Source organism: Styela clava, chromosome 12, assembly GCF_964204865.1.
Source record: "Styela clava chromosome 12, kaStyClav1.hap1.2, whole genome shotgun sequence".
NCBI classification, from domain to species: Eukaryota; Metazoa; Chordata; class Ascidiacea; order Stolidobranchia; family Styelidae; genus Styela; species Styela clava.
This window is the reverse complement of record NC_135261.1, coordinates 10,738,568-10,799,515: the sequence shown is the minus strand read 5'-3', so window position 1 is coordinate 10,799,515 and position 60,948 is coordinate 10,738,568. Positions and strand designations below refer to the sequence as shown.

Here is a 60,948-nt window from a genome sequence, read left to right as displayed (position 1 = left end):
AGTATAAACCTAATGACTAATTCCTATCCTCACACATCTCTGCATAAAATACAATCCTAATTTTCCTATAAGTTAACATTAAAGCTACAGCATAAAAAATCACGCTCCTTCACCAAACACTGATGAACCAAGAGACTGTCGCAATAACAGGTTGCCACAATATGCGCAAAGTGACAATTAAGATAGGGCACTAGACTACAATAACAAATTATTATCTCAATGGAATAAGAGTCATCAAAGTGGATCATTAGCCTATACCTAACACAATTCTAAATAGGTGAGATAATATGCAAACGCCAATGTGAAGTGACATTTACATCGAAATATGTACATAAGAATGGCAATATGTGGCAACACTTTAAACCATGCTTTTTTATACAGAAAAAAGGATAATTGACTCTATGTCGTCACCCAGCAGAATTAATAGATGAGAATGAAAGAGATAACTATTACCGGTAATCATCCTCAACACATATTGTCCACCGCTTTTTGGTGTGCACAAATATTTGTTTGAAGATTGCTATGAATTCGTTAAACAGCCGGTAATCTTGGGAGCGAATTATTCTTGTTACTACGGCAATTTTGAGTGTTTGGCGCTATAATTCTATAACCATGGGCATGGATTGATTAAACAATCTGGATGTTTTTAGTCAGGCAAAAGTGGCAGCCTTGGTGAGCGGCAAGAATTTGCAAAAGCTGCGCTAGATGCAAGAGCGGTAAGTATAGTTCCGAACTTCCACTGTATGCAGATATGTGTCTGTCAAAATATATACCACCAGTTTTGAACTTATGTTATCAACCACCAATATTATTAACATAGACTAACGTGTACCAGCCGAGAAGGAATTTTTCTTCGTATTCACTGTATTATTACTGATATAATATTACTGTATTTCTCCGCGTATAATGCGCACTTTCCTCGTCAAATTTAGTCTCACAAATATGGGGGTGCTTATTATACATTGATCTAGAAAATATCAAAAAATATTAATCCTCATTTTATGCTTAAACTGGCTAATAATTGTCACATTTATTAATCTTAAGTTCTTGATTTTATGTGGCAAAGTCTGTTAAAATTAGATCATCTTGATTCGGTAGAAGCATACCCAGTTCCACAACAATTTAGTGTTGATAAAGGCTCAGAAAAAATAGTGAAATAAAAGTGATAAAAACACGCTGTACATCCGTTAACTGCTGTCATGTCTGGCCTGTTTCTCTTGTTTCGCTGAATCGGCAAAACTTTACGGTAATAATTGTAATAATGCCGCAGAATATTGAGCTCCATAGAACTCAGAGATAATGGTAAAAACCAAAGTTTCTATGTTTAAATACTGAAAAATTGAAATTGAATCGGTCTATTAATTTCTGATAAAAGTGATTTATTTTCATAACAAGAACGACAATTCAAAGAAATTGATGAGAGGCTGAATGACTTAAATGCAAGCTTGCGTGCGCTGTTTAAAAATCAAAAAGCTTCGATATATTGTTAATTGATCAAAGTATTGCAGATCAGGGTTCTGGTCCAATTTGGAAATGAACAACTGTTGGAAATCGGGAGTACACATTAATTTTTTTGGATTTGCTGCTTGCTGTAATAATGACCATGTCAGTATGCCTTGTATGAAGACCTATGAAAAATCAAGGTTACTTGTTTATTTATAAAAAAGATAGATCTTTTACTTTGAATTTTCTTCATTATGTTTTTGATAATTTACATTCTTTGATGTTCTGTTTGTCGAACAAAATCTGTAAAAAAGCATTATCATTGAAAAGTGTGACTAACTAAATTTAAGATGTAGCCTTCACCGGGAAAGTTTTCTTTATTGTTTTTGCAGAACTTAATAAATTCTTTTTTTTTTTCATTTTTCTAAAATTGCAATGTATACTATTTGAAAACCAGCCAGAACTCTTGTTTCATTGATATACAATAAACCATAGTTTTTGCCTAGAATTCCGTCTACCCATATGTCATTTTTTAACAAAATAATTTATAAATTTAGAATCTCCGTCATTTGTATTTGTAATTTCTGAAAAGAACAAAAATGGGTCATTAGCGATATTTAGCAACTTGATTTTAGCTCGACTCCAATTGGACAAAACATGTTTGAGGCCTCTGTTGGACATTCTTCCAGCTACAAATTTTGTGGGCCGTGCCTCTTTTTGTCCTTCTCAGTATTTATCAATACTCATGTCCATCTGTGATGATATTTTCATTCTGATAACTCCTTTTCCTTTTCTTATTTTCTTTATTTTAGTATTATTTAGTTTGTTACAGATATATTAGTTTAAGTATGATCAGTTATATCACCATTGTGCCACATTTGAAGGTAATAAATTAAGTCGTTTTATAATAATTCTCTTACTTGGAAGAACTACCGTATATATTCCAATTCCTTTTCCAATAAATAGTAAGCGAGATCCAGCCATTTTAGAAATTTGCATGAGATCGTCAAAATGCTCACCGATTCATCTAGTAAAAAGCAAACTTTTAAAAAATAATCATTCGCGATTGTAAATATATAAAAATAATCGTAGTTACAAGTTGTTCCTCGGGACAAATATTAGTTTGCGCAAATATATAAAAAGAATATCTGTTGGCAGGCAAGAGGTAGGGTCATTCCTTTGATCCTTTCCCCAAATATGATAATCAGATCAGTTACCCGGGATTCGTCACGAACTAACCGCCAGTGTGACCTAACTAAGTGATAACTTGATGTCGGACTTGGACTCGAATCGAAGCTCGGATGACCTCGATTTAATTCGTGGTTTGATAATTACCAAACATTGAACTGCGCGGTATGGGTGAATTGATCTATAAATGTAATAACATTTCAGTTTATCAGTTTCCTCATAACTTGATTATAAAGCAAAGGCCTTAAAATTTTTAATCTAATTACAGGGCTTTGCGAAGGAAGAAGATATTAATACTGCTAGTGGACGAGTGACGATTGGTCGATATAAATGGAACGGTATGTAGTTGGCCTAAAAATATTACAAAATCTAACGTTTTTATCACAACCTGATTATAGAGCAAATGTCTTCTAATTTCCAATTTAAATACAGGTGAAGGTAGAATTTAATTACTTTGTGAAGGTAGAAGATATTGTTACTGCTGGTAGCCGAGTGGCGATTGATCGATGTGATGGACAGGTGGGTCTAATGTGTTTTTCTATTATATGAAAAATATTTTTATTTGTGAAGAAAGACGTATATTGTTTGTTTGTGTTGTTTGTACAATGTATGCTTTTAAATAAATGTAAGCGCTTCACCAACAACAAAATTTTAAAGCAAATTCTGCGTTCTCAATGATTTTCCGTATTCAACAAGAACGATCGTGACCATAATTTGTTCTACATAAACAAAGCTATAATTTTGTGAATATACATCAATGTAGTTGAGTAAAAATACAGCATCAAATATTTCTTTCTACCAACTTATTACAGCTCTGTTAACTTTTTATGTTACAATTGAAAACGCTGAAAAACAATAATATACGACTATTAGCTTTCTTCCGTCTTGCGCCAGAATATTTTTACACCAAATGCTTTATATAGCAGGCATACGAATGCAAAATGAGATTTTGAAGAAACAAGATAGCAATGCTCAAATATATGGAAACGAAGCCGGAATGAAATATTTCACCCGCGTATATTCTCCAAAAATCATATCCTGGTCTCGGGGTTGCTGCAGTTGGTAAGTTCTACTTCGATTAGCTGGGCGGTTTTGACTTCATGCTAATTTCATCACTCCAGTTCGCGCCGAGTTGTCATCCACAATAAGAATCACGTTTTATCAATAACTCACCAGTCACTGGAAAGAAAATAGTCGTCAGAAGTATGTGCACCAAGATGGCGCACAATCTGATACCCTAACTCACATACTATTTTCAGGTTGTGCGCCATCTTAGTGCACATACTTCGGGAGCACTCGCTAAACTGGCATTAAATACTAAATCCGGGCATTTTGAATACCTGATGACTTAATAATCGAATCTTGATTACTAAGAAGATATTTAAATTTCATATTTCAACGCCATGATTGTATGCGAACCTCTATTGTTTTAGGTCACCAAGACACATAAATTATTGAAAACACAGAATCCATCATTCGGTCAGTTCGCCGAGTTGTAACTCATAAGAATCATGTTTCAATAACTCAATGAGAAGAAAACAGCCGTCAAATAGCCACATATATGTGGATAGTTATTATTCTTGTAAAAAAATTCTGCATTTTTTTAAACTCATAACTTATCATTCAGATTCTGCCCAGAACAGCGAATCGAGGCGAAATGAATCTTACAAATCGGGATAAAGTAAGTAATTATTCAATGTCTTCTTATAAACGCGTAAAATGTAGTAAAAATTATCCAATCAATATCTTTATCGATATATATATTCAATGTCCAATTTTAGCTGCAATTCTGAATTTCAAGTATATTCGCCGTGCTATGATTTGTTGGTACTCCTGAAGTATGTGAACCAAGATGGCGGACACCGGAATGACTATGTGTACCAGGTTGGGGCTAGGCCATAATTTTATTCCAATTTTCCTTATTTTAGTTCTATATCGAGTTCGGGGACAAGCCAAGTGACTCCCGTAGTATTCGTACCTGGAATTATTGCCTAACCTAACCTGGTACACATACTACGTTCCGGTGTCCGCCATCTTGGTTCACATACTTCGGGAGTACCATATCTAAAATGAAATCAATATAGATTTTTTGTGTTTGCTGCCAGTTGAGATATCACATGATTTGGTCGGCTTGTCTGCCACCCAAAATGAGAATGACCTAAAATATTTAATAAATTTATTGTATTGAATATTATGATATATATGTCTTCAAATCCTATTGAACACGCTTGTCCCATTTTTATTTAACTCACGGCTGTCTGGTATGGAGTCGAATGCTGTCAATTTTCGCTGTCCCAAGTGATTCATTAGAGTGTTATTCGAACCCAAGAATGTGGTGTTGTAGTCTCATAATTGTTATTGCAGGATATGTAATTGGATTTTAGTCCAGAAGTTATACCAGTTTTTTTTTTTTCAGGTACGTTCTGGACGGAAGAAAAAGAAAATATTCACCTCGAATCAAGCAAACGTAGAATGGCAGTTTTATCTTGATAGCGAGTTGTTTTAGAATTGTACAATCTGTATTTTCATTTTTAATTGAATTGAGCAAACCGGTAACCATGGCCCACGTTGGTCATCTGTCGTGGGGTGAATATCTGGATCGGCGAAGCAAGCGCTGACCTAAAACCCGGTTACAGAGGGATAGACTGCCATCTAAAAACACTCTCTTCAATTGGGACCCGCAATGGGGCACGCATGATTTGATGTAATTATATTAGTGTTATATTGACTAATTGGACTGAAACTTTGCGCTTGCGCAAGGTATATCCAAATCTCGCTTACTCTTTTTATGCCCCGTCACAAATTTCGTTCTGTGCCGATATCTTAGCAGATGTGTTATTTCAATTTAATAAATATAACAGACTAGAAAATATTTTCCATGGAAGAACGTGAGAGCAAAGGTATAACCTCTAATATTCATCATTCATCTTGAATGATTTGATTTTTTTCTTTACAAGTGGTTTGAGGTGGTAGATAAATATTAGAACTTAGACTTTTGTCTTTAGACTTTAGACCAAAGTTTGAATCTCGCGAATGTAACATCGACTTATCAAATGTACGTCGTCACTGGAAGAGTGACGCAAAGATCGAGAAGTGAACTCTATCTAGCCTGTGGTTAAAAGACCAACCAAAAAACCCCAACCAAAATGAGGAAAATACAAGGATTCAGACCTTGAAAACGGTAAATGTTGAAATTTTCATTCAGATCATGATCAGGCATGATCGTGGATAAATTTTGGAAATTATACTCAATTTATCTATGGCCAGTTGTCATCGCTTCGACCCGGATCCGGCGCCAGCGCGCCCCAAAAAATTGCTGCTCGCCCGTGACGTCATATCGTTAAGCACGGCGCGCCCTGTACTTCAATCTCTGCTCAGCTTCAGTTTCTTATTAGTTCAACAAAACCCATATCCCGACAACCCGAAAGCATCTAGAAAATGATATTACTTCAATAATTTTATTATTCATAAAGAGGAAAAAATATATTGCAAATTACTTAGCTTACTTACAATAAGTGTAAGACTAAAAAAATATCTGGAGAATTCATCCCCAAAATAGCAAACCATTCAGTGCCCAGAAAAATGTGAGAGTTGAATTTATTTCGAGCTATTAATTGGGATGCAGGTACAGATAGTATTAGAACGAGTAACAATGAAATTTAAAAATTTACCTTCCATGATCAAACACTGGTCAAACGCGAAATGAACGTAGTAACATAACGTAGTAAAATTTCATTTTAAAATCGGAAACGACAATTAATTAAAATAGTTCTTTTTAAAAAAAAACTACGGAACGTTACATTTGATAAACTAGTCAATTTCTTAAAGCGATTGCTATACAAAATAATGATACACGATTCATATCCTAAAATACTCTATATATATGGTACGCTCATTTATTTCTTGGTGTTGACCTCTTCTTTGGCCTTCCAAATTCAGAACGCAACTAAAATATAAAAACAGATTAGACATTGATTATTTTAAAAAGTAAAACTCGATACGCGAAAACCATAGGTAGTACGGGTACGCAATACGTCACTGTAGTCTGCCGGTACGGCCTGGCCATTAGATTGCTCAAGCGAAACCCCCACGAGGTGAGACCATTTTAATTTTGATGACGTCAACGAATCAGAGCCCACATGAATTTTTGAGATTCAATATATTTAGTAGTTAATAGAGGATATTGTCTTCACAACAAGAACAATTATAGCAACAACATAATAATAATAATGACTAGAATATCGGTTAGAAACCGAAAGGTTAGGAGATCCCCAAAACAGTGGTCTTACTCCATAGTGACACCGTGTGTCCCATCACTAATTAATTAATAACTCGCTAATTATATCACATAATCCATCCAAATCCATCCATCAATAGGCTTCTGATCCGAGCTATGATGAATGCACATGCATAATTTGGAGCAGACTAAACCTCGCTTTTGTGAGATATCGCGTGCATCTAACACACAGACATACAGACAGACAGACAAATACCTATCAACATACTTACTGATCTTAAGATCGATAAGTAATAAGACGATTTGTATGTCAACATAAGCTCGACTTTGGCCGCATATGTAAACTGCAACAACAGTTTATATCCGTATGTATATTCTGAGGAAAAGCATCAAGAAGAGTTTTTTTACTGGAATATTAGCTCCAATATCACTGCATCGAGTCATTGACGGTGCTTTATTTAGCCACTTATTTATCAGTCTCTAAATGGAATATTAACTTGTGAACACTTCATAATATATCTGACTAAATCTGATAAACCGTGGATTGGGTTTTAAGACCTCGTTCAAGAATGGCGTGCACTTCGCTCAACAATGGACGTACACTGACACTACAAGTAAACAAAACTGTACCAGGTAAATGAAACGAACGACATTTCCGCCTCCACTGCGGTAGGAGACCATTTCCTACTATACGTGCAATTATAAAAATACCTAATTCAACCAGTAGATGATTTGTGAGATCCGTTGTCGCTTCAATTAGCTCGTTTCGTAACCCGGACAAAACCTATATAATAAAATAATATTAGAGTTGATTGCACCCGTTGCATTTGGACATTTACTTATCGTGCCCGTTGTATTTGGACATTTACATTTCTTTATTTTGGATATTCACGTTCCATCCACGTATTTTCAATGAGTTGTTTTTGAATAACACATACATTTGCGTTACTATCTGTTATTTGTAGCTCATTGTTAGTTTCATTAATTTTGAGGTGAGGGGCGAGACAAGTTATAAAAATTGGATAGAGTTTCGTTTGAAGAATATTATGTTTGGATAATGGGTAAATACTGAACTTGAAATCGCAATTTATACAATTTCTCAAATCTATCTTGTAAATTATAAATTAGTTATGGAATAGAATGGGTTAAACTTAGCCCCTGGGCTAAATTTGAACTAGACTCTCTAGGTGGTTTACGTAGCCGCTAGTCGTTATTAGCTCCCTCCGCCATCGAGTCCACGCATCCAAAGCTAAAACTGGTTAACTATTCCTATACTCGACATATAATGATATCCGTACGTGAGGCCGTGGTGCCCATATTTTGGCGTCTTATCAGCTTTTTTATTCAATGAGATTAATATGGAAAGACTATCTTGCCTATATATACTTACCTCAACAAACTCTTGATCCGTGAGATCCGCTTTCACTTTATTCGCTAATACTCGTCCTCCGAACATAACCTGAATGACAAAATACAAGTTAAGAAAACTGTCGAACCAGAAATATTGCGGACGATTTAAAAATAATTGATCTCTCCCAGATCAGCAAAGTAACCTCCGCCAATGTTGTTTTGCATTCATACTTATTTCACCTAACACATAGATGCCTATGCCGGTACAGATAGAATTTTTTGGATCGGAACAAAAGCTAGCAATGATTTTTAGTGTGAATGGAATACAATTTATAAAACACGAGAGTAAGTAATTTTATAGCAGTGATTCTGACCTTTATCGTTAAATTTCCCCTTCGCCTATTTTGTAATTTTTTTATTATTTGACTTGATGGATCATGCGCATACTCACACTTCTGTACAATTTAAGTATGTTATGTGGGCATAATTAACCATTATAGTAATATTAATGAAGAAATAAAAAATAATAGGTGTACTGCAGCTAATGCTGAGCAAAATTCCTCTCCGGGAAAGATCTCCACGGTTGGGTAATGTTTTAGAGAAATAAATTCAGAATAGTCTATGATAAAAAGCTAACCTACCTTGCTTGCTTATGTTTGAGGCACGCGGGAAAGCTGTTCGTAGCTTCACATATTTTCCGTTTGCATTGGATACTTTCGAGCAATGATTGACGATTTCTGAAGTAAAATTAAACCACTGCATTATAGAAAACATTGCTCGTTGAAAATTTTTAAAGGTACTTTCAATCAATTTTCTTCAATTATATTGTTTAAGCCATACTTATTTTTGTCTCAGACGTAGCGAAATACTACATTGATTTCATAACAGTTTTCAGCTTCAATTAAATACATTAGAAACGCAACAAAATATATTTACTTACTTACATACTTTCTTATATTTGAGACGCATCGGAAAGTCACTCCTCTTGCTTCCCAAATGGAAAAGGTTTCCTTTTGCGCTTGAAAAAATTCAATCACAGATTTCAAGTTTCTGGGATATAAACAAAAAGCTTGTTATTATATCATGGTGAAAAACGGCTAACAAGTTTTATGGGGGAGACAGTAGCATGAAACAAGCAACAGTGCAGCCAATTACTTGTGAGGCGAAACAAAGGCCAAAATGAGTAGTCCGTGTATGGAATTTGCCACAGCAGACTACCGCTCATCGCAAAAACACGAATCTCATAAGCCCAGAGAATTTTTAAAAATAAATAAGAATGATTGCCGTTATGCGGAAAATACAATCTTCAACTACTGGAAATTTGAAAGAAATTGATTGGTAATGAGAAAGGCAACAAGGAAATGAATATGGACAAGAAAAACAACAATATAATAACATATGACGATCTTTATGTACATTTCGTGCCCAATAATATTAAAATTAATAACAAGTAATTACTCCATCTCTATCAGTCGTCACATGGTCTGAATCTATGTTTAATGATTGTGTTGATGGTAACTTACTTACATCTACCATGTCCAGTCATGCTAATGTTCGTCTTTTATCCACTTTCGTCTGCACGTGTATATTACTGCAAACGAAAACTGAAAAGGCAATTTAGTAGTGGGAAACTTCGGAATTGCTATAGGACGTGAAACAGGGCCTTGCGTACTTCTTACTTATTGCTTTCATTAAGAAAAAGAAGAAGAGAATCGCAATGGTTGATGGAAATATTACAAGGGCATTGGTTTTACAAAATAAGAAATTTGGAAGAATGAACGACTTTAATCGGACTGCAGATGCACATCCATCAATACCACTCCAATACATCATACTTAACTGAACATATACTCCAAACCGCATTTCCTCCATCTGATCCAGATGCTCACAATTCCAGAATTTCTGATTCTATTCCACCCCAAATCAATATATGCCTAATATTATTCAACTGCATAAGTAAGCGTATAACTGTAAAAAAAAACATATATCGCCCGCAAAGAAACGAGAGCTGTAAAGGAAGTCAGATCATTTCTTAATAGCCGTTATAATGAAAATTATTTGTGAAACAGCCGAAACGAAGAATACATTGGAAATATATGTATTTAAAATGTAAATTTGAATGCACCTACAACAAATGAGGTCTAGTATAATTTAGTACCATACATACTTCCAGTGGGCGTAGCATAACAATTTTTTTACATGTCAATCCTAACCCCCACCTGACTACTCCATCCAAAAATTACGTCATTGCGACGTAATATAGCCCTTCAAAATATGCGACTGTCATCCAAAACGCGCTCGTCGACGCACCCGAAATCGAACAGCTATTTCACTCGTTTTTTCGTCGCGACGATTTCAGTATGAGAGAGATCGCTGACGTTAGTGAGTCCTTATCGTCGGCGCCGATGCCATTCCGGGCAGTCGTACGTATATTTCACAAGCCCTATGACGTGATTGTGATGTCGTAGTGACATAATTTTTAAATGACGTAGTCAGATGGGGGTTGGGATTGTGGTACTGAACTGCGCAAGAGCCCATTAGTTTGAAACCTTCATATGTCATCAGATTTATGTAAAGTGTATTATATTAAGACAATACAATGACACTTACGAAATCATAAAACTTCCAAGACTGTAGTATATATATTTATTATATTGCCCGCGCTTGTGCACGTATGGCTTTAAATAAATTCTTATCAATCCTTGATCGTCTCCCTTGAGTCTTCAATTCATGAGTTTGACAACAATCATCGCCCTAATATCATGTTATGGCCTAACTGTAATATTATTTATTTTATAGTTAGTAGTCATTGTAACTTTCGAATTCGTTCCACTTCAACATGTCCACTTCGTAGACATTTGAATCAACAATTGTAAGCATAAACATAGTTTTAACTAACTACATTAGTATGGCTGTAAAAGACTCAGAAATACGGTTGTAAAAAAAAAACGCTAGATTATAAGAGGATGCACATAACACATGAGAACAGATAAAAAAAAGCCAATAATGAAAAACAAAAAATCACCTGTACTATATCCGGAACATCTCTGCACAACCGCATCTTCGGCGGGTTTTCAATTCAACAACGATGTAAATGTGGATCTTGCATATGAAATGGTTCTAACATCTTTGCGCAATCATATCTATCCCGGGTTTTTGATTCGGCATGAATTCTCTCTTCAATATCAGATTAGTGCAATATTATGGCCGAACTGGAATCCCTAATTTAATGATATTTATTTAATAGTAGCTTCTGTTCCGCTCCGGCAGTTCCCGATGTCAACATTAGCAGCTTGTTTACATCCCAGACATCCAGTCAGTTCGCATAACACGATCTGAAATATATATTATTTAGCTGAAATGCAATATATGGACTGAAAAAAACATGAGATAAAAGCAAAAATAGAGTAGGAATCTAACCTAAACGTAAATAAAGTTTCTTACTTATTCTAACTTGAATGTTTTCTCGTCGATCGCCTCCATTTGTTCACGCCGTCATTCAATAATTACATACCAGAATCATTTAGTATTACGCTATGGCCTAAATGAAGAATAAAGTTTATCTCTAATAATCGTGGCATCTTTCGATTAGGATTCATCTCACCAATTTCATAACTTGCAATCAAAATTCCACTTTGTAGACATTTGATTAAATAGTAGAGGCCTAAGTTTGGTCTAATTGTATAGCTATAACAATCTTAAAAATGTCTGTAAGATAATACAGGCGTTGGGCTAGCGACACAATGATGGACATGAACCATTAAACGTAAAAAATTCTGGAAAATAAAATCAACGCTTACCCGACGGCGTCAAATTTGAAAAGACCGCCTGGGCGCAGACAAGTTTGGACGTGGCAAGAAAAACAGTTTGATTATAATAAAGAAACAAAGAGCGGAGGAGATCGCGAACTGAAGATTCCTTTTCATTGGTTAGTAGGAATTACATGACTACTTGACGTAAGAAAGAGGCAAAACAACAAAAATAGGGTAATAAGAAAAACAAAGCGAGGTGCGAGAGGAAACGACGCTGGTAACTGGTCTTTTAGGGTGAGATTATTCTGACAAGCCATGCCATTTATATGGTGACAATTGAGTGGCAAATCAAGAATCGTATCTGAGTTTTAATACACGCCATCATATCAAGTAATTGGTGGTAGGGACCGTCATCGAGGGCATTTCCGAGTTTGAGATGTGTGTAATAAGAGGTATTTCGCTCACTTATTACGCTCTCACTACAAATATATGAGGTTTTCTGATTACAAATCAGCTAAGAGTTTTACCGTAAACTTGTCACATTGCACAATTATACATTAAATACATTTTGCCCCTTAGAAGTCATTATATATAGGAAGGTTTTTAAATCGGGAAAAAATTGATTGTGTTGATAAAAACTCATTTTCGGTTCTGAATGTTAAGATTTAGTTATGCCGAAAATTCGCCTGCATGAAAAAAATGAGTTAGAAAGAACTATCAATGCAGGTCCATAGTAATAGCGATTGCATAGATTTTCGTTTGGGAATATTATATGCTTGGGTAACGAGTAGTTCTGAGAATTAAAATCGCAATTTAAATTTATACAATTTCTCAAATCCATATTGCGGGTTAGTTTTGAAATAATTTATAGTCTGGGGTAAACTAAGAACGCTAGCAAGTTTACTTCAGGGTTAGATTATAAATGTAGTTATGCTTTTACTGCGAAGGGGCCCGGGTTGCTGATATTTTACATTATTTTATTGTTTTAAAAAGGATACCCGTATATGTGGATAGTACCTATTTTGACATTTACTTTATTTAGCATATTGTAATGGATATTTATGAACACAACTATTTAAACCTTAAAACGCTATAGCGAGTTGTGCAACTATCTAACGAGAATATCGGTCAGAGACCGAAGAATTATCGATCGAAAGTTAGGGGATCCCCTAAAACAGAAACTGCGATTTCGGTTCGAAAAATTCTGCAAACCCGAACTGGATTGTTTTGATTAGTTTTCAGCCAATATCAAAAATGTAGGAAACAATAGCCAACTCCCCATGTCGTCGTCGAAATACTACTCGAGGAAATACTTTTATGAATAATTCTGCAAAACCGAACTGGAATGTTTCGATTAGTTTCCAGCCAATAGCCTATTTACCAATCCTATATTTTGTGTCAAATACAACCGCGCTAACCCGGGTTGCGACGGCTATTCAAACACAGCCTAGCGATAATTTGGTGAGAAATTCTGCAACCCCGAACCTGATAGAGGGATATGGACATTTCTTAAACTTTTAAAGAGTAATTATAAGTAACGAGATACGATCTCGCGGAGTGTATCCTTCGCTCTGACTCAATAGCGTGGAAAATTTATCGAAGGAAACTTGCGCATCGCGACGACGTCAAAGTTACAAGAGTTACAGTTTTCAGATTCCATTAAATACATTAAGGACTAATTGCACACTGCGATTTCGGTAACACAAACATCGGATTCTGATCATGCCCGTTAAATATTATTTGAAAAAAAAAATGAATTTTGAAGTTTTTGTTTTCAAAATAAATCATGATTTGAAACGCAAAAAAATATAATTACTTACTTACATACTTTCTTATATTTGAGACACATCGGAAAGTGACTCCTCTTGCTTTCTAAATGAAAACTTTTCATTTTGCGCTTAAAGAAATTCAATCACAGACTTCAAGTTTCTGAAATATAAACAAAAAGCTCGTTATAATATCATGGTGAAAAACGGCAAACAGTTTTATGGGGGAGACAGCAGTATGAACCAACAAGTAACAGTGCAGCATATTACTTATGAGTGAGCGATGCTTCATATATTATATATAGCGACAAGAAGGCCAAAACGAGTAGCCCGTGTATGCAACATGTCACAGCAGACTACCGCCACAAGGTTTGTAACTTTTATCGTTGATGACGTCATCGCAAAAAATACGAATCCCGTATAAGCCCACAGAAATTTTAAAAATAAATAAAATTAATAGCCGTTAAGTATGAATTATTAGATTAGATTGGTTGTTTCTTGGTAAACCAATACTCTTGTAAGATTTCCATCAACCATTGCGATTACTTTCGTTGATGAAATCTTAACGTAAGATAGAAAAATAAACTGTAACGCGATGAGTAATTTGCCATTTGTAAGAAGTAGGCATTACAGCAAATAAAATTGCATTTTTCAAAAATTGGATTGGAGGCGAATTTTTAGCATTACATGACATGGTTTCTGAAAGTGAGTTTCCATCAACTCAGTTCATGTAACGACTGATGGAGATGGGTGACCATTGGTTATTTGTTTCAATATGATTGAACACGAAATGTACATATGGATCGTCATGTTATTATGTCGTTAGTTTTCTTGTTCATGTCCATTTCCATGGTAATATCTTGTTATAGAAAAATCGCTCCGCTCTTTTTTCATCAACTACTGGACCAATTGCTTCAAATTTCCGGTGTGTCCAGATTGCATTTTTCGCTTAACTGAATAAATCTTCATCTAACCGCATTTTCTCTAACAGACCCAGTTGCCAACAATTCCAAACTTTGTGGTCCAATTCCACCTCAAATCAATAATTAGGCCTGATATTGGTCTAACTGCATGAGTAAGCATAACTGTGAAATCATAAAATTGCAAAATAACGAGAAGACTGGTAATGAAGTCAGATCATTTAATAATTTCCGTTAAAATTAATATATATATTTGCGGAAAAGCCAAAATGATGGATATGACTGTAAGTAAATTAACTGTATTATTTTTTATTTTCTCTTTAGCTGGTAGTCACTGTATCTTTCGTTTTCGTTTCATCTCGACAGTTCAACTTCACAGACATTTGAATCAACAATTCTAGACCTAAACCTAGGCTTAGCTGCATTAGTATTTAGAAAAGCGGCTGTAAGGAAGAAAAACGCCAGAAAATAGGGCGGACATAAGACACGAGAAAAATGAACGAGATAAAACGGTTATGACAAAAAAATTCAGTAAATATCACATGTACCACATCCGGAACATCTCTGCACAACTGCATCTTTGTCGAGTTTTTAGCAACGATGTAGATGTTACTAACAGTTGAGGTTACGTGAAACTAACTACCTTTCCTTGCTCTAACTATGCCTTTGCGCAGGTGGATCCGTATGCGGATAGCTCAAGGATGCTATAGCAAGAGTGAAAATGACTATTCTATTTAATTCAAGAGTCATGCTGCACACGTACACAAATATATATATTTCTGTGACGTTTCGTCTGACCGAGGTCAGACTTCTTCAGGCAAGCATTTTACAACTATGACAAGAAACGCAATTGCATGCACACAAATAATGGTATATATCAAAGTTTGGGTTGGAGAGAAATAACTAAGATTGGGACAGTGCCAGAACAATAGGAGAGCTAAATTTGGATTATTATCAATAAGTATCCTGATAACAACTGTTAACTGTTACGACGATCCGTTACGGGTATATTGCGAGGTTCCGATCCTTTTATGAAACTGGTTGGGAATGATGGAATGGAGCGCAGAAAAGATTGTTGGTTGTTTTTTTTCCCGCATTTAAAAATTGGTATAACTCTAGCAAGTTTTAATGAAGAAGGAAATATACCTAAATTGAATGACGAATTGAAGAAATTACTCAAAGCTGGTGATATGATATCAGCAACTAATTTCAAAAAATAAGAGGAAATACCATCCGGTCCAATCGCTTTACCCTTTTCCAGGTCCCTGATTACACAGAGAACTTCTAAAGGTGATGTTGACTCAAGAAAAAAAAGAGTTCTATAAAGGGACACCCAGGAATTCAGCATTTGATTTGGTACTATGTGGGATTTCATCTGCGAGTTTTTTCCCTATAGAAGAGAAGAATTTGTTGAATTCAGTGGCCACATAGACGGGGTCTGTCACAGTAGTACCATTTTCCAATTTTAATTCTGAGACGGTGGGTACCTCTCTTGTCACAATTTTTATAATCTCATTGATGGTTTGCCATGTGCGTTTGACGTCTCCTCTGTTGTTGACTAGAATATTATGGTAGTACAGCCGTTTCGATTTCCTTAGCAAGTGTGTAAAATATTCTTGTATTTTTTGAAGTAATGACGCTGCGATGCGTTTCTGTTAAGAAACATTATTCTGAACATGGCGTTTTTGTGTTTGATGGACTTGCGAATTCCCCTGGTTATCCAGGGCTTGGAATACAATTTATTTTCTCTGCGTGACAGAGGGCGTAATGGTGCGTGCTTATTTATCAACCACTTAAAATGGCTAAGAAAGAGGTCAAATGAACTATTAAAATTTTCTTTGGATAATATAACACTGGCATAATTTCTACACATCATCTCAACTTCCAATCTGAATGTGTCGGTAGAAAAATTTGCCATGTCACGCTTCATGCGTGTTTTTGTTTGGACTTGAGCACTAGTTGTTGATAAAGTACACATAATAGGTACGTGTTCACTCACCTAAAATAATTAAAATATTTCACACACACATGGTCTGGTATAGTTTAGTATCGGTACCACGTGCACTTCTAGTTGGCCTGGCTCAACAATTTTCGCCTAAGTCATTCCTAACCCCCACCAATGACATTAAACAACATGATGCGCAACTCCGGCATTTTTGTCCGAAGATCGTATTCGATAGCACGCTCCAATGCACATACTTGACGAGACGAAAACGAGCGGATGTGTGCTGCTTTCAAGGCGTAGCACGAATGGTGTTCGTGCCTGCTTTGACAGTTGTTGTCGATTTTAATGATATTTTGGAAAGTTAAGGTAAAAAAAATCGGAAAAAGGTAAGGTAAATACTATTATTGTATATCACACCCGGTCATCGCACTGTTAAGTACATGTGGGAAAGCCAGCCTTTGTCAAATACTACGAAGTTATTAATTCAGTACGGTACGTAGTTGCCCATTTGCCGGAATTATATACCAAATTCAGTAAAATATTTTTTACATAAAACATGAGATATTGGATTTATTAGCTTTTCCATTCTAAATCATATAGACTGCTTTATTTATTCTTAACGAAAATTAATAAATCTCCTCTGTTTCTTCAGATGTGAAAGTTGTGGACAAACCTGTCTAAGCATTGTGAGACTCCTGCAGCACCTTTTTATTCACAGGACAACTGTAGCAGAAGGGGAGATATCAGAAGTCTGGCGACATATCAGTGACAGTGTGATTCCAAGAAATATAATTAGAGTACTCTGCAATAGAAAAACAACCTATGGAGACATGCAAAGACATTTGACCCTCCGGTAGAGTTGTGTATGGCCCCCACATCCTGCAGGGCTTGAGGAAAATAACTAAAAATTCAAAAGCGTAAAATTGCATACTCGGTCTTATTTGTAAAAAGGCACAAAACACGCCAGACATACTTAAAACAGCTTTGGAAAATGAGGATTACGGGTAACTCACTGCACCTGTGTTATATTTGGTTCATCAACTTTTGGTAGTACTATAGAAGAAATTCCGGAAGGGGTATAATCATCATTCATGATAAAATACTATCATATATTTTTTGCACAACTTCAATCTAGACCAGGGATCTCAAACTCGCGGCCCCAGAGAACTTCCAGTGCGGCCCTCGAACGCTTAACAATAATTGTAATAGTATTTTGGAAGTTTTTTTTTGTCTAAATGTAATAGATTTTTCAAACCTTTTAAAGTGAAATTGATTATTCACACAGAATACAATTTACTGAAAGAAGTTTTGGAATAATAATTTTTTTTGTCCACATTTTGACCCAATTAAGAATACACATCAAGCTTGCAAAAGAATACTTGAATAAAACACTTGAGTGATTAAATTAAACGCAAAGTACATGAAGGAGGTGGCATTTTCGAAGAAAATGGGAGTTGTAACATTTCTGCTTTTCACAAAATTCTGAAGCACATTGTTTAATTTGTCATATTTCCATCAATACAATGAAAAAACACAATAAGCTCAGCAGTCAATATGACAAATTCGAAGACCAACTTCGGACAGAAAATTTCCATGTGTTTGTATATTAATATAATTATACAACGACTTAGTTACTAAAAATCAATATCAATAATAATTCAAGCGATCCTATACCACGCAATGTGGTGCGAAATGTCTTCTCAAAAAAATCTGTCATTTGTTTTTTTTACTGATCTATACATGAAATGATAAAAGTAACTTTTTTGTATTACTGGAGTTAATTAAACATTCGCAAAGATCCAGATTAACCCATGATCATGTGGCCTCGTTAGTTAGAGTCGGTACTATAAAATCATTACAGCCTGGCCTTAGTATGCTGGTGACACAAAAAAGATGCCAAACGTCAGGACAAATGTAATTATTAAAACATTGAGTTTATACTGTAGTATTTTTGTTAATTTTAGGTTCATATATTTAGATTAAGTTATTTTTAGTGTATGTATTATTCTTTCCTTATTCAAAGCTTGTTCAAAAATGATTTTGATGGTTGTACATAGAATTTTATAATTTTTTATAATAAATACAGTAACTTGCAAATGTTGCAATAATAGTGGAATGCAAATATTAATATGTAATTGCATTTGAAATTGAAGAAAATTTTAAAACTTAATCCAACTGTTTAGTTGCATCACAATATATGTCACAAACTAAAACTATCTTAAAAATATCTTTTAAGTATACATTATCAAAAACTGTTTGCGGCTCTTTTTACAATTTCCGAAATGCAATGCGGCTCTCGAAAACCCATAAGTTTGAGACCACTGATCTATTCCAGACGATTCAAGAATTGCTTTGGGAAATAATATCACTTCAATTATTTTGAAATAATCTCGCTATATTGAATACAAAATCGTTGCTATCATAAAGGTAAACCAATTCAGCCACTCGAAATATATTGGCCTTCACAAAGCAATGGAGGCAAAATTGAGAGTTCATGAGCTATGAACATTTGTTCTTTTCTTTGTCTTGAACTTTTCATACTCCACAGCCCCTATTAATTTTTTTTAATTTTAATTACCATGTGATGGTCATACATATCTTTAACTTGTATTTTATGTCATGATGTATTATCTCAATGTGCCAAACTATTAATTAGTGTGCATATTTTGCTTCCAGATGACATAAATGTATTGTCTTGTTTATTACCTCAGCTTGGAGTATTGACAAGAAAAAGGTGCCAGTAAATTAGATAAAAATTTTTTAACTCTTTGTTATAATCAGAATTCACAATCAATAGGAATTATAAACAGCCAACAATCAATGAGAATTATATGCGAAATCCCTCAGAATAAATTTGTCTAAAATCGGAGGAAGGCAAAAAATATAGGTAGTTTCCATCCACACAAGCATTTCAAGAAGACTTGCTCGAGCCAAACTAAATGAGCATCGTCAGGTGGTCGGTAAGGCTGCAAGTTGAATTCAGCCCTGCAACCTCCCGCATAGAAGATAATATTAATTAGTGGGCTATGAGCTAAATTCCTGAATTTAAACAAACCTATCTACGATGCATTATGTACCAGCAATGTTACCTACGATTAACTGAATATGTAATATGTCTAATCAATTCACCTACAAAAGCAAGTTCGATAGGTGCAAACTTGGAATTGTATGGAATTGTATCACAGCACAGTTTTGTATGACACCCCTCTTTAAATGAAATTTCAATGATTAAGCGCAAACATTAAAATTACTAACTTTGAACTTTGTCATTATCTGCAAAATGTTCCACACAAATCTTTCCGCTATCGCGTCTGTAATATTCTCTGATAAAAAAAAACTTTCTGATTTGATTCCAACTTTCCAAGTGAGCAAAAGTTCTTAGATATAGAGATTATTTTGTTTTGTTACAGGCGCAAAAAGGCAGGTACTACACGTAAAAAAGACACCGAGTAGCAAAAGCGAGCGGAAAACGGACGCGAAAGGCGACGAGAAATATGTGCATTGGAGCGTATCATGAAATACAATCTTCCGCCTGTAGTCTTATGGAGTGACGTCAGAGTTGCCTATCATCTTGTTTAATGTCATTGCCCCCACCTGACTACGTCTCCAAAATATTACGTCACTAGACGTCACAGTGTCGTGATAAACACCTCCAAATTATACGGATGGTCGAGTTAGGCGCTGATTCAGGATTTTACAGATTTGATAAATTCTACAACCACACATCAGGGTATCCAAGTGCAGTTTTAAGTATTCTGTGGCGTCTGCAGCTGCCGCAAAACCATGGCGGTATTTCCATACCACAGCCAAACCTATGGCGTCCAAATTGGTCCCAATGAACACCTCAATGATGGCGACTGACTTTTTAGCTGCCACAAACCAAGGACGAGATGCCGTTACCGCGGCAGCAAATTGAAAACCAATGGTTTGTAAAATTTTGCTGCCGTAAACACGGCAGGTGGGCCGTAGAGACAGGGATGTCGCTTATGGTGACAAATATTGGGTACCGTTAAAATCTGGTACATTAATTTGTGAATATACCGTAAATACTGATTACTGAATAGCGCTATAAAACCATGGCAATAGCTGCCGCGGTTAGTTCGTGGCAGGAGCTGCCATGAAGTGGTAAGAACTGCGCCTCAGGGGATCAGTCGAATATCATTTGACTAATGATTAGACATTGTATTGGGAGTACGGTATCATTTAATCTAGTATCTTTTTTTCTGTTTTTGCATCAATTTACGGTACCGTACCATACAGCCATACTACTTGACTACTGTACGGTATCCTGTCTCTGTTATACCGGCGGTACCGTTTAATTATTACGGTATGTCTGTATTAGATATTGTTACATTTTTGAGGCAAATAAACATGCACACATACGGTACCGTACCGCTAATGTACTACCGGTACCGGTACCGCCGGTACTAGACTACCGGTATATCTCAGATTTTTTTTCACACGGTTACAGGTACCGGTATTAATCCAGAAAGCATACCGTTCGGTACAGCTGTACAGGGATTTGAGATTGAGATCTGTATGTTCTGATGGTTGGGAAAATTTATTCGTCTTTATCTGAAGGTTCCAAATCCAGTAGTCTTTTGAAAGGTCGCAAAGTAAATAGGCCTACATATTTAAGTTTTTTATTTATTTTTAATCAGACTTATATTACAGTATTATACAGTTCTGTAGAAAAATGGGTGAAATAATTGAGCGACCATCAGTATCACCCATACTTTGGAATGCGGATACTGAAGTTTGTCTATTTTATGCCATGCGAGGACATAAACCTGTCGGAATTAATAAACATTTTCATATGATGGGAATTCACAGTAAATTTGCTCAATCTTTGGGACAACCTGTAACGAGTGCTCAAATATGGGAACATTTATCAACAATGTATAATCTTGCAGTATTGGATGAATCAGACGCTTTGCCTTTTAATAACAATGTAAAGCATTTTCAACTACCTGAAGACATTTTAAATTTTGGCAAAGATAAAACAAAAAAAGAGCAGCATGAGGCTGCAGTAAAAACGCCATCAACAGCAAAGTCATCCTCAAATAAAGATTTACAGCTGCAAAGCAAAAGCACACCTCCAAGTGCAAAAAGCAATAGAAAACGAACTAGAAATGTTACATCGGTAAGTCCTGCTGTCGGAGCTTCCGGTCCCGGATCAAGTAAGCGGAGGCGGTGATTTAATCCCATTTTCACGAGAATGATGTTACATTCAGACATATGTCAATTATTCGGAAAAAAGTGAAATGTTTGAAAGGATTAAATGCGATGCAAGAATCAAAAGTTGGCCCGGACAGTAGGATGTGAATCAAGATTAAAACAATTTGTGACGAAGCGGAACTTTTTTCTAATAGATAATTTAAAAGCAAATATGTTCATTTTTTGTGTAATTTCTGCTCAAAAATAGTTTTGCTGTTTTCTATGATTAATTTTTTATGAAAATCCTAAGTCAAGCTAAAAACTTCTTTACCAACAAGATGTTCCAATGCCTATTTTGGCTCCAAATTAAACTTTGAACCATTCATGTTGCTATGACTATGACTACATTATCAACATATAATAATCTAATTACTGATCACTCTTGAGATAATCACGAATTTACAAAGACCAATATGTATTTTTTTCTATTTTTATGGCATTCCAATCATAAGTTTTTAGCGAGGGGTATATGTGCATCATTTAGCAATACAAAATATAAACTCAGAATTGTTATTCGCTATGTAAACATTGCCATGATGATATATAGATTTTTATAATCATTGTAAATACAAAAACGAGACGACTTGGATTAATCAAAGAGATATCACTTAAGCATTGTTCACTAATGCTTTGTTCTGTATGTACAATGTGTATTTTCGGCATGTGTAAAAATAAACTACTGATACTGTTGAGAGACTTGCTCACCCTTGTTTCTGCCACTTGGAGTTATTAAAGTTAAGAGCGAGTCTTAGCCAAAGTGGTCCGAGCATATATCTCCTGTGTAATATCATTTAGCTTTGTTCAGTTATTAATAATTGACAAGAATTGCGATTGTATTCTTACAATGATATCACTTTAAACTATGGGCCTATATTATTCTGGATGTTGTATCAAGTATTTCATTATGAACGCTTTGTATAGTGGAATTGAGCTCATTGTTGGTTAAGTTTGCTTAACACTCTAGATATATATATATTTCATCAGAAATTTTGTTAGCCAATTATCAAAATGTGAATTTTTTTGGTTTTGGCTTACTTGATAGATAAAAATCAATTTTCGATTTAATTATCAAATAACAGAATTGGCGAGGCAAGATGAATTTGTGAAGGTATTATTCACTGATATACTATAATTTGTTAAAAATTATTGTTATTTTAGGTGACCGAATGTCATAATAGTAGTTTTGACTTTATCATACCAGTAAATTTTTCCTCCTTTTTCCATAGCTTTATGCATTTTAATAAATAGGCATTTTGCATAATGGGTGATGGAGAATATGCAACCTTGTTACCCACTGTAAGATGGGCACAACGCAAGGATATGCTGAGCTTAAAGATAGAGTTGCAACAATGTCATCATCCTAATATTGTACTGAAGACTAAATCCATGACATTCGAGGCCAAAGGCGTTGGAGCAAACGGTGAAAATCAGTACAAGTTTTCATTAGAATTCTATAAACCAATTGATGAAGAAAGTTGTATTCATAAAGTCACTGGATCATCTGTTGAAGTTTTCTTAACAAAAGAAGGAATGGGTGAATGGTGGCCTCAATTAACTTCGCAAAAAAAGAGTCCCCATTTCTTGAAACTGGATTTTGACAAGTGGAGGTCCGAGTCTGATGAGGAAGATGAAAAAAGAAAGGAACAGGAATCGTCTTTCCTGAGAGAATTGAAGAATGAAAAGAAGAAATACGAGGAAACAGTAGATATGCTAAGGAGAGGATATCTCGTTCTTTATAACGTCATACAGTTTCTAGCTCACTGTTATATATTTTTCTTTCTCACTGTCAATATTTTTAGAGGTGGAACGAAGCTTTTTCCCATTGCTTATGACAGGTGTGGAAATGCAGTGCATTTTGCTGTAGTTCTTTCTTTTATGGAAGCGGTCCATCCTTTTACTGGAATAATGAAAGGCTCTTGGATCACCCCACTAATGCAAGTATTTGGGAGAAATTTTGCTCTGTTTTGTCTTTGGCTGGCTGCAGATTTCATTAAACATGAGTGGTATGTCACAGTACTTCTTTTGGCTTGGAGCAGCATTGAGATGGTTCGTTATCCATTCTATGTTTGTGAAACTGCAAACATTCCTTCTCGTATCGTAACATGGCTTCGTTATTCTTTGTGGATACCACTATATCCGTTAGGCGTCTCAATGGAGACTGTATTATACATACGTGTTTCACAAGTTTTTGCCGAACGTGGTATGTATGAACTTAATATGCCAAATGCTTTTAACTTCACCTTCAAGTTCATCTGGTTGATACGTCTGTATGTTGCACTCTTGTTGTATACAATTGTAACTGTCATGATACCTCACATGTGGAAAATGAGACAAAGAAAATTGAATGGCAGAAGAAAATACAAACAACCATAATGGCTAGTTATCAGCAAATAAACTATATATAAATTTTGAGCAATCATGCTGTGCATTTTTAACCACCGTAATTTAGACAATGATCAAAATTTTAGTAAGAAATTGAAGTACCGGTATGTGCAATGGTATTGCTCAACTTCAAAATCAACAATTTGCCAAGAAGTTTCAGCGCTAATGTTTGAACCAGAATGATTGCTGGTCAAATGTTGTTCCCCTTTTAACACATTGAGTGATTTAATATTCTTAAGCTACAGCAATGGGCGGATTATAGATTTTATTTGATAAATTTTAGGAAATAGCCATGAATTTAACCTTTCAACCCAACCATAAAGAAGCAACAATCCTGAATTGGCAGGAATGATTCAGCAGTAAAATTTATAGATACCCGTACTTATTTTGTGAATGCAAAATACATCATAGTTTCAATGACCAAATTGTTTGATATTTTTGTAATGTTGTGATTTTCTTCAATTAGGCTCTATGTATTTATATCATATAAATTGTCTCATATATGGATTTTCTTCCTCCAACTAAACCAGATGAAAGTGATTGTTGTGGGTCTGGATGCAGAAGATGTGTTTTTGATGTTTATGAAGAGGAATATAAAATTTGGGAGCGTAGAATCAAAGGAAATGAAGATAATGGTGTAGGTGATGTTTGTGAATAATGCTTGGTGAATAACTCAAAATAATTATTCGTTGTCCATTATGTTTTTTCAAACTTAACATTTATTTGAATACTTTTCAACACAATCATCACTTTCAGGTGGAACAGAAGAAGCCACACTGTGTCCAGGCAAGTACACGGACCTGAGAATTCAGAAAATGGACAGAGTTAACACAAACACATTTGTGTACCATTTGTCTGAACAATCAGGGAAGCAAATTCAATTCAAGATGGATATAGGGCAGCATGTTATCATAAAAGCTAACTTTGGTGAAGAGTACATTACGAGGCCATTCACACCTGTTCAAATGACTGAATTTGATAAGAATTTAACTCTAGTGATTAAACTGTATGAAAATGGAAAAATGTCTTCTGTGGTGAGCGACTGGAAAGTGGGTGATTTAGTACGATGCAGGTGAGACTTGTACGTCCAATAATCGACTTGTACGTCCAATAATCATGCTAGAACATCAGCATTTATGAGCTTTGTTGAAAAGCTACGATGGCACGGTAGCCAATGGCAAGCCCCACTGTCGATATAGGATGGGTGACACTGAAACAACAAATGCTTTAGTTTGGATCAGGGGTGTGCGGCCTTTATTACAAGAGGGCCAGATAAAAATGAATGGGTGAAACAGCGGGCCGCACCTTTATTCATTATAAGCTTCCTAGTAGTTACAGGCACGAAAATGTTGGTTATTAATCTTATGACATTGCGTTGTTAGCTGTTGGGGCATTGTATCGTCATAGGCATAGATAGAAAATTGAACTCTGGTATTAACTAAATAAAAACCTCGTTCCGCGGGCCCCTGGTTTAGATGAGTGAACACTGAAACTTTATATGCTAAGCCCACTGCAGGATGCTTCTAGATACCCAATTGAAGCCACCTCCCCTTCACAAGTTATTTATGATTGAGCCCACAGCAGACTCTCTCTGCAGTGATTAATTCAAAATACCACTTTAAATCTTTTTAGAAATACTTTTCAAACTTACTTTCTGACTTAATGAAAATAGCATACAGTAATCTCTTTCCACGATATATCATGTATATTTATGAGCTTTGCTGTTATCAAGCCATATCTTGTTTTATCTGAAGAAGACTATGATCTAACGAAAGCTCATAAATATACTTGATATTTCGTGGAAAGAGATTACCGTCCGTATGGTGTTTTTATTTATCTTTATAATACCATCTCAGTCACGCATCCTTGTGGCTACAGCCACATACGGATCCGGAATATGAAATAAACAAGGAGAAAGGACCTGCAGTTCAATACCCTAGTACACCCCATACTTATAAATGGATGGCTATACCTTCATTTTGATACAGTGAGGCTGCTTATACCAGATTTAAGTAACATTGCAATATATTTACATTGTTTTTCTCTAGGGGGCCAGTTGGGTCACAAATACAGTACAGTTGCAATAAATGGGGGAAAATTCTTCTAATTGCTGCAGGAACTGGAATAACACCAATGGCTAAAGTTATACAAACTATTCTATGCAATGATGATGAAGACACTGTGATAATACTCCTTTACGCTTGTCAAGTTTATGAAGACATCCTGCTGAAAGAACAACTAGACAAATGGGCAGAATACTGGAATTTTCATGTCATTTATTTTTTAAGTCAAGAAGATAAAAAACAAGTAGAATCGAAGAAGAAGTATAATGAAAATATATTCTATGAACGTATCAGTTTTAACAGTTTGAAATCGATTGGAGAACAGTTTCACATAAACTTTGACGACGCAAAGCTCTATTCTTTTGTGTGCGGGCCTATTGAATTTGAAATTGATTTAGAAAAGAATCTTGTGAACTGTGGTATGACTATTGAAAATATATATCGTTTTTAATTATGATTCACTATTATGCTAAATGAAAAAAAAATTTACCAGATGTTTGATTATTTTCTAATGTCGACGTACGGTGATCGAGTTTTATCTACATTTCCAATTTTTTGCATTATTAACAGCTAAGCAAGAAAGCACCACTGCCAATACGGAAAATCTAATGTTTAAATTTGATCTATGGAGAGTAATACTCTTTGAACTAATAAGAATCAGACTGATATGGTGTAGCAAAAGATTTAACATAGGTATTACAACAGCGGTCAATGGAAGGGTGGTTACAATTTATACCACCTATGGGCTTATTTTCACATCTGACCTGAAGGCCATGGTCTGAGATCTTGTCCATTTCGATAACTTTGAATGGCATATGCCACAGTGATTTCATTTCGCTTCTGATCAGATTCAGTTTCTTTCAAAATTTAGTTTAGGGTGTTACAAACTTTGGCAAGCTCAACAGGGTTAGTGCCTGATAATTGTATAATCTCTTGTCTTCCCTCATCTGTCATTGCTGAAAAATGAAGTCATATCATGTATAAAAAGAAATTTACACTATACATATTAAAGAGTGGATTATATTTTTTTTTTATCAGAGGGAGATGAAAGCATGGACTATATTTAGATAGCAGATAAGTGTGGATATAGATAAATGAAACAAACAATATTGATATTTGACAATGTAAAATTTGGTAGATTTTAAACACTAAACTAGTGTTATCCATAACACCATATTGTGACACAAAAAGTTTTAACAATACACAGGGGGTAAACAATTCAAAATATATTTTCAACTAGTAATCATAATTTAACCAACAGAACCACATTAATAACATGGTGGAACATAGAGAATTCTTTTACTCAGAATTTACTCTTAAGAAGCAGTAATCTTGCACAGTGAAAATCTAAAACAAATCTAAATTTCTGTCTAAAGCTCATACCTTTTTCTGTTAGCCATTTTCTGTCTTCATAATATGCAAGTTGGGAAAGAATCTCTTCATGAGTGTAGTTCTCAACTTCTACGGGGATATGAGGGTCAAGTGCATCAAATCCCTCATGTCCGAGTACTTTATATGTGTGCGTAGCATCTCTGATATTTATTCCACGTCTTAATGGCGTGGTATATATGCAACTCATTGCACAAACTACAGCCCCATTTGTCTGAATAGAAAGTATAAATAATAGATCATAAAAAATGGTCACATTCTTATCATTAGATGAAATACCCAAAATTGTATTTGTTCGTAGCATGAGTACTGAGTAGTCCCTGCTGCAAAAGAAATGCGCTGGGATCTTGGTACAAATTGCAAAAAAAAATTTGGACAAAAAATCTATTCAGTTTAAATATTGCCTTGCTGTAAATTTAAACTGTATTTTAATATTTCGAATTCATAGGTCTAACTGAGAGGTATTGAAATATCAACAATGTTTCCAGCATAGCAATTCTCACCGAAAATAACATATAGGTTCAAACCCAACATATGCCACCTTACTCAAGATGCAATAAAATATGATATATGCCAAACTGAGAAGATCTCATTTCGTCCAAAAACTCAATAGCTCCCACATATCAGTGATTCATGCCTCAGGTAGGAAACACTACATAACTAGACATATACCTCTCAGAATACGAGACTAAAAACTGTATATTTAACCATCCGCATTGAACAAGTAGTATATTTTCAAAGAATGGGTCCAATATAGAAAGTACTCGATCTTACCCATGTATTACTCATAAGCTTCTTCAAATTAATAACAAATGCAAGTTCATCAGCATTGACCTGTAAAATGTATATGCATATAAGTGACAGGAAGTTACATTGTACATCTTCTCAAATTTAACATTTTGCACAAGTATTTGTCCTTCCAAAAGTGTATCACTATTAATTATAAAAACAGAATTTCATCAAGTTTCCAAACTCTTATCATAGCTATCCAAATCTTATATATTTATTAATCTTACATATCCTTCTATAGATACTTTTAGATTTGTGCTGGCGAATAGTGCATTCACGCAGTCTATGGCAACCAGAGTCCTGCAACACAAAAAAACGTAGGATGATAATTTTCTAACAAATTTGAATAGATGTAACAAACTATGCCGAGTCTGCCATATTTTATGGATCGGGTAGTGCTTTATTGTCTACACTCAAAACCAATACCGGTTGCGTCCAATAGCCCGGTGCCCCATGTGTGGTCAAAAAAACAATCACGATGCACCTCATGGTCTATAACAGGGGTTCTCAAACTTTTGGTGTTGCGGAGCCCTTGAAAAGATTAACTATTATTCACGGAGCCCCAAATGAAATGTTAAAATTGTTACTTTTCTATTAATATTCCTGAGTAAAATTAAAAGTACTTTACTTAATTTGAATGCTAAACCTTTTTTAATAGGGTTAATACAAGTCATAAATAAATCTAAATTTCAAAGATAAATTATGTATACTAAAACTGTAAATTTGACACTTGATAAACATATTAATAAATTATGGACCGAATCTTTACTCTTTTGACATTTTCAGAAGACTTACAAAGTCGCTGACAACGTGCGCGAATGTATTTTGTTACATTCGCCGATGGTTCTCCTCAGCATGGCAATTTTTTAACATCTTTACGTCGGTGTTTATTCTCCCTAAATCAAAAATTTCCGTCGGCACGTACATGTATTGTTTCACAATGACGACGATAATTGCTTTTTTGTTCTCGTGGGGAATTATGAGTTCAATGTGAAAAACATGTTACCATATCGTCACGCTAATAACCGAATTGCGTAAGTCATTTTTGACGATTTTGAGTTTTTTTTTATAAAATAGGTATTTATGTGATGCTGCGCACCTGTCTGTTAACTCAGATTTTATATTAAGAATTCCGAAACCCATAAAAATGAAGATTTAGTATGACATGCACATTTGTGCAATTGTTTCCTCATAATGAATTATCATTGTTACCGCAGGACTATTTTGACGTCACGAAGGCAAAATAACCTCGGCGAAGTATTTACGAGTTTTTGCATCTCGGATTCTAGCTTAGCGCGTATTAATTTGAATTTATACTACAGTATAGGAAGGCGTGCACTTGTGATATTCACTGTCCGAGTTTGGGTGCATTGCTGTTTTATCCTTTATATTTAATCTTAGTCTTTTTTCGGTGGGTGTGCGGAACGTGTTATATTGATGAAATATATATTTTTAAACATAAAAAATATTGAAATTAAAACTGATTAGCTATTTTGGGGATTAGACATTGTAGATACTGAGAATTACATTCGTTTTTGGAATGTTTAGTTTTCAGGACTGGTGCATATAGTAAAGTTGCAAAATTGCGTATGTGCCCAAGTCATAAACACATTTCTGCCTAAGTCACAGTGCGCCTTTATGACGTCACTTAACTGCGTCATACAAATTAACTTAAATCCGGCTACGATCAAAAAATTGAACCATGGCAAATTATTGACTCTCAATGGCATAACAATATCATTAGGTTTTTTACGTTTTTCTCAAAACTGCTAAAAATGACTTACGCAATTCGGTTATTAGCGTGATGATATTATAGTCATCGGCGACAAAACGCTAAAAATAATTTAATAAAGAAAATTTTATTTCAGCAGTCTCACGTCAGATCAAAAACGCTTTTATATAGGCATTGGAAATCACAAAATTTGGTGTTATGTTAGGTTTTCTCTGGTGATTCATCGTAGTAACTGCGAAATCGTAACACAGTCAATTGTGCGCGCGATGTACCTTTTTTTCATTCTGAAACCACCGACGGAGCCGCATGCAATAAATTAATTTCAATCGTTCGTATTTTGCCGAGACCTTGTGATTTTTTAAACGGCGATTAAAATATCAATTATTATCTTGCTTAAAAATAATCTCGAGTGCAAAAGAACAAATGAAGTTTGACAAATCCCAAGATCGCAAAAATACGACTCCAATTTATTTATAGTTGGCAGTTTATCACATATTTTATGTTATTTTAGAATAGTAATCCTTTATTTTAGTAATCCTAATAGTAATCTCGAATCAAACGTGAGTAACGACGAGCACAATTATATTATTAGAACAAGACACTTTAATTAAATGCTCGCATCGGTCATGGATTGAATATTTTACGCAACAGAAATCTCGCAATCCGTTTTTTTTTTTAACTCGCGAAGAATGTCGCGCGGAAGTTTCCGATTCCATTCCCACCCCCTCCTCAGAAGCCTGGCTGCGCTCCAGCTTATAAATAATTTCATTTTTTAATTTAGCCTCTTTGCCATATTTCGAGGCTATATATTGTTTCAGATATTATCAAAGCTGTTATTGCTTCTTTGAACTGTTACAAAATTAGCCAAGTCAGTATTTTGAAAAGTAATCGAATAGCTCGCGGAGCCCCTGGGTTTCTCTCGCGGAGCCCTGGGGCTCCGTACGGAGCACTTTGAGAACCTATGGTCTATAAAATATGATACTATTTAATAACCATCTAAGTTCGAAAAATTATTCAGTAGCACCCTTTATTTGAGCAATCGAACAATCACTATATTAGTGTAAACTCACTGGCAGGGAATAACTAGCCTTAGAGTTAGAGCTGAAGTTTTATCAAAAATTAAAAGAAAAAAAATAATAATTCCTCACTACCTAGGCATTGTTTCAGGTCCCTGTACTCTTATTTCTCTCATAATACAACCAATAGCATCTGTTGCAAGTCTAGTTCTGGCGATACCTTGATCTACAAGAGCTCCCAGTGAAGATCCAGCATCCGTTTTTTCCCTTTTTGTCCAAATATAATCTTTTGAAGTTTTTATCTATACAGAGCAGAGGATCAACCAAATTAAAAGCCTATATTATAATGATTCATTCTACAACAGGCTCCTTAGAAATATTCCGTAGATTTCTTTTTCATATAATAATATAAATTGGATATACCCAGGACATGTTTTGTTTGGGGAGGATTTGAAAGTCAATAATACCAATACAGATTAACTTTAAGGTTAACCACAGTTACATGTCGCTTTACCCATGCAAGTCATAGATAATAGTAGCTAACAAACATTTTTTTATTAAATGCACAGATATGGTTTTGAAAAATTCATAACTAACAGCAGTTACATTGACCACCCTATGATGGCCAAGTGTCAAGCTAGCAATCAACTCAGACTGTATTGCTTGACAGAACTCGCAACCAATGTGGAAAAATTAGTTATCTTTATGCTAAACATACATACATTCGCAAGATGCTGTTTATTAATTCGTTTAAATACTTCAAGCCATGCGACTGCTCGATCAGGTTGGTCATAACGATCATTATTCCATTGTGACTCTGACAGTTCTTTTAGTTGTGTTTGTTTGTGTTTTGATCTATGCAACATCCAATCCCATGCTGAATGTTTAAAATCATTAAAAAAAATTTACTTTGAAACTATAACAAGTATATTTATTTATGGCCAAGATTCAGATAAAAAAAACAGGATCCAATATTCATTTCTTCACCACCATAAGTTAGAGATCTTGAGTTTGATCCCAATTTACCCCACACTTGCTAGATGACATGAAGTCTCAGAGACTACTTATACAGATCCAAGTGTGAAGAAAAGACATATCATGGATCAGACAATGAGAATATCTACTTATCAACAGAAATTTATTGGTGAATCAATAAATATTAACAAAATAGCTAATAAAAACTTCAAACTTCTCACCGTTAAAAATAGGAACAATAAGCCAACCATATTTTGAACAATAATGTGTAACATGTTGTAAGGTGTAACTTTTTCCAGTTCCGAAATCGCCATCTGAGTTTTGAGTTAAGAAATGTTGGGGAAAAGGGGTTTCTGGCAGTTTCATTTATCTCTTTATTTACTTTATTGCCACATATTTTTTACGTGTTTTTTGAACAAAACATACGATCACCTTACTATCTGTTTTTGTAGCTTATTGATAGGTAGGTATTTTTGAAGTGAGGCGCGAGACTTGACAAATTCTAAATATGGTGCATGACCTAAAAAGTTTAAGATCCAATGTATAAGAGTAGCCTATGTGTACGCATAAATACATACAGTTACAATGTCCAATACATAGCTCTTGTCATGCATGACACATTTAACAAACTTTTCGTTTAATGCAGATTAAGATAACCAAGATAGCCGACTAGAAAAACAATTATGGTATATGCTTCTGTAAGGATACAAATAAGATATCTTTGTACAGGAAGGGAGTAATCAGCATGCTTCAAATAATTTAAAATTTCAATAGATGGTTTTCGTATCATCATCGATGCTTCATTGAAAGCATGAAACTGAAAAAAAACAATTGCTGTAATAAAACAGTAGAAAAATATCATCCTATTGTGCACACCAAAAACGATAGTAGTATATAATATCCCAAATGGACAACAATTTTGTTATTAACTCATATCTGAGCACAACATAGATATGATAAAAAGCATACATCCAAGTCTGTCAAAGTTACTTTCTTGTTGATAAAGAAAAATATCCAGCTTTTAAATTGACTTCGATCAATTTCGTTTTTCGTGATGACTTCTTTTTTATATTACTGGTCTCTATTATCCTGGTTACAATTACAAAATCAAGTCATGATTTAAATAGACATTAATACTCAAATTACCTTTTCTCTCAGCAGAAAATTTTCAACATCAACGTCACACATTTGAATACAACTTTCAAATTGATTCGATTCACACATCTTTGTTGTCACAAAAGTTGTGAATTAATCGTTATTTAAACTCTTTACTATCATTAACAATATTATTAAAAAAACAGATACCAGTGATAAATGCAGAGTGCAATTCTGAGCATAAATTACACATTTTCAGCAGTGCATTACAGCCATAAGCGAGAAATACATACTTCTTCTAGAGATTTTTTGTCAAAAGCTTTTGAGCTGATACCATCCGGGCTGAGGACTTTGAATTCGTTTTGTGGAATTGTGTAAAATAAACCGATGTCTTTCATACTATGATCTGCCTGAAAATTAAATCATAGTATTTAATTTAAATTCCGTATATGAATATTTTATTAATTGCATCATTAGTATTAAATCTTTTTATATATGCACATCATTAAAATATTCATAATTTAATGTATTCGCACACGGCACAACCATTTCCAAGTTATTAATTATAAAACTCTATGTCATCTGCTTCAAGCGGATTTAAAATGATGCAAACAAAGGCTGGTCCTTTACACATAGACTCCGCCACTCGATCAAAGCCTAATTAAACAGCTAATTTTACATTAAAAAAAAACACACCGGGTCATTATTTTCACATCTAAATTTCTTTGGTAAATACAATTTATGTGCTTGTTCCACCGTCAAACTTGAGACTGGTGATAATTCTTCAGATGAAAAGAACCTTCTTTGCAAATTAATGAAAGCTTGCAATCGTAATGCTGGTCTGATTCGAATTTTCATACACCCTGAGCAGATTGTACTGAGTTTTCTTGAATGTGACATAGTATAGTTCCAAAGAGGAAACCCTTTACAAATTACAGACATACTTTTTATTGTTATTAAACTAAAAAAGAAAATAACAAACCACAAATCACATGAGGTGAAAACAATTCCCTATGGTCAAATTGTACTAACTAACACGATCAAATCTTCTAGTTAAATCTGTAAACAGATTGTTTTAACTCGGTCTTTATTTTCCCAATAAAATTATTAATGATTCAACATAATAGTACTCAATTGCATGTGTTCACATATTTATATTAAAAGCCATAATATTCCTTTCACATCTTTGGAACCATTTGTAAATTCTAAGATGAGTATATTTTGAGACAAGATGGCACATCGGCATATGTATCAGGCATATCCATTAAAGAATATACTAGACATTTGACTTGTCATTCAATTATTCAGTTGTAAGTACTGAAGTAGTAGCAGCAATTATTCAAGTAAAAATATACACGCACACATTGAAATGAGAAATCTTAATGAAATTAGTATATTCTGCAAAGCATCATCATTGATAATGCATAGCAACGAAAAATTCAATAAACCAAAGTTTATCACATCATATCTGCTTGTTGACGAATTTTATTTGTTACAGTCCTTGATACTGCGTTCCATGCTTCAATATATCTATCCACACATTTTGCTAAACATTTCTGTTGCGAGTTGTCGAGACTCGAACCAGGAGATGAAACACACATTTTAAAACATTTTTCATTGACAGTTTGTAATAACATTTCTTGATGTTGTATGGCTGTTTGTCTCTTTATAAGCTGCACACTTTCCATTATTGTCTGTCGATCAAGTTTTTGTCCGCCGGCTCCTCCTGAAGATCCGAATGATGAAAAGCTATCCATTCTCTAATTCTTGAATATTTACGATGTACTTGTCTTAATATGCTGTAAATTATGAGATAGGATAGGATTTACATTATTATATTACATATTACCATTCCATGTCGGGTGTGGAATTAGTTAGCTATTTGTTTATCTGTTTATGGAGGCATGAACTTGATGGTGGAGGAAGCCGTAACCGACCTGCCGACCAGCGGTTACATGAACCACCCTACGATGGCAAGGAGTCCAGCAATCGCCTCGCACATAACCATCCCCGCATGGGATTCGAACCTGCGAACCCTCGCAGAGTAATCAGAGGTGCGGTGGCGAGCGTCTTCCTACCGCTAAGCACGATGAGCCACACTGTCGCGCCAATAAAAAGGTTCGAAGACAAGAAGGTTGAGGGAAATACTGAAATAGGGCAGCGGGTGGACTTCACCCAAACCCCCCTGGAGGATAGGAAGGTTGAAAGAAAAATATGTACGATCAAATACCGCACCATAAGACTGCAAGACAGTCAAGACTCGAGATAATAGCGGCACGGTACCTTATCCTGTTATGTACTGAGGTACGGTAGCATAGTTAGTACCGTATTACTGCATTAGTATCAAAGCATTATCTGATAGATAAAGATAGTTTTTACCAGACCAATTAGTCTGCAGCTTAAGTTTTGCCAACGCAATAAAATAAGAGTTTCTTCATAATGTTGACATTGTCTTTCAGGCTTTCCGCTCCAAGGAAATAACTTGAGATCTCGCATAATGGCAAAATTAGGGGGCCAGCATTCAAAATGGCGGCGCCCATGTCTTGTGTTCATGTGGTTGGAGTCATATGCACCTATAACCGTAACCCTACTTGGTTGTGACAGCGACTTCTGTGGCATAAGACTGATAGATAGTTTATTTTGAAAACTCCACAAAACACAAACTAAAATGGAAAATCTTGGAGAGCAAGTTCAAAACATGAAAATTATCATGTGCCTGCTCAACAGCACACACACAAAAAAAAAATACAAAAAACACAAACTCATAGTTAAACGAGACTTGTGCCAGAAATACACAAACAAAAATACGCGAATGAATTCAATTTTCGGGATGTTATACTATTAAAACACTTGAGCTGATAATGATCAATTCAATCTTATATATATATAGCATATGCAATAATTTAAATGTCTTGCAAGGATAGAAATATAAAATTCAATTTTCAAGCTGTATGAAATATATTACACCAATGACATTAAACAACATGATGCGCAACTCCGGCATTTTTGTCCGAAGATCGTATTCGATAGCACGCTCCAATGCACATACTTGACGAGACGAAAACGAGCGGATGTGTGCTGCTTTCAAGGCGTAGCACGAATGGTGTTCGTGCCTGCTTTGACAGTTGTTGTCGATTTTAATGATATTTTTGAAAGTTGGGGTAAAAAGAAATCGGTAAAAGGTAAGGTGAATACTATTGTTGTATATCACACCCGGGCATCGCACTGTTAGGTACATGTGTGAAAGCCAGCCTTTGTCAAATACTACGAAGTTATTAATTCAGTACGGTACGTAGTTGCCCATTTGCCGAAATTACATATTTACTTACCCCTTATGGTTTCAAATAGTTCATGCACCTCCAGTTAGATTTTTTTAACCAGTGAGGATATATACTCATTGTTGATTGCTGCTCATTGTAACATACTATTACGCATTCACTTTTATTTGCGTATTGAATCAAAGTGTTAACAAGTTCACCTAACATTTCACTCATACCGGTCTATATTGTATAGTCTGATATCTCAAGTATTTGGAGCCACGAATGCTTGTAATTTTCTGACTAAAGCCTTTTATTAGTTGGTTTATATACCAAATTCAGTAAAATATTTTTTAAATAAAACATGAGATATTGGATTTATTAGCTTTTCCATTCTGAATCATATAGACTGCTTTATTTATTCTTAACGAAAATTAATAAATCTCCTCTCTTTCTTCAGATGTGAAAGTTGTGGACAAACCTGTCTAAGCATTGTGAGACTCTTGCAGCACAAGAGGCAATAGCAGAAATAGTAAGTATATCAATCAAGAAATTAAGCCGACATAAAGCAAAACTTTCAACTATTCGTCTAATCTCAATTTCCTATTATTTATTCACAGGACAACTATAGCAGACGGGGAGATATCAGAAGTCTGGCGACATATCAGTGACAGTGTGATTCCAAGAAATATAATGCATTTGAAAATAGAAAATTGCAATAGAAAAACAACCTATGGAGGCATGCAAAGACATTTGACCCTCCGGTAGAGTTGTGTATGGCCCCCACATCCTGCGGGGCTTGGGGAAAATAACTAAAAATTTCAAAGCGTAAGATTGCATAAGCGGTCTTATTTGTAAAAAGGCACAAAACACGCCAGACATACTTAAAACAGCTTTGGAAATGAGGATTACGGGTACCTCACTGCACCTGTGTTATATTTGGTTCATCAACTTTTGGTAGTACTATAGAAGAAATTCCGGAAGGGGTATAATCATCATTCATGATAAAATACTATCATATATTTTTTGAACAACTTCAATCTAGACCAGGGATCTCAAACTCGCGGCCCCAGAGAACTTCCAGTGCGGCCCTCGAACGTTTAACAATAATTGTAATAGTATTTTGGAAGTTTTTTTTTTTTTTATCTAAATGTAATAGATTTTTCAAACCTTCTAAAGTAAAAATTGATTATTCACACAGAAAACAATTTACTGAAAGTAGTTTTGGAATATTGATTTTTTTTGTCCACATTTTGACCCAATTAAGAATACACATCAAGCTAGCAAAAGAATACTTGAATAAAACACTTGAGTAATTAAATTAAACGCAAAGTACATGAAGAAGGTGGCATTTTCGAAGAAAATGGGAGTTGTAACATTTCTGCTCTTCACAAAATTCTGAAGCACATTGTTTAATTTGTCATATTTCCATCAATACAATCAAAAAACACAATAAGCTCAGCAGTCAATATGACAAATTCGAAGACCAACTTCGAACAGAAAATTTCCATGTGTTTGTATATTAATATAATTATACAACGACTTAGTTAATAAAAATCAATATCAATAATAATTCAAGCAATCCTATGCCACGCAATGTAGTGCGAAATGTCTTGTCGAAAAAATCTGTCATTTGTTTTTTTGCTGATCTATACATGAAATGATAAAAGTAACTTTTTTGCATTACTGGAATTAATTAAACATTCGTAAAGATCCAGATAAACCCATGATCATGTGGCCTCGTTAGTTAGAGTTGGTACTATAAAATCATTTCAGACTGGCCTTAGTATGCTGGTGACACAAAAAAGATGCCAAACGCCAGGACAAATGTAATTATTAAAACATTGAGTTTATACTGTAGTATTTTTGTTAATTTTAGGTTCATATATTTAGATTAAGTTATTTTTAGTGTATGTATTATTCTTTCCTTATTCAAAGCTTGTTCAAAAATGATTTTGATGGTTGTACATAGAATTTTACGATTTTTTATAATAAATACTGTAACTTGCAAATGTTGCAATAATAGTGGAATGCAAATATTAATATGTAATTGCATTTGAAATTGAAGAAAATAATAAAACTTAATCCAACTGTTTAGTTGCATCACAATATATGTCACAAATTAAAACCATCCTAAAAATATCTTTTAAGTATACATTATCAAAAACTGTTTGCGGCTCTTTTTACAATTTTCAAAATGCAATGCGGCTCTCGAAAACCCATGAGTTTGACACCACTGATCTATTCTAGACGATTCAAGCATTGCTTTGGGAAATTATATCACTTCAATTAAATTGAAATAATCTCGCTATATTAAATACAAAATCGTTGCTATCATAAAGGTAAACCAATTCAGCCACTCGAAATATACTGGCCTTCACAAAGCAATGGAGGCAAAATTGAGAGTTCATGAGCTATGAACATTTGTTCTTTTCTTTGTCTTGAACTTTCCATACTCCACAGCCCCCATTAATTTTTTTTAATTTTAATTACCATGTGTTGGTCATACATATCTTTAACTTGTATTTTCTGCCATGATGTATTATCTCAATGTGCCAAACTATTAATTAGTGTGCATATTTTGCTTCCAGATGACATAAATGTATTGTCATGTTTATTACCTCAGCTTGGAGTATTGACAAGAAAAAGGTACCAGTAAATTAGGTAAAAAAATTTTCAACTCATTGTTATGATCAGAATTCACAATCAATAGGAATTATAAACAGCCAACAATCAGTGAGAATTATATGCGAAATCCCTCAGAATAAATTTGTCTAAAATCGGAGGAAGGCAAAAAATATAGGTAGTTTCCATCCACACAAGCATTTCAAGAAGACTTGCTCGAGCCAAACTAAATGAGCATCGTCAGGTGATCGGTAAGGCTGCAAGTTGAATTCAGCCCTGCAACCTCCTGCATAGAAGATAATATTAATTAGTGGGCTATGAGCTAAATTCCTAAGTTTAAACAAACCTATCTACGATGCATTATGTACCAGCAATGTTACCTACGATTAACTGAATATGTCTAATAAATTCACCTACAAAAGCAAGTTCGATAGGTGCAAACTTTGTGTTATGGAATTGTATCGCAGCACAGTTTTGTATGACACCCTCTTTAAATAAAATTTCAATGCTTAAGCGCAAACATTAAAATTACTAACTTTGAACTTTGTCATTATCTGCAAAATGTTCCACACAAATCTTTCCGCTATCGCGTTTGTAATCTTCTCTGATAAAAAAAAAACGTCTATGATGTCCAGAATTGCTCTTTACAGCTTGCCTGTTATTCCAGCTTTCCAAGCAAGCAAAACTTCTTAGATATAGAGATTATTTTGTTTCGTTACAGGCGCAAAAAGTCAGGTACTATACGTAAAAAACACGCCGAGTAGCAAGAGCGAGCGGAAAACGGACGCGAAAGGCGACGAGAAATATGTGCATTGGAGCGTATCATGAAATACAATGTTTTGCCTGTAGTCTTATGGAGTGACGTCAGAGTTGCCTATCATGTTGTTTAATGTCATTGATTACACTGATACAGTAATATACTACTGTTGTAGTCTTACAAAAATGTTTTACCACATCCATGGTTTTTCCCACATACTTCGGTATATGAATATTTTTATTCTGTTTAAATGCTTGATCCAATATGGCATCAGTCCGCACCTCACCCTTCATACTGTCATGCTTAGGAATATAGATATCCTGTTACTTGATACATATTTAGGCTATGATACATGTATAACATATAGCTGTAACAACGAAAAACTCCAATGATGATAAAAATGCCCTTGAAATGACCCGAATATCATTTAGACCCGCACGAAAATAAGTTTCATGAAAGGAAACATTGCTTTCCAAAAATCTCGGAATCTTACTGAAATAAATCGCATTTTATTACACGAATGTCACGGATGATTTTGTAGACATGATGGTGCTTCGGAATCGGTTCTTGAATATGAAAAAAGATAATGTGGTCGACCAGTCAAAAATGAAAAAGCAGTGTTAAAATTTGTCGTGATAGATTCTCCACTACCATATTCTACTACTCACTTCTCATGTTGATGGTTTATTCACAATTCATATCAATTCACTGTAATGGTTTCTTTCTGATAACGAAATTTCGAAGTTAAAATTGCATTTATTGTTGCGACTGAATGTTTTCCTGATACCTACTGTAATGCGAACAAGTTATTTGAGCCTAGTAGATAAAATTGGATTTCATATTCATTCCGTGGAAGAGGAAAGTGATAAAACGGCTAAACGATATTGTGAACCACGGACTCTCGCCCAGTCTACCAGTCTATGTCGGGTATGGGATCAGATATCCTGTATATTTGTTTTCTGATGCATGGACTTGATGGTGGAAGACAAACCAACGGTTACGGGAACCACCCTTCGGCGCCGACGAGTCCAGCAATCCTCTCCCATATAATTATTCCCCACGGGATACCGTTCCATATAGAATATCAATGTGAACTCAAAAACTCAATGTGAAATTAAGCTGAAGGCCAAAAAGATGCAAAATCAATTTCAATTATTTGCTATCGTAATTTTTTTTTTCAAATTTTCATTTCCCGATCTCATAGATCATCTTTCGTATTATTAGAGGTCAATACTCGTGATATATATGCCAGGGCACTGACTTCGCGGTCCCCACCGTTTTAAAAATCGTGTTAGACAAAGGACAAAAATTACTAAAAAAACGGACCTCTGCGGAAAATTGGTTTGAATCTCAAAATTGTAAAATAAAATGGTTCGAACAAGGATAATATTTGCCAGATTATACTAAATTCTGAACAAACACGAAACTAGAGAAATTAAATACAACTTAATACTTGAATATCTGAGCAGAGACCAAGACTAGAATACCTGATCAATTAAGTATTGTTTAATTTTTTAGTAGTATCCAAAAGGAAGATCGCTCACTTGGAAGATCATTATGATTCACCACATAGTGAAACACAGAGAAGCAGGGAGTCATATTGCAATATTAAAAATGGTAGGCTACTATGAGGAAGTATGGCGAAAAGGTTGAACCTGTCCGTATTTCAAATTGAATTGCTTCTATTATCTGAGAGAAGTTATGTACACCCGAGCACAACATGTGGAAAAGGAAGGATAGCGTTTTTGACCCACTAATTACTATATCGTCCATGGCTAGGCATTAAGAAGTAAGGGAACACAATGAACTCCCAGTCGTGACCAAAATCTGATATACTTACGCATCTAAAGCTTTCCATGCGCCAATTTGTGTTACATAAGTGATAGTGAAATACGATTGATTTAACTTATTTAATGACAAGAATGTTATATCGAATAAAACGTCTTCCTCTTCTAAAGACATTTTCCTATTTCTAGATTGGACCAGCTTCAATAAGCACTCGAAAATGAGATAGGATTTCATTTATTGCCGAAATACGAATGGCGATTTCGCTTCTGAAAAATATTTTCTGTATTGGGTATTTTTTCTTTGTGAAGTCCCTCCAAGTAATTTAACATTTTCAACTCCAAAATTTACATCTCTCTGCATTCCGCTGCTTTTCACTAGTTTCTGGAATTTTGGGTCATAGAGGTTTGAATGTACGTCAAGTAGAGTAAACTTATGATTGTGTAATTTTTCACGTTTCAAAAATATTGACCCTCTTGCGTGTGATCCAGTTCCGCTATTTAGAAAATTTGAAATGTCCTTGTCTTGATGCTTAGGAAAATGTGCTGTCTCTTTATTACCAACAGGTTGTATTAGCAAACCTAACCCTCTGGATTTATTTTTTCCCGCTTTTGCTTTGCCTCTTTTGACAGGCGTAAAAAAGCTTGTGGGGCCAACTGGATGTGCTAATTTGACACCGGTGTGATATTGACTTTTTAGAAGACCTGTTTGGGTTTGCTCTGGAGGATGATGATAATCAGAGCCGTGTCCGCGAGTATACTCATCCGATGGCTTTCCCTCATAATTCCATAAAAACCCTGACAATATCCTCTTAGCTTTTGTATGATTTTCCTCAAAGGATTCTACTCTACTGATGGAAGTCAGTGATTCATCTGGTTTTTTCTTGAATGAAGAGAGTATAATCGACGTGTGATTATGTGGGAAAATCTTAGTTCTTTCTTGTGATGCTCTTGACTTTGCCTTCACCTTAATATTTTTAACTTTGTTGGCAATATTCTCACTGATTGCTTGAAACACCGAGTCGTTCGTACTTTTTTTAGCAATACTGTGAAGATTTTTATAAGTTTCATGTTGCTTGTCTATTTCAGTTTCGTATATCTTATTAGTCTCTTTCATTAAATTGAAAATAGTCTCCTCAATATATCTCATTTTGCAATTTGCCTTCTCTAACGAATCCATATCTTGCCATTCTTTTGAATGCTCTGAACAACTCGCATCTTTCTGTTTCTTTCCCATTTCAAGCTCTAATTTTTCCATGTCTTCTTCTGGGATGCATTGTTTTAGGCAATCGTTTACCTCTGACATCATTCCAGCCTGATTATTTACCGCATTTTTGACGTTACTGACATAAGTCGCGACTCTTGACGTCATTTCCTGCAAATGACAATCGATAGATCGAGCACTGTCTAACTTTTTTAATTCAATTATGTCAGGTATTTCTCCTTGAAGCATTTGTTCAATAACCTTTTCCATTTGACTCTCTTGAGCAGCTTCAGACTCGGTTTCGTAAAATCTCTGAGTCTTTGTTGGAGAGCCTGAATACATCCTCATTATGTCACTTTGAAGCGATAAACCTTTATTAAGTTCAAAGATGTCATCTCTCTCCAATGCAGAAAATTTGAGGGCTACTTCCACCCAGTCTGGGCCAATTTTCTCTGACAACATCTGACACGTTTTAGCTAAATCTTCTCTTACAGATAATGTCATAAATTGCAGTAAAGCTGGAGGTGATGTCTGACAACCTACACTATCTCCGACAATTTGACGTGGCAGTGGGGCATCCCCAATGGCAACATTCGGTGCCTTGTATATTTTTTGCACGTAAGATTCCGTCGTTTGTGTTTCTTGCGATGCTAATTTTTGAGACATTTTTCTTGCTGTTATAATATGCTCGCCGCTCTGGTGGCTATCATTCGTGTCAGAATTGGGCCTATTTCTGTTTTTTGCTTTGTATAATTTGTCTCTCAAACTCTCAATCTCTTCTTTGAGAGAAGCAATTAAATTTTCTTGTGACGATTGCACAAATGAATGTGTTGATGAAATCAAGCTTTTTGAACTGTTCTGGCTCATACAATTACGCTGCATTGTCCTGCTGCCCGCTTCAGAAATTGAATGATGAAAGCTCATGTCCGAATGCAGGGACACACTTGACTGTTTTCTCAACGATTGTTTTAGGCGACTAGTTTGCTGACTCAATTCATTTATTTTATTGTTTTTTTCTTCTAAGGTTTTACTTAAAACTACGAGATTCTGCTTAGCGTGCTTCAAACTTTTCTCTATATCTGCAAGAGCGTCCTCGTGTTCGGCTCTCGTTACAATTTCTCCTGTTTTCAGTGATTTTTCTAAATTATTTATTCTATGTTTCAACTGAGATATTTCCTTTTTCAATTTTCTGATTGAATCCCTCGCCTCATTTCGTTCATCTGCGGTCATAATCAATTCGTTGTGAAGTTTTTCGTAGTCTTCCGCCCATTTGTCCAGCATCTCTTTCTGACTATCAGATATTTTTTGCAGAGAATTTAATTCTCCCTTTTTCTTATCCAATTCTCTCAAAATCATATGAAGTTGTTCTTCAAACTGGTGCGCATGAGCCATGCCTTCTAGTTTCGTTTTTTGTATAAGATCGTAGATTTCTGTAGCTGCATTTTTAATGTAGGCGAATTCTCGATGACTTTCAGTTTTTTCATTTTTCTTTTGCTCTTGCAAACGCATTACTTCATTCCTCATTTGTAATTGTAAATTTTGCCTCTGGCGTTCCAAATGGTGAGTATCGTTTCCCGTAGTTTTGAGATTGCGAATTTTTTGTTTAAGAAATTTCAATTTATCCATTCTTTCTGCCACTTGTGACAACTCAGCACTGACAACTTCGTTATCTAGAACGTCCAGAACGGGGGAATGTGGTTCGTCGTCGTCGTCGGTTTCATCAAAACGGTCACGTTCAATCCAATCCTGTAAAGATTGAAGGGCATCGTTTGTTTTTTCAGGCAATTTGACTGTACTCATTTTACTAATATTACTCTCATCACAATATCTTTGTATCTTTTTGAAGCGACCTATTAATGCCGATATATTGATTCGCATCATGTCATCTTCTATGTCAGCAAGACCTTCTTCAATTTCGTTGAGCAATTCTTCATCTTCAGAATCTTTACCATCACTAGGTGCATCATAGTTTGTCATTACTTTATTGATTCTTTCTTTTATCTCGTTAATTTTCCCCAGTCTTACTGCCACACTCGGCCTGCGAACGTGCTGTCCATACTTGATGTGGTCTAATGATACGGCATCGTTTGCTATGAAGGGTGCCGTCAGATGTTTTCCGCCACGAGAAGATCGTCTTCTCATTAAATGTTCGGTAGCTATGATAGATCCTCTACGCGTTCTTGGATCAATCATTTTTGGGCTGTTGAATTCTGGTAATTTGTGTCTGACGTTAGACGTCTTTGAATCCCTTTTTTCAATTATTGATTTTTGTCTAACAACCGAAGGAAGTCTTTTCTCTTTTTTACCTTGTTTTTGCTCTGCATATTCGTGACCTATCCTCCACATTCTGAAATATATATTGTACCGCTCTGAACTTCTAACAAGTGATGAACATTTCCAGAAAATTCAAATATCCCTATTGCAACTTGTCAAAATATTACTATTATATATCTATATTTGTAAAAAATTGGCATAATACTGTCATTATGACGTAATAACTTGATTTCGCAGTGGTATAATGCAGGGGTGTCAAACTTGCGGCCCAATAGAACTTCCAATGTGGCCCTCGAACGCCTAACAATAATTGTAAAAAGTTTTTTCTCATCTAAGTGGAATACATTTTTCAAACCTTGTGTGAAATTGCTTATTCACACAGAAAACGACAATTTATTGGAAGTATTTTTAGAAAATTAATTTTTTTTGTTTTCAATCTGGCCCAATTATGGATACACTTCAAGCTAGCAAAAAAAAACTTAAGGAATTAAATGAAACGCAAACTACATAGAGAAGATGGTATTTTTGAGGAAAAATGGGAGTTGCAATATTTCTGCATTTCTCAGAATTCTGAAGCACATCGTTTAATTTGTCACATTTCTATCAGTACAATGAGGAAATACAATATAAGTAGACATTATCAGAATAAGCTCAGCAGTCAATATGACAAATTTAAAGATCAACTTCGAACAGCAAATTTTTATGTGTTTGTATATTATTATAATTATACAATAGTTACAAAAAATCAATATCAATCGCAACTCAGGCGGTCCTATGCCACGTAATGGTAGGAAATGTCGCGAAATGTCTGGTCCAAAAAGTCAGTCATTTGTTTGTTTACTGATCCATACAAGAAATGATAAACGTAATATTTTTTCATTACTGAAATTAATCGAAACTTCTCAACAATCCAGATTAACCGATGATCATGTCACCTGGTTAATTAGAGTTGGTACTGTAAAATCATTTCAGACTGATATTAGTAAGCTGGTCGCACAAAAAAGATGCCAAACGTCAGGACATATGAAATGAAAAAACATTGAGTTTATTCTGTAGTATTTTCGAAAATTTTAGGTCTATATATTTAGATTAAGTCATTTCCAGTGTATGTATTTTTCTTTCCTTATCAAAACTTTGTTAAAAATGTTTGAAATAGTTGTACATAAAAACTTAAGATTTTTTGCAATAAATACAGTAAATTGCAATAATAGTGGAATGCAAAAATGTAGGTGTATATGGCATTTGAAATTTGAGAAGAAAAAAAAACTTCGTTCGGCTGTTTATTTACGTCACAAATCACAATATATGTCACAAACTACACCCATCTAAAAATATGCAAGTATACATTATCAAAAACTGTTTGCGGCCCTTTGCACAATTCCCAAAATGCAATGCGGCCCTCTAGAACCCACGAGTTTGACACCCCTGGTATAATGGACGCTCTAGAAATTGCTCTCGGTCAAACGTAAATGGATCGTTCTTTTATTAGCGCTATTAACTTTGCATCTTAGCCTATTGTTAACGCATGCCATGAAATATATTTAATTGTTTGGCAAACTGTGTAATAGCTGTTTCCATGTTTACAATCTGAACGGTCACAAATATTTAAAATTTGGTTTTATATAGAACAGGAACGTACCATATGGTATCTGAAATGGCTCAAGATAACGAGATATTGGTTCGACGATATATATAGGACGCAGCTGAAGAGCTCTTCGCAGAGAGTTCTACTACTAGTTCTTGCGCTGGATAATTTTTCTCACCTTGGGTAATTTTATTCAAAATAAAATCGCATGTGAATATTGATACAAGTGATAATGTCAGGCTTGAGGATCGTAATCACAATTCACTTGAAATTTTGGATTTTTGGTTATATAAGTATTTCCAGTGAATACATTGAACAAATATATATCAAAAATTTAATTATCCCAGCATTCAGCTTTCCAGGTATAAAGATAAAATAAATAGCGTAAAATATAAAATTTATATGTTTGTCGAAGACCGTCAAAATGATTATGTAAATTATAAATATCTAACATAATACAAATGTACATTTCACAAAGAATGACGGAATTACACTTTTTATGGGCATCTGTACGGTCAGTTACGGCGACCAGATGTCGACTGTGTTCGGAATTGAAAAAGAAATAGTAACAATTATTACAAACGGTACAACGAATTTCAGAAAGATCTTTCTGTGGTTTCATCGCAGTGTTTGGTGGATAATTTAAGATGTTGACAATAATATCATCAATGTGCTTGATTACTAGTTTCAGCTTCGCGCAAGAAACAACATATGACCAGATATTGAATTTACGACAGTCGCACTCCCACATTTTGGAAGAATACAACAACGAGCAAGGTCAATCACATCAGCAATCCGCTAAAATTGAAGGTAACCAGTAGGCCTAACTTGGTAGTATCATATTCAATATAAAAATTCTCTTACTAAAGTTGTACCCTTTTTCAGAAATCGTGACAAATTTCCCTCGTGTAAATACATCATCCGGCATTGTCACTGGCGCTTCAACAAGTGAGACTCATTCATTCTGGCAAATTCCGTATGCACAAGCGCCCGTGGGTGACTTAAGGTCAGTATTTACATCCGCCCCAATCAATAAAACTGAATATGAATTCATTTGTAATTGATTTTTTAGATTCCAGCCACCCGAGCCTATCGTGACGCCCTTAAAGCACATAAACGGAACAAAAAATGATTTTCTACAGTGTTACCAATACGATGTAAATTGTGCCACGGTTCCACCCAAATTGTGTAAACTAAACGTAAGTAGACTATTTATGTTGACCGTTGAATACGGAGATATTGTTCGATTTAAACGACTAACTAGTTACAAATTCTTGTTGGACACAAAATGTGGCTATGGATTGTTTTGTTATTATGTTTTTGTTGTTAGTATTCTTCTTTTTCTTCTACTTGTTGCGAAAAAAACGTCTTTTTCTTCTAGTACTGGACCAATTGCTTTCAAATTTCTAGATTGTTGTTGACTCTGGATGGCTATTACTTTAATTTATTTATAAAAAAAAATTTGGACTTTATGGAATTCGCTGTTTCACTTCGAAGTTTCATGTGAGTAAATCAAAAATTACCAGTGGCGGTTTCGCGATCGCATGTCAGCGATCCCTGGTCAGGGGAAACGATAGTGTTTGAATAAGCTGAAGGTAGACTATCGGTACTGTAAAAGATTTGATACTACAGTAGTAACTCGAATCAACTGATATTTCGATTCCCCTCGAGATTAGATGCATGAATCATTATCGTCACATGACCTGGGAAAGACAGTTTGGGTACCGGTACTGAGAAGTTTCGGTAGCTGTTCCACTGTTCCAGATTTGTTAAGAATTTGATTTTGTGAAAATTGTGGGCACAGTATTTTGTTGCTTCCGTGCTCAAATATTTGAGCATTCATTTCTTGTTTTTAAGATGAAGGAAGATTGCTTGGTACTCAACGTGTTTTCTCCGGCTAGCGTTAACTTGTCGAATGCGGCAACTGCTTCTACTCAAACTCTACCAGTACTATTTTATATTCACGGGGGTTCTTTCAAACTCAATTCCGGAAATCAGCCTCGAATAGATGGAAGAGAACTCGCAAATTTCTCAATCACTGTCGTAATAACAATCAATTATCGCTTGGGTAAGCAAGGTATATTCTATCACTGAAAGGTCTTCACAGATAAACCGCATAGACCCGTAAGACATATTAAGTAAAGGTTTTTATATATACCCTTGATTGACGTAATAATATATTTATATATTTGCATTTAGCAAAGGCTCAAATATGTTAAGGAAAATTGAATAAAGCTGTCACGAGCAGTATCTGTAACCTAAGAGAAATGTATTTTAAACGCTCTGCTGTAGATATATTGTCAGTGGCATCCAACAAATGAGGATTTAAAATCAGTAAACATGCAAGTGTTTTAAAAGCAAAAACGGAAAAGCATATTTCTGTAACCTTGGCCTCGTAAATTTTAGGACCCTTTGGATTTCTGACGCACCGACAAACAGGAGTGAACGAAATAAAAGGAAACCAAGGACTGAAAGATCAACAACTTGCTCTGAAATGGGTACAAGATAATATTTCAAATTTTGGAGGAGATAAAACAAGGGTACGAATAAGTATTTATTATGGAGGTTTATAAAGAACCAAAAAAAATTTGACAGATGCCACTTATTATATTAAATAAAAAGCGTACTATTTTTTTTAAATATGCTGATGATTTTACTCGGATTATAGGTCGACGGCAGGGGTGGCCAACCTGATTTCGACCGCGATCGTCTAAAATCTCCAAAATAGCTTGCGATCGACTGATCGGTAATAAGATCATAAACAAAAATGAATGAATACTGAACACGCAGATAACTGAAGACACGCATACAAAAATTCCACCGCTGCCAATAATCTCGGCTCTGAGAGCGCATTCTCAAAAACATATTTTATATTCCATTCAATTTGTTAATTTGATTATGTAATTGTACCCGGAGTAAATGTTTGATATTTATTTATTTATTTATTTTAGATTTATTCAAACCATACAATTCAAATCTAGGGCCTGTCTAATTTTTAGTCGTAAGTGTTTTCAATTCATAAAAAACTTTGAAAAGTACCCTTTGGAAAATGAATATACCCAAACCATAAATGTTACATGACTGCTAAAACTTCAGCATCTAATTTACAAATTTCTTCAAGTCCGATCCTTTGCCCGCTTCGAATTAGAAAACAATTGGTCATTCTGATGCCACTGCTACAGTTGCGAATAAAATTTATCACACTATACTCTTGGAGTAAGACAACAACTTTCGCACAGTGCAGAAATTGTTGTAGGATCGTTTGCCAGTCAAGAAGCACGATATTCTGCAAGTTCATTTCTAAAACTTTGCAGAAGTGAAACTAGCATTTGTTACGTAATATTATGCTCTATCGAGCTTTTCCCTACCCAATTACTACATGTGTATATCGTATTTTATTGTACAATACTATATGCTTCATGTTTAACACAACAACAGGCGCTTTATGAAACTGGTTCAAGGTATTTGGTTTGAGGTATGTTATTAAATTTACTCAACATCACACGAGATCGACCGGTCGATCGCTATCGATGTGTTGGCCACCCCTGGTCTACGGTATCCAGTCATGTTGAATGATCAGTTTTGCATTACGTCACGTTGACAACGATGGACGTTCAAAGACGTTTACTGTTGTACACAAGGACGATCAATACATGAACGAAATGAAGCCAAATTAGCCACGAGCAAATCTTAAAGTACAAAATATAATGTGGCTAGCTACATCTTAAAACAAAGTGACTAAATTAATATATATGGGAAAATGACGTATGTTTATTCAAACATCAGGTCCGAATCTATCCAAAGACTAATCCCGAATTAAAAAAAAACTCTGATTCTACACTGCTGTGGATGACAACAGATTCCACTTGGTATCTCACGAGAATCTGTAAATGACTCATATCTTATGTAAATTTCAATTTTGTTCCAGGTGACAATATTTGGCAACAGTGCCGGTGCACAATCGGTTATGTTTCACACACTTTCCGGTGTCAGCAAAAATTTGTTTCGTAATTCAATTCAACAAAGCAACCCGGCTTTATTTTCATTTGTCTATCCTTCCATCGATGAATCGCTCAGAATAACCGACAGACTATTGCGGAACCTCGATTGCTTTGGAAGCGAAAGAGAATGTTTGATGTGAGATGCATAAACATGACTGGTCAATTGATAAGCTAGAAAGATTATTTATAAATACTGACTATTTAACAGTAGTTTTCGGCATTTATTACTAATTACTTTATTATACGGTATAAAATTCAAACACTTTGATAAATCGATAATTTTATGCAATCACAGGAATTCGTCTCCAGAAACCATTGTCAATCAGACAGCCAAAGTTGAATTTCTAACATATTTTGAGGAAGAACTCTTTATGTATATAGCAGAAACCTATCTTCCAGTTATTGACGAAGTAGAGTTTGTCGATCAGCCTATGTCTTTATACCGAGATGGAAAATGGAACAAACAACAAAATATGATTATTGGTATCAACACGCAGGAATCTGAATATCAGGCGGGTGTTTCCCAAGAAATTATATACGATGAGCAGTTTTTTATGGTAAACCTTCTAATGCTTTACATATCTTTATTTTATATTTTTCACTGTTTGAACAATTTTTTAAAATGCTCGAAGTTAATGGTAACCAAACAATTCCTACCACATAGTTTGGTCAGGTGGTGGATTAAAAGTCTATGTGCAATTAGTATGGAATAACGATAGTCGATTTATAATGAATACAGGTTCAAGGTATGTATCGCGAAATATTCAATCAAAATCCAATGCATCCGCTAAAATTTTTAAGCTGCTGCCTGTGATAATAAATTATATAAAAGTATAATAAAAGTACCGCGGAAAACGTGTGTAATTAACAAAATTAAAAACATTACAATGCAAATGTCAAAACCATTTCCATCAAATCAAATCGGAGCCTTTCATTTCGGAGTTTTGCCCAACATCGTCGATTTGTTATGTATGACCAATTTGCCTATTTGATACTCGCTTTGCTGCCAAGGTCTGAAATTATTCCCGTTAGTCCGCGAGTGCTTAGTCATACTAAAAATTTACGATCTTCATGAGTAAATGTGTACGAAATGCCTACAAGAAGCTCTGATTAGATGAGGAAAGTGTATCTCCAATATTCTCTCCAATTTTTACTACATTTTGGACACGAAGTGGATCTATGGATCGTTTTGCTAAATTGTTGTTATTGTTGTTGCTGTTAGTATTCTTCTTGGTATTCTTTTTGGACACGAAATGGACCTATGAATCGTTTTGTTAAATTGATGTTGTTTAGAATTCTTTTTCGGAGATACCGATACGATAGACTAGGCTAAGTAAAGTAGCTAAGGTAAACGATTTGATACTGCAGTTGTGACTCGAATCATTCGGTAATTCGATTCATGTTGAGACTAGACGCATGAATCATCATCACAGGGCCTGGGAAAGCCAGGACAGTCCGACCGGTACTGGTAAGTTACGGTAGCTGTTCCACAGTTTCAGCTACATTCAGAATATGACTTTTGGGGAAATCGTGGGTGAAATATTTATTCAAATTTTTTGTCAGCCGGTTCCTTCACAAAAGTCATATTTTTCAGCCGGTTCTGCTACAAGCAAAACATTGAAAGTAACCAGTAATGCTAACCGGTTTGCTGATCTCACAAAATTCCGTGAGACGGTTCTATAGAACCGGAGCGAACCGGCTGAATCCCACCACTGCTTACCCGCGAGCGACAAAAGGTTGCCGACCCCTGCTGTAGAAGATTTGATACTACTTCGTTTTGGTCTTCGTATCCGTATATTTGAACATTGCTCACGTGATTTTTTGTTGCTTTTGCTATAGCATTAGCCTATTGTGAAATTTGTGACAGGTCGATTTGTTAAGAATCCCACCAAGTCCATTATGCAGCGCACTGAACATTTTATATTTCCATACGCGAAATATTTTCAAATTTTAGCTTGCTACCAAAGCTTTGTTTGGTGGCGACATTGCTCCATCCGTTGTTGAAAAGTATAAGCAATTATACCCATTGAAAGAAGGTGAAGACTTCCGAGTAACCTTTGGAAAACTTCTCACGGATTACACTCTTGTCTGTCCTAGTTTGCTGATGGCAAAGTGAGATAAACAAATCATCTATTTTGCAGGCTATAGCAACTTTACATTTTGTTATTGTTATTCAATTCGTCCATATCAATTTGTTCGTTTTTAACTTTTACCATATTCTCGTGGCAACTGTAGTTAAGTAATGAAGTCGCAGTAGCCAATTTAGTAACAGGGTTTTTCAAAATTTGTTCAAAAATTATTCATTTTGTTTTCAATTTTAAAAAATCCGATAATTGAGCTGAATCACCTTTTCATACTAATGAGGACGATAGTAAGAACCTGCTGTTAATGTAGATACGAAAGCTCGTCGATTTGAAATGGCGATCTTAATCAAGGAGTACATGCGGTTTACCCTAAGATCTAGCGTGGCTGAACTAACCAGCGCTAAACTAGAAAACTCTTAATCTGCAATGACTAGAACATGATTTTCAATGATTTAAACTCACGATTTGCAATTTTTGTGTTTAGATATGCAGCAAATACTTCCGACAATTCCTCAGTTTATTTCTACGCAAATAATCGAAAAGTTTTGCTGGATACGTGCGTTACTGCTAATGATGGCAATAAAACAGGGTGTTATTACTCGTTCCATGCTTCAGAATTGGAATACGTCTTTCGTACTTACGAAGAAGTTCGGTAAGTGTCCTATAGTCTACTATGTTAATATTAATGTATGCATGCGATAAAGTAGTCGTAATTATTTTCTATACTCACCGTCACCGACCGGAAACAGCGTTGTAGATGTCGTTTCTTAAAGTCAAGTCAAGTTTATTTTTCCAACCAATAAAAAAATTTGTACAAAAAGTACGAGAAAATTATATTCCCAGTTTTACAGAGGAATGAGCACCTAGGTTCTACTATCTAATTTAACATATTGGGAATTTTAGAGTTTCAAAATTACTGTCATTGATGTTGAGTGCCATACGAATTTTGCGATTTATCTACCAACTAATATCGATTACTATAGATATTAGTGTCTCTCAATGAGCTATTAAACCAACGAATGACCGGGGGATCCATTTTGAAATTTTAAGAACTGCCGACTTCCCTGCTAAAGATGAATTAGTTGCAGATCAATTTAGTGCATTTTGGGGTAGTTTCTCCAGAACCGGAAATCCTTCAAATGACTCGATGAAATATAATGATAGTTTTTCCTTCTGGCCCGAATTCAAATACAGTACAGGTGAGAAAAGACGTAAATTTTTGCATAGTATATTTTCAATCAAAATCTTGTGCATCTATCTTATAGATATTTATTTATATATAATATGGTTTTAATACGCTAATAGCTTGTTGAGAAAACAAATAATTTTTATAGACTTCTTCAAATGAATATGCTACATTTTGCAGACTGGAATTACCTGCTTATAAATACAGCGAGCGAGGTGAAACAAAAATACAAAGAAAGTATTTGTAATTTTTGGGATGAAACTGGCTACGTGCACAGAAAAACTGCTGAATTTACCACTGGGTCGATGTCGATCACAAGTGGTCAACAGTTTACTACAGACGCCGGGGTACTTATCCAAGTAAACATTTGGCAAGTTATTATCAGTGCATTAATCTCAATTATTGGTTCCAAATTCTAAGTGCTCGTGATTTTCAACACGCCAAAATATGATGCTAGTATGACGTAATGCTTTGTAAATAGATCACTGAATTTTTTAAACGATTTTGTTTACATGCCAAAACATATTTTATTAGAATAATTATAGATGAACCACTATTTACATTTTATATCAACAGTTTTCGACCTCATCAGAAAGCGCTTCTGCTGACAATAAACTAATTAAATAAAAAAACGAATTTAACACTAGTAGTCTTAAAATACTGTTATATTTCTGGCTCTTTCGTTATCGATATAAGTCGAAACTTACAACAGAAAACAGATTCAATTAACACTGTTTTGCCGAAAGTACAGTTATTCTATTGTGTCGCAGCCCGTAAATGAAAATATATGCACGATTCGGTTTCAGAATTTTTTTTGCTATTAAATCAAGTTCTGACAGAAGCATTTACAGGGTCATCAAAAAAATTCTTGAGATTATCTTGTTAGTACAGTGATTTATATTATGTAAAATAAAGTACAAAACATTTGATTCTGAACAAGTTTGGGAAATGTTCTTGGATACTGAAGAAGTAATGTACTTTGAATGGTCAGAAGCGCTACTTTTCTTTTTCTAATGTATATTAGAAATCGCCACACTACACTTTTAATTGCAAAATAGAATCTTGCATATTCAGCTGCAATACTTGTTTATGAGGCGAGGTATGACAACCACGCTGATAAAACAGGTTGCTTATAAAAATCAACGCTCGTATGAATATTTCCTAAAAGAAAAATGACTGTCTATTTCTGACTCAAAACGGATAATTTGTAATTCTATACATTGAAGTACAAAAACAAAAATGAAGCAATCAACAACAATTTGTGCATTATTTTACCATTTTCGCCACTACTGGTAGTCGGGGCAGATGGTGATGTTGATGCTACTTCGGTAGCGTTTGGTATTTCAGAACCCTCATCTTTTACACCATACTTAATGCTGTCCCAGAAGTCGCAAATCTCTTCCAAATACTCATTTTGTATAGTGCTTCTGGGGGCTTGTATCATAAGGTGCAGCCAGCTCTTACTCGGATCTGTATTATTTCAATAATCATAAATTATTTAAACTACAAATCAAATGCTTTACCTAAAATTTGTGTAATGCAGAGCCTTGGTTTCCAGAGTATGTAACTTTTACATACTCTAAAACTCAAAACACAACAACAACTGAACGCAACCATGTTTTAGCTAAGTAAAATTGCCAGGTATGCTTATACATGTGAGCTATTTAAGTTAGTTACGTCGTATGTTTTAGATTTAGAAGATATTTTTATGCTCTGTGATATCTTCGCAAATATATATATTTATATATATATATGTAAACTTCAATCCGTGAATTTTGCTGAATTTATGACCCTTTTTTTATTATTTCTTTCTTATACGCACCCTTGTCATTTTTATATTCTGGCCAAATCGGTAAATCGTCAATATAGGTATTCAACTTAGATGAAGGATTCCCGGTGTGGGCAAAGTTTCCCCAATAAGTACTATACAGGTTTTCAATCAGCAAATCATCAGCAGTGTAGTTGTCGTTTCTAAATAAAAATTGCATTTCAGGAAACCTTAAAACACAAACAGTAAATTCAAAGTGTATTTTGTGTAATAATATATCTCTAAATTGTCGATATTCTGTAAGATATTCCATATTGCAAAATTGTGTTGGATACGGATGTATTCACAAAAAAATGTTGCGTTTCTATTTCAATTCGTGAGAGATGCATCCTTGTGAAAATTAGGTCTAGACTTTCGGCCCACGTTTTTAACAGGAAGTTTCTGGTGAGACCACTGACGTGAAATGGCATGTCTGCAAACTTGATGTACATTCAAAATCCCATCCGTTCCACACGATAGATCGTAATCATTTCCACCTACCGAACTTTTTCGAACGTCCTGAATATGTATTCAATCTCGCTTGCATGGAAGGCAAAGTAGCACTTTGATTTATTTCCATCTCTTGCAAAGCATTGATCATCAAGTATTTTACGGTCATTCACATAAAAATAAACTGAGGAAGATGTGGTGTTGGACGCTAGTCTGAAATTACATGATATATATACTATATATAATATAGTATGAATATATAAAAAAGATAAATTAATTGAATCATGGAGTGAGGCAGTAATTGAAGAAGCTATATTGACAGACATGTACCTCAAAGTATGAAAAACGTCTTAAATATTCTGCTAAATTCATTTATTATTTTGAATCGACAGTACGACTGATCGCAAGAATTAAACGTGCAAATGAATACTGGAGTTGAGTATTGATTTTGACACCGATTGAATCCCAAGATGAAGAAATCAGCTAAAATGAAATAAATTGACACGAGTGGTTTTAATATAAAATTGTTGTGTCATCGTTGTTTCTTTAGCATGAACTGCAGATATTTCTGTACCAAATGTATCACAATCACGAATAACCGGATTACCTTGCCAATAATCTGCTGGGGCAATTGAAATAATAGTGAGAGTATATTTTCCAAAATATCTTATTCATGTCATCGGCTTCATCCAAATTATACGTAGTTGCGTATTTTTCTCCAATTTTGCTTGCTGTTTCCTCGTCGAACCACGGTTTCATAAAATCCTGTGGGGTAAAGCAACACCCGTGAACAAAAAGATTGAAATTGAAAACAATATTATTGTAATTTTAAAATCGACTACTGTCTTCAAGAATATATCTGTGCCTATTTAAATTTCAACGAAATATCAGCTTGCTTCTGCATAAGGGTCCTGGTAAATAACAATCATAAATCAACCAATGGTCACACGGTTCAGCAATGTTGGTGAACGTAATCATCAACCCCACTCACCCTCCCAATTTCTCTATTTACCCAACTCTACCTTCTTTATCGCCTATTGAAGATTTATTTTAAAAAGTGTGAGGTTTTTACATATATATATATATATATATAGGATTCGTGTGTAACTTTTGTCATCAATAAATATACCTACTCAAATCCTTCTAATATTCACCGGGACTAGATAATGAATAACATTCCCTAACATCCTCTCCGAGCGTAATGTCACTGTGATGGCCCTAATGGCCTGGTCACACTACTCATTTTAGTTAGGCATTTAATGGAATCATGTCTTAATATATTTATATATGTTAATAATTTATACTTACAAAAAAAGTTTCCACATCCATTACGAAACCATATGGGTAGCTATATTCAATATTTTCAAATTCTTGCGTACTAACTCCTATAATCATGTGTTTATCACTGTTCCATTTGCCATCACGATATAGAGCTACCGGTTGATCGGCAAACTCGACTCCGTCCACCACAGGCTGATACGCTTCAGACAAATATAGGCCAATTCCTTCGTCCTTGTAAGTCATTGTCTCGACCTCACTTGTTTTCTCCACGATAGCTTCTGCTGTAGAATCTCTGCAACAAATGTTAATTTTTTTTATATATTTTAACTTTGCAATATTTTCTAAACACGGGAACACGCAACACTGGTATTTACAAAACGGGTGACGAAATGAACATGACCTGTATACCAACAATAAAATATGATTTGTATCACGTTTGAATTTTCACACCAAAAGCGGAGAGATACTTAAAATTATCAAGAAACTTTGTTAGTTTGTGTTTCAACTCACATCAAACATTTTCTTCGATTTCCGTTGCAACCGAGCTTTTGTAAAAGTTTATCCGTTACACGTGAGGCAATCTCCATTGTTGGAGCATAAAACGACATGATTGCTGGATTGCTTTGTTGAATAGAGTTGCTAAACAGATTTCTACTAACGTTAGAGAGTGTATGAAACATCACAGACTGTGCACCAGCGCTGTTACCGAATATTGTCACCTGTTAAAGTATTAACGAAGTAAATACTTAAAGCTCATCGCTAACGGCAGTATCTGACAGACCAATCTAAACAAAAAAGTGAGGTTGCATGATCAATTAAGTAAAATAAAATAACAATCAAGCTACATGGTAAAATAAGTAAATGAAAAAAATGGCACTTCGCAAACAGCTAATTTCTAATATTATACGTTATGTATTTTTCAATTATTGTTATTTAGGACAATTTCTGTTTTCTATCATGTTTTTTCAGCTTAATTCACCTTCTCTTTATCTCCTCCGAAGTTTTCTATATTATCTTGAACCCATCTCATAGCAAGTTGTTGATCTTTCAGTCCTTGATTTCCCAACAAATCGGATTCTTCTTTCTGATGATGAACAAGAAATCCAAATGGACCTGAAGTATGTAATGTGTTTAAAGTGGATAGTAAAACAGTAGAAAGTAGACAAAAATATGCATATTGGTAAAAAGCACCATCGTTCTATTGTAACGAGGCAATCATTATTTATACTTATCGATTTTAATCGGTAAGTATGTTGATAGGTATTTGTCTGTCTGTTTGTTTGTCTGTTAGATGCACGCGATATCTCACGAAAGCGAGATTGAATCTGCTCCAGATTTTGCATGTGCATTCATCATATGTCGTACCCGAAGCCTATTGATTTTGGATGAATTTTGTCGTATAATTAGCGAGTTATTAATTAATTAGTGATGGAACGATGGGACACAAGGTGTCACTATGGAGTAAGAGCGCGGTTTTGGGGGATCCCTTAACTTTCGATCGAGAAGTCTTCGGTCTCTGACCGATATTCTCGTTTTTACTTCATAACATTTTAAATCTTTCAAAAGCTAGGCGCGACAGTAACATTATGTACTTATTCTGCCAAACATGAAACATTGCTGAATTTTATACTTTTGAGCTTGGTCAGGATTATGTTAACCAGTAACCAGTATTGATACATAATCATGAAACATCATCATATTTAGAATAGTGATGAGGACGCCAAACTTTAACGTCATAAGGTGTGAGTCGCCATCCGGAAAGACGTGTCAGAGATAGTATGTGCGTAGCAGAAATGTGAGAAATGCATGCATAAATACCAATAGCCAATAGGTAACGTGATACGTGATTACAGATAGTTTCGGAATGGAGTTTAAGAAACAAAACACCTACCTAACCGGTAATTGATTGTTACAACAATGGTATTCGTGGCATTCGCAAGACCAACAGCATTGTGACGAGGTTGGTTGCCGGAGTGAGCTTTAAATGATCCACCATGAATAAAAAATAGAACCGGAAGTCGTTTACTTGTAGAAATGGTAGTATCAAAGGTAATGGCGGACGGCACAAAGACGTTGAGAATCAAGCAATCTTCACTCAACTGTGTGATAAAAACAGTCGAGAGTTAACAAATATTGAGTTCCTCATGGCAAAATTGTTGGTGTAAATTTAATAAAAATATATATATTGTGTATTGACACCTTTTTTATTTCCTCATTCCGATACGCCATTTTTGAAGTTTTGGAAATTTATATTTCGTATAAGGGTATAACGAACATAAATAAACTATTAGCTTTAATTAAACTTATTTTCTAGAAGTTTTTTGGACCAGCATGAATTTTACTTTGAGTAAATTATCGACTGTGTATCAGTGTACAACGTTTGAACAAGCTATACACACTAATTGCTATATGTTCAGTGGTACATTACAAATTAACACATCAAATGTCTTTCGTTTGAAAAAGTTTGTTGAATTTTATCATTGAATTTTACTTACATGAGTAGGACAATGACCATCGGCTATGAGAGATTCGTAGCTTTTGGATTGGAAACATTGTAGAAAATGATTCTTGGTGGCATTTATGTTTCCCAATGGTGTTAAAATTGGTTTAGGTGGTTGAAATCTAGTAACGCAAGATGATTTTATATTTTATAAATTGAAGTTGCGCAAAAAATGCTCAGAAATATTATCGAAACGGTGTGGGAATTATGATAAAAAATGAATATTTTTGGAAATGTTGCGGAAGCTTTACCGTCAGCACAAATAGATTAATATTTTGTTCACACGAAATATTGAATTTGCTCCCGAAGTATGCGCACCGAGATGTCGCATAACCTGAACCCTAACCTTGTACACAATCTGAGTTCAGGTTGTGCGCCATCTTGGTGCGCATACTTCGGGAGGTCCGAATTTATATATAATACGCTATATACGTTATACTATATTATAGTATTTGATATATATATATAAGTATTACTTCTGCCTATCTGTTACTAGATTTCTAAATTGTTACCTCAAATCGCCAACCGGTGGTTGAGCATAAGGTATGCCCCAGAATACATGCGATTTTAACGTTGTCACGCCGGTTACAAATCCTGATGTCGTATTTACTTGTGCATATCCCACGGGATCATCTGTTCAAATAAGATTTGCAGCATTGTTCGATATAATACTTTCTAATCTAATTAAAGAACGCGTGCGCGTGATGGCCAGAAGGTTAAATCCACGGCGTTTGGCCAAATTCGTGGAAAAATTCAAAACTATGAACAAATGTTATCACAAAAGATTTACCGGTTTCACAAATGTAAGCAAAGTGTTGATCTGCCCGCTCATCTTCATGGCTGTATCCGAAGAGTAAAATCAATAGACATACTGTAGGTATTTTGTTCATATTA

General features: G+C 34.9%; 7 protein-coding genes and 2 long non-coding RNA genes across 11 annotated transcripts in view; 4 read left to right on the top strand and 5 right to left on the bottom strand.

Annotated features, from left to right (window-relative positions):
• Positions 1-3,061: 3,061 nt before the first annotated feature.
• LOC120330094 (uncharacterized) lies at positions 3,062-5,469 on the top strand. 2 transcript variants are annotated; one of them, XR_005567803.2, is made up of 4 exons: positions 3,062-3,150; positions 3,555-3,693; positions 4,259-4,312; positions 5,048-5,469. It is a non-coding gene; the product is annotated as an uncharacterized LOC120330094 (long non-coding RNA). The 2 variants fall into 2 exon arrangements; XR_005567804.2 differs by lacking the exon at positions 4,259-4,312.
• A 662-nt stretch (positions 5,470-6,131) lies between these two features.
• Positions 6,132-13,826, bottom strand: LOC120329846 (uncharacterized). Its single transcript, XR_013479666.1, has 7 exons — positions 13,791-13,826; positions 11,663-11,759; positions 9,742-11,553; positions 9,159-9,268; positions 8,860-8,955; positions 8,259-8,327; positions 6,132-6,577 (listed from the first exon to the last, which is right to left on the bottom strand). It is a non-coding gene; the product is annotated as an uncharacterized LOC120329846 (long non-coding RNA).
• A 7,401-nt stretch (positions 13,827-21,227) lies between these two features.
• On the top strand, positions 21,228-23,044 carry LOC120329210 (MRG/MORF4L-binding protein-like). Its single transcript, XM_039395751.2, has one exon. The coding sequence runs from the start codon at positions 21,298-21,300 to the stop codon at positions 21,796-21,798; it is 501 nt and encodes a 166-aa protein (XP_039251685.1). The 5' UTR covers positions 21,228-21,297; the 3' UTR covers positions 21,799-23,044.
• A 34-nt stretch (positions 23,045-23,078) lies between these two features.
• On the top strand, positions 23,079-24,666 carry LOC120329207 (very-long-chain (3R)-3-hydroxyacyl-CoA dehydratase-like). The gene has a single exon (XM_039395747.2). It carries the CDS (start codon positions 23,079-23,081, stop codon positions 24,189-24,191), a length of 1,113 nt encoding a protein of 370 aa, XP_039251681.1. The 3' UTR covers positions 24,192-24,666.
• A 36-nt stretch (positions 24,667-24,702) lies between these two features.
• On the top strand, positions 24,703-26,731 carry LOC120329208 (NADH-cytochrome b5 reductase-like). Of its 2 annotated transcripts, none has more exons than XM_039395748.2 (3): positions 24,703-24,841; positions 24,957-25,272; positions 26,249-26,731. In XM_039395748.2, exons 1-3 carry the CDS (start codon positions 24,703-24,705, stop codon positions 26,712-26,714), a joined length of 921 nt encoding a protein of 306 aa, XP_039251682.2. In that variant the 3' UTR covers positions 26,715-26,731. The 2 variants fall into 2 exon arrangements, with proteins under 2 accessions (XP_039251682.2, XP_039251684.2); XM_039395750.2 differs by having other exon boundaries at positions 24,769-24,864.
• Positions 26,457-34,201, bottom strand: LOC120330385 (small ribosomal subunit protein mS29-like). Its single transcript, XM_078118280.1, has 10 exons — positions 33,956-34,201; positions 33,553-33,669; positions 32,873-32,981; positions 32,386-32,478; positions 31,912-32,066; positions 31,325-31,491; positions 28,669-28,741; positions 28,427-28,486; positions 27,647-27,866; positions 26,457-27,219 (listed from the first exon to the last, which is right to left on the bottom strand). The coding sequence occupies exons 1-10, from the start codon at positions 34,199-34,201 to the stop codon at positions 27,131-27,133; spliced, it is 1,329 nt and encodes a 442-aa protein (XP_077974406.1). The 3' UTR covers positions 26,457-27,130.
• Positions 34,202-34,220: 19 nt separating this feature from the next.
• On the bottom strand, positions 34,221-35,054 carry LOC120329211 (mitochondrial import inner membrane translocase subunit Tim13-like). Its single transcript, XM_039395752.1, has one exon. The coding sequence runs from the start codon at positions 35,014-35,016 to the stop codon at positions 34,717-34,719; it is 300 nt and encodes a 99-aa protein (XP_039251686.1). The 5' UTR covers positions 35,017-35,054; the 3' UTR covers positions 34,221-34,716.
• Positions 35,055-41,904: 6,850 nt separating this feature from the next.
• On the bottom strand, positions 41,905-45,322 carry LOC120330345 (uncharacterized). The gene has a single exon (XM_039397253.2). It carries the CDS (start codon positions 45,230-45,232, stop codon positions 41,921-41,923), a length of 3,312 nt encoding a protein of 1,103 aa, XP_039253187.2. The 5' UTR covers positions 45,233-45,322; the 3' UTR covers positions 41,905-41,920.
• Positions 45,323-54,180: 8,858 nt separating this feature from the next.
• Positions 54,181-60,948, bottom strand: part of LOC120329611 (crystal protein-like) — a 6,857-nt gene continuing 89 nt past the window's right edge. The window contains exons 1-11 of the mRNA XM_039396321.2: positions 60,845-60,948; positions 60,567-60,687; positions 60,050-60,176; positions 59,446-59,653; positions 58,534-58,667; positions 58,065-58,273; positions 57,582-57,846; positions 56,881-57,038; positions 56,325-56,486; positions 55,839-55,987; positions 54,181-55,486 (exon numbers count right to left, since the gene is read on the bottom strand). The exon at positions 60,845-60,948 is cut by the window's right edge and continues 89 nt beyond it. Of these exons, the coding sequence (XP_039252255.2) occupies positions 55,230-55,486; positions 55,839-55,987; positions 56,325-56,486; positions 56,881-57,038; positions 57,582-57,846; positions 58,065-58,273; positions 58,534-58,667; positions 59,446-59,653; positions 60,050-60,176; positions 60,567-60,687; positions 60,845-60,948 (1,894 nt within the window). The 3' untranslated portion in view covers positions 54,181-55,229. The remainder of the gene's footprint in view (positions 55,487-55,838; positions 55,988-56,324; positions 56,487-56,880; positions 57,039-57,581; positions 57,847-58,064; positions 58,274-58,533; positions 58,668-59,445; positions 59,654-60,049; positions 60,177-60,566; positions 60,688-60,844) is intronic.

Coding starts and splice junctions, on each gene's coding strand:
- LOC120330385 (XM_078118280.1), bottom strand. CDS start 34,201: ATGTCTGTAATTTGTAAAGGGTTTCCTCTTTGGAACTATACTATGTCA. Junction 32,982..33,552: donor ACAAAAAATCTCTAGAAGAA/GTATGTATTTCT, acceptor GTTTTTTTTCAG/TTTCATGCTTTCAATGAAGC. Junction 28,742..31,324: donor GGACCTGAAACAATGCCTAG/GTAGTGAGGAAT, acceptor TTTGTGTTGCAG/GACTCTGGTTGCCATAGACT.
- LOC120329207 (XM_039395747.2), top strand. CDS start 23,079: ATGGGTGATGGAGAATATGCAACCTTGTTACCCACTGTAAGATGGGCA.
- LOC120330345 (XM_039397253.2), bottom strand. CDS start 45,232: ATGTGGAGGATAGGTCACGAATATGCAGAGCAAAAACAAGGTAAAAAA.
- LOC120329211 (XM_039395752.1), bottom strand. CDS start 35,016: ATGGATAGCTTTTCATCATTCGGATCTTCAGGAGGAGCCGGCGGACAA.
- LOC120329210 (XM_039395751.2), top strand. CDS start 21,298: ATGGGTGAAATAATTGAGCGACCATCAGTATCACCCATACTTTGGAAT.
- LOC120329208 (XM_039395748.2), top strand. CDS start 24,703: ATGGATTTTCTTCCTCCAACTAAACCAGATGAAAGTGATTGTTGTGGG. Junction 24,842..24,956: donor AAATGAAGATAATGGTGTAG/GTGATGTTTGTG, acceptor CATCACTTTCAG/GTGGAACAGAAGAAGCCACA. Junction 25,273..26,248: donor GGTGATTTAGTACGATGCAG/GTGAGACTTGTA, acceptor GTTTTTCTCTAG/GGGGCCAGTTGGGTCACAAA.